The 54,672-nt window shown below is 43.8% G+C and overlaps 4 protein-coding genes and 1 long non-coding RNA gene across 6 annotated transcripts in view; 3 read left to right on the forward strand and 2 right to left on the reverse strand.

Moving 5' to 3' along the window:
- The first annotated feature begins 5,779 nt into the window (after positions 1–5,779).
- Positions 5,780–7,130, forward strand: tspan10 (tetraspanin 10). Its single transcript, XM_015942795.3, has 3 exons — positions 5,780–5,995; positions 6,100–6,689; positions 6,792–7,130. Exons 1-3 carry the CDS (start codon positions 5,924–5,926, stop codon positions 7,123–7,125), a joined length of 996 nt encoding a protein of 331 aa, XP_015798281.1. The 5' UTR covers positions 5,780–5,923; the 3' UTR covers positions 7,126–7,130.
- Positions 7,131–11,407: 4,277 nt separating this feature from the next.
- On the forward strand, positions 11,408–14,127 carry LOC129163251 (spectrin alpha chain, non-erythrocytic 1-like). Of its 2 annotated transcripts, XM_054740090.2 has the most exons (8): positions 11,408–11,512; positions 11,597–11,701; positions 11,777–11,809; positions 12,744–12,791; positions 12,904–12,995; positions 13,076–13,386; positions 13,481–13,693; positions 13,776–14,127. In XM_054740090.2, exons 2-8 carry the CDS (start codon positions 11,669–11,671, stop codon positions 13,838–13,840), a joined length of 795 nt encoding a protein of 264 aa, XP_054596065.1. In that variant the 5' UTR covers positions 11,408–11,512; positions 11,597–11,668; the 3' UTR covers positions 13,841–14,127. The 2 variants fall into 2 exon arrangements, with proteins under 2 accessions (XP_054596065.1, XP_070407412.1); XM_070551311.1 differs by lacking the exon at positions 13,776–14,127 and having other exon boundaries at positions 13,076–13,340; positions 13,481–13,687.
- A 101-nt stretch (positions 14,128–14,228) lies between these two features.
- Positions 14,229–15,994, reverse strand: LOC129163252 (uncharacterized). The gene is made up of 3 exons (XR_008563107.2): positions 15,615–15,994; positions 14,651–14,714; positions 14,229–14,564 (listed from the first exon to the last, which is right to left on the reverse strand). It is a non-coding gene; the product is annotated as an uncharacterized lncRNA (long non-coding RNA).
- A 7,955-nt stretch (positions 15,995–23,949) lies between these two features.
- Positions 23,950–38,874, reverse strand: ccdc137 (coiled-coil domain containing 137). The gene is made up of 6 exons (XM_015948379.3): positions 38,678–38,874; positions 38,359–38,504; positions 38,053–38,278; positions 31,458–31,540; positions 24,520–24,599; positions 23,950–24,433 (listed from the first exon to the last, which is right to left on the reverse strand). The coding sequence occupies exons 1-6, from the start codon at positions 38,746–38,748 to the stop codon at positions 24,266–24,268; spliced, it is 774 nt and encodes a 257-aa protein (XP_015803865.1). The 5' UTR covers positions 38,749–38,874; the 3' UTR covers positions 23,950–24,265.
- A 12,306-nt stretch (positions 38,875–51,180) lies between these two features.
- btbd17b (BTB (POZ) domain containing 17b) overlaps positions 51,181–54,672 on the forward strand; it is a 6,125-nt gene continuing 2,633 nt past the window's right edge. The window contains exon 1 of the mRNA XM_015948380.3: positions 51,181–51,392. Within this exon, the coding sequence (XP_015803866.1) occupies positions 51,299–51,392 (94 nt within the window). The 5' untranslated portion in view covers positions 51,181–51,298. The remainder of the gene's footprint in view (positions 51,393–54,672) is intronic.

Genomic DNA, 54,672 nt, shown 5'->3' on the forward strand with positions numbered 1-54,672 from the left:
ATGGGCGGAAGCCAGGAGCCGTTCCCCGACCTTTCTCACAGGTATGTTTTCTGAGTTCATTTCCGAGTTCAACCTGACGTTTGATAAATCTGAGCCCGCTTCTGAGATAGCCAAACGGCTTTGGAGCCTCCGCCAAGGGAGGCAACATGTGTCTGACTTTGCCATTGAGTTCAGGACCCTGGCCTCCGCATCCACCCTTGATGAGGAGTCCTTAAAGGGAGCGTTCTCACAGGCCCTAAACGAGCGCCTCCAGGACCAACTGGCGTACTGCCAGGAGCCAGAGACTCTAGAGGCTCTTATAGCACTCTGCAACCGGATTGAGAGAAGGTTAAACGACCGGCATAGAGGTAACCACTCATACCTTACCCCATCTCCACACACTCAGCTCCGGGTTGCTCAGCCGGCACCGCCCTCACCACCCAGCGAACCCATGCAGTTGGGTCGGGCAAAACTAACCCCAGAAGAACGCAATCAGAGGATGAGGTCTGGTCTTTGTTTATATTGCGGCCTAGCCGGCCATTTTGTCTCTACCTGCTCCAAGGCTTTAAACTCCAGGGCCCACCAGTAGGACCTAGAATTCTGGTGGGCGGCTCATCTGATCTAGCTATTTCCCGTTGTGCCCTAGACTGTTCCTTAACATACGAGCACTCCTCCATAGCCACTCAGGCGTTGATAGATTCTGGGTGTGAGCAAAACCTACTTGACCCTAAGATCATAAAACAGCTCAGCATCTCCACCATCCCTCTCGAGGTTCCAACCAGGGTGGTCTCTCTGGACGGTAGCCATCTTACTTCTATAACCCACATGGCGGTCCCTGTTCGTCTCTCTGTTTCTGGAAATCACCATGAATCTTTAACCTTTTTTGTTTTTCCCTGCCATCAGTCACCCATCGTCCTGGGGCATCCGTGGTTAAGGCTCCACAACCCCCGCGTAAACTGGGTTTCTAACGTAGTGGAGGAGTGGAGTGATCAATGCCATGTCACCTGTTTGGGCTCAGCTAGAACCCGTCCCATCCTCAAGGCTCCAGCTCTCCCACCACCGGACCTCACCGGCGTTCCAGAGGAGTATCATGACCTTCAGCAGGTATTCTCTAAAGATAAGGCTTGCTCTCTACCACCCCACAGGAGTTTTGATTGTGCAATTGACCTGTTTCCTGGAGCTCCTCTCCCGTCTAGTCGACTGTACAACATCTCCAAACCTGAACGACAATGCATGGAGAAATACATATCTGAGTCACTCGCTGCTGGAATCATTCGACCATCCACGTCTCCCCTTGGAGCTGGGTTTTTCTTCGTCTCCAAGAAGGATGGGACCCTTCGGCCCTGTATCGACTACCGGGAGCTTAATAAGATCACAGTAAGAAATAAATATCCATTGCCCTTGTTGTCCTCAACATTTGAACCCATACAGGACGCCTCTGTTTTCACCAAACTCGACCTGAGGAACGCATACCACCTCGTCCGTATAAAGGAGGGTGATGAATGGAAGACGGCGTTCAAGACACCGATGGGACATTTCGAGTACCTTGTGATGCCGTTTGGGCTCACCAACGCCCCGGCCGTTTTCCAGACACTGGTGAACACAGTTTTGGCTGATTTTGTAAATAAGTTTGTCACGATCTACCTTGATGATATTCTGATCTTTTCGAGGACCCCGGAGGAGCATTCCAGACATGTTCGAGCTGTGCTCCACCGCTTGCGGGAGAACCGCCTCTACGTCAAGGCGGAGAAATGTGAATTTCACGCCCCCACTGTAAAGTTTTTGGGTTTTGTCCTGGAGAGTGGGAGACTGGGGCCTGACCCTGAAAAGGTCCAGGCGGTCCGGGACTGGCCCACCCCTGCCACACGTAAAGAGCTGCAACGCTTCTTGGGGTTTGCCAATTTTTATAGATGCTTTATTAAAGGATTCAGCCAGATGGCCGCACCCCTGACACAGTTGACATCTATAAAGAAACCTTTTGTTTGGGACTCCACTGCCGAGAGGACGTTTGCGGCTCTCAAGGACAGATTTACCAGAGCACCAGTCCTCACCAGACCAGACCCCTCTCAACAGTTCACCCTCGAGGTGGACGCATCTGATGCTGGTGTGGGGGCCGTGTTGTCCCAGGTTTCTCCCTCTGACCACCGTCTCCACCCCTGTGCCTTTTTCTCCCGACGTCTATCCCCAGCCGAGAGGAATTATGATGTGGGAGACCGGGAGCTCCTGGCCATCAAACTCGCCCTGGAGGAGTGGAGGCACTGGTTGGAGGGAGCTGAGCACCCCATTATCATATGGACTGACCACAAGAACCTCGCCTATCTGAAGGAGGCAAAGAGGCTAAACCCCAGGCAGTCCAGACGGTCTATGTTTTTCTCACGTTTCCATTTCATCCTCTCTTACAGACCCGGAACCAAGAACGTAAAACCCGACGCCCTCTCTCGACAGTTTTCAGCTGACTCTAACTCCGAACCCACCACCATTCTCTCTCCTGACTGTGTAGTTGGCTCCATAACTTGGGAGATCCGAGATCAGGTACTCGAGGCGCTCAAGACCACTCCTGGTCCAGTCAAGGTACCCCTCAACACTCTTTTCGTTCCTCCGTCTGTTAGACACAAGGTCATCCACTGGGGTCATACTGCCAAATTCTCGATCCATCCAGGGGTTAGTCGCACAGTAGCCCTTATCAGACGTTTTTTTTTGGTGGCCCACTATGTTTAAAGACACAAAGGAATACATAGCCGCTTGCCGCGTCTGTGCCCGTAGTAAAGCCAGTAATCGGCCTCCCCCCGGTTTGCTTAACCCATTACCCATCCCTTCCAGGCCATGGTCCCACATCGCTTTGGATTTTGTAACAGGCCTGCCATCCTCCCGAGGCTTCTCTGTTATCATGACAGTCGTGGACCGGTTCTCTAAGGCTTGTCACCTCGTCCCCTTAAAGGCTCTCCCCTCAGCTTCCGAAACTGCCACTCTGCTCACCAGACATGTTTTCAGGCTGCATGGAATCCCTATTGAGATCCTTTCAGATCGAGGGCCCCAGTTTGTCTCCAGAGTCTGGAGGGACTTCGCCACCTGCCTCGGGGCCAAGGTCGCCCTCACCTCCGGGTACCACCCCCAGTCCAATGGTCAATGCGAAAGGATGAACCAGGAACTGGGGACCATGCTTCGTTGCCTTTGTTCGTCCAACCCCTCCCACTGGAGTGTTGAATTACCCTGGGTCGAGTATGCCCACAACTCTCACATCTCATCCTCCACCGGTTTGTCACCTTTCGAGGTTTCACACGGTTTTCAACCCTGCTTGTTCCCTTCCGAGTTTCCCTCCTCTGTAGTCTCCGTCCCCCAGTTCCTGAGGCGCGCCAAGCGCACGTGGTCAGCTGCGCAGAAGGCTCTGCAGAGGACTGCCGCCCGCAACCAGCGCCTGGCTGATCGACGCCGTAGGCGGGCCCCAGACTATGCGCCTGGTCAGCGCGTCTGGCTGTCAACCCGAGACATTCCTCTCAGGGATCATTGTAGGAAGTTGTCTCCCCGGTACATCGGCCCCTTCACTGTCTCCTCCGTTATCAACCCCTCTTCCGTTCGCCTGGAGCTGCCCTCTCATATGAAGGTTCACCCCGTTTTCCATGTTTCCCTCCTTAAACCTGTCTCCTCCAGTCCTCTCTGTCCTCCTCCTCCAGATCCGCCTCCTCCTGTTCAGTTGGCTGATGGGGGTCTCGGTTTCCGGGTTCGGCGTCTCCTGGACGTTCGGCGCCGTGGTCGCCAATACCTGGTGGAATGGGAGGGCTACGGGCCCGAACACAGGCAATGGGTGCCTGGGTCTTGGATTGTGGACCCCTCGCTCGTCCGGGATTTCGAGGCGGCCCGGGCTGCCTCCTCCTCCTCCTCCGCCTCCTCTGTCTGGACGCCGGGTGGCGTCCCTTGAGGGGGGGATACTGTCACGGTCTGGGGGTGTCATCTTTCTCTGATTTACTTTTTGAGCTTCCTTTCCTCTGCAGGTGGGTGTGTCCGGTTGTGGGGAAGTTGCTAGCAGCTGCAAGCAATCCACTCATCACCTGCCAGGGGATATTTAAGCACCTGAGAGGCGGCTTCACTTTGCTGGATGATTAACTCTACTTGGACATCCTGTTACAATTACTACCTGGTCAACCTGCCATTCGCCTCTCAGCGTCCTCCCATGGTCTCCCCCACGCCGGCTCCCCACCTTCCTCCTGGATCTCCTGCTCAGTAATTGCTCAGCTCCCTCCTCGCCTGGACTCTCAGCTTCCTCTAACTCAGTAAGCCATCTGCTTCACCCCCAGACCAGACAACCAACCTCTCCCGAACATTCTAACTGAACCTTCAGACCGTAAGTCTTAACTGATCCATTATTCCCATTTTTCTGCAACCAGTCCTGACATTTTTTCGTCCTTCAGACTCCCCCCACCGGATCCCAGCAGTCCAGCCTGACATTTTGTTCCTGCAATTTCTCCTTTATAATAAATCATTATTTAACTCTAATTCTGACTTGTGGATTGATTCTGTATGTCGTGGGTTAGGCATATACCACCGACCATGACACGTTGAAGTTGCGCCCTTAGATCCCGTTGGTTTTTCCAGCACCCGTTTGGAGCTGCGTCCTCTGTTTATTTATTTTCTCATTTAATAAAACCATATTCGTATTTCTTACCTCCTGCCTGTGGTGATTCTTTCATGTGGGTCAGGAAACTTCCTGCGATCATGACATTTTACTGTGATTGGCTAAAAACAGTTGCGCGGTACCTTGCATGTCCTCCCTCTTTCAGATGATTCTGGCCTGGTTATGGACTATGAAGCAGAACCGCTGCAGCTGCCTCCTGTAGTCTGGTTGTTGCTACTGAGAATCAGCAACTCGAGTCTGCTCCTCACACAGCAGCAGCTGTTGTCGCATGTTATTCACAAACCCTTCTATATTTGAATACAATTTTGACTGAATTGTGTTGCCAAAATAGATACACCACCATTACATTTTTACCAACAGAAATTAAATGTTAATAGCATTTCCAGTAGCGTACTACTGAACATGTTAATGAAATATTTCAATTCTACTGATCATATGTTAATTTATTTAGATATGTTTAGACTAGGATTAGTGGCATTAAACCGAAATATACGTCAAATTTTGTTCCATACATTATTTATTACCTGTAATATCAGCTGGGAAGTAGGAAACTGGAAGACAGCAATTTAAAACATATAGTTGATCCTTTTATAATTTTTTTGTTTTATTTATACATTTTTAGCAGCTTACCATAATCCTGTTTCACTTGAAAGGCCGTCAAAGAGAATATTTGATTAATTGGTGGAGGATTCCATAAAATAGTTGAACACTAAAATATTTGATAGCTGCAGCCCTGCATCTTACAAAAAGACGGTGGAAGAGAACAATTGTTTTTTTTATTATTATTAGTTATTTTTAACATTGCTGTGTTTGACTAAAACACATTATCACGTTATCAGTACAGCTAATCAAGAGTAATCTCAAGTTAATTTAAGATTTACATTCACAATTATGAAATAAACATTTTTTAGTATTTCTATGAAATACATTTTTTCTCATTGAATATACTCAAAATACATTATATCTTTCTTTACTTGAAGAGCAGTAATCTGTCAGTCAATGACGAGAAACATGCATCATCTCTGAGCTGCCTCTTTTCCCTCAAGTCGTTTTTTCCTGACATAAACTCAGAAGTCCCGTGTTTGAGATTCTGGTATGTAGGCCTCCCATTGTGACTCTCACATGATGAATGAAGCTCAGCCCTCACAGCGCTCTGACACTGAACACAACGGGGTTAATCCACACAAGCATACTATTTAGTTTCACACTGCAGCAGCAAAGATTCTCTTATGTTTCACTTCAGTTTGTGCTCTGCCCTAAAAGCACAGGGAGGATCATTTCCTGCTCATCTACAATTACAGGCGATATTTGTAAATGGAGGGATTTCAATGGCTGTGTGTCAAGAGAAACGCTTCGCAGGATGAGTCCAGTCCACTCATACCAAAGGTCTGTCTTTCACTTAGCTTTTAAGAAAAATATGTTTGTGCTGTGGCGATAGAATGTTGTTTGAGTTAGACCTCCTGAGAGCCTGAACTTTTCTGTGTTTTCAGACAAAGGCAGCAAAAGCAGGAGATGAGGAGCTTGGCCTGGTAACCAATGGATTTCAGACAAATGAAGAACAGAACAAGAACAGCAATGCTGCATTTCCCAGAATCCAGCCTAACTTCAGTTACTCTTTGATGGACTATTTCCTGAAATACTTTATGTTCCTGTGCAACCTGCTTTTCACTGTTTTGGGCCTGATTGTTCTCACTTTGGGAGTCTGGGGCCTCAACACCAAAGAATCGTTTGCCCAAGAGAACATCGGCACTATCGGAACTGACCCAATGCTGATACTGTTTAGTCTAGGCTTCCTGCTCACTTTGCTCTGTCTGACAGGGTGTGTGGGTGCCTTAAGGGAGTACTGCTGCCTGCTGAAAGTGTTCTCAGCCACAGTGCTGGTGCTCATCACAGCTCAGGTGCTGCTTGCCATTGTCGTCTACAGTGTGCGGGATCAGATCGCAGGCTACTTGAGGTCAGGGATGTTAGCAGCCATGGCTAACTACCAGGATGATCCGGATGTGAGGTTCATCACAGATGAGATTCAGTTCAGTCTGCAGTGCTGTGGGGCAGATAACTACCGGGACTGGGGCGTCAACATGTCAGTGAAGCATGAATCACTTCCTTTAGTTTTCTTATGTAATTACAAAACAGATTAAGATGAAGCATTTTAACAAAGCTTTGTTTTCTCTATTATCCTCAGATATTACAACTGCTCTGCTCCAGGGGTCCTGGCCTGTGGTGTCCCTGCTACGTGCTGCATCAACCCTTTGGAGAATGGCACCGTGTGGAACTCTCAGTGTGGTGTGGGAGCCCAGCTTTTAGATGAGTTCACTGCGCAGAGTGTCATCTTTTTAGGTGGATGTCTGGGCGGCATCACCCACTGGATCAACCAGCACGAGGGCCTGATCGGGACGGTTGGAACCATTGTTGTTGGGGTGGAAATTCTGGCTGTGTTCATCACCACACGACTGCTGGAGAGCATCCATTGGCACAAAACTCACCAGCTACACAGAGTAATAAATACAGCAGTTTAACAAGTTCTAGTGTGTACTTTATCTAGAGTGGTGTGAAAAACTATTTGCCCCCTTCCTGATTTCTTATTCTTTTGCATGTTTGTCACACAAAATATTTCTGATTGTCAAACACATTTAACCGTTAGTCAAAGATAACACAAGTAAACACAAAACTGCATTTTGTGTTTACTTGTGTTATCTTTGACTAATGGTTAAATGTGTTTGATCTTTATCACTCTCTAGATCTCTCTGTGTGTCTCTCTATCTTTAGATCAGTCTCTCTTTAGATCTGGATCTCCCACTAGGTCTAAATTAAGATCTCTCTCTCTCTCTCTCTCTCATATATATATATATATATATATATATATATATATATATATATATATATATATATATATATATATATATATATGTCACCTAAAGGATCATTAGTAAAGGATTATTAGTAATACCTGTTCAACTTCTCCTTAATGCAATTATCTAATCAGCCAATCACAAAGCAGTTGCTTCATAGCATTTAGCGGTGTGGTCCTGGTCAAGACCATCTCTTGAACTCCAAACTGAATGTCAGAATGGGAAAGAAAGGTGGTTTAAGCAAGTTTGAGTGTGGCATGGTTGTTGATACCAGACGGGCCGGTCTGTGTTTTTCACATTCTGCTCAGTTACTGGGATTTTCACCCATAAACATTTCTAGGGTTCACAAAGAATGGTGTGAAAAGGGAAAAACATCCAGTATGCAGCAGTCCTGTGGGCGAAAATGCCTTGTTGATGTTAGAGGTCAGAGGAGAATGGGACTTGAGGCGGATGGGCTACAACAGCAGACGACCCCACCGGGTACCACTCATCTCCACTACAAATTGGAAAAAGAGGTCATCAGATCTCAACGCAATAGAGCATCTTTGGGATGTGGTGGAACAAGAGCTTCGTGCCCTGGATGTTCAACCCACAAATCTTGACTTGAGTTGAGCAGTAGCTCATCTGGTTGAGCGGGTTGTCCAGTAATCGGAAGGTTGCAGGTTCGATCCCGGCTCCGGACAGAGAATTCTGCTGTCGTGTCCTTGGGCAAGACACTTAACCCCCCTTGCCTGCTGGTGGTGGTCGGAGGGACCGGTGGCGCCTGTGCTCGGCAGCCTCGCCTCTGTCAGTGCGCCCCAGGGCAGCTGTGGCTACATCGTAGCTCATCACCATCAGTTTATGAATGGATGAATGATACACTGTAGTGTAAAGCGCTTTGGAGTCCTTACTCTGAGAGGCGCTATACAAGTGCGGGTCATTTATCATTTATCTCCATCAATACATCATATATGTATCTCTATCTATATTTATATCCATCTCTCCATCTCTACATTTATCTCTATCTCTAAATCTATTTCTCTCTGTCTGTACTATACTAGTTTATTTATAAAGCACATTTAAAAATAGCATGGCAGCTAACCAAAGTACTGTACAGAAGAGCGAAAGACTCACACACAACAACAAAGACAGCATAGGAGTAAAATATAAAGCTAAAAACATATAACACACATAAAAGCAGCATTTAAAAGCAAGGCATGAAATTACTATAAAGTTGACTAACCATAAAACAAGTAAAAGCACTAAGATAGGAGATAAAAGAGAAACAAGTAAAAAGTAACTGAGCAATGTTAGTGAGCTAAAAAGTACAGAAGAATGTCACAAGCTGGAGAAGCGTCACACTGACGTATGAAGACAATCATATGGGAAAAGCCAGGCTAAAATAGTGTGTTTTGAGGGCAGACTTACCCCGGGTTTCCACGGGAGCCGTCAGCAGCACGTTACTGCAGCAGCACGTCTAGCTGCTGCTTGGCCCTTCCAAGCCCCCACAATGCCGCTCAGAAAATGGTCCCAACCCGGAAGTAAGAAAAATTGCAGTTCCACCCTCATCCGCTGGGGGCTGGTGCCAGAAGCGAGCAAATCCTCATTGACTCCCATGTTGAAAATGCCGATTTCACAGCAGAAATAAACATGTTTACAGCCTGGTGCCAAAACATGTTTTTTGTCTAAATGATCTAGTTTATACTCATGACAACTCTGAGGGGGGTGAATTTTTTTCTCACTCTTCTGTTTAAGTGTATTGAAAGCCTAAAATTCTGTATAATTAATGAGCATCAGACCCACGTGACCGCCGCCTCAGACCCACGTGACCACAGAGCTAGCTCCGTGGAAAGGCCTCAGTACAGCCTCGGTCTCTCCTGGAAGCTGTTTCGGGATTTTGAGTCTCTGTGCTTGTGAATTCTGTTTTGGATATTATTGGTGCAATTGTTGGACAAAATGACTTGCAGTGGTATTAATTGCACTAATAGAGCGTCCAAGGAGTCTCCACTTCATTTTTTTCGGTAAGTTAAAATCTATATTCGTATTTTATGTCACTGCTGCCTTTAAACTAGCTGAGTTTACCGAAGTAGCTAGCTAACCATCAGTTTAACATGTAGCATTTACTGTTTAACCATGAAATTTAAATGTAAAATACGGTAAAATAATTAATAGGGCATATTTAGATGGGTAATATGGTAAAAGATCAAAATGGGTTGAAATATGACGGAGCGCTAAGAGGGAGACTTCTGTGTCCATTCTTCCACCCGGTAATCCCCAGCGGTCAGGCCGGGCAGCCTGACCGATCCGGCGCCTACTTGCTGCGCCTAGCTGCTGCGCGGTCTGACCGCTCGTGGAGTTTTTCATGTCTGACTTTAACCGCATCTAATACTGTATTAGGGCGTGAGCGCAACAGCGACAACTTAATATCGATGTGTAAGCAGCCTGAGTGGTAGGGTGTTTTCATCTGAACCCTTAAAATCTCCAGCAGGCTTGGAGTGACACCTGTGTCCATTCTTCCATCCGGTAATCCTCAGCGGTCAGGCCAGGCAGCCTGACCGGTGCGGCGGCTAGTTTCTGCGCGGGCTGACCGCTCATGGAGCTCTCAGAGACAGATCTGACCGGAGAAATACTGCAGCTCTGTGAGAAGTCTATAGGGCATACAGCGTTTCCCTTAAATCCCACCGCCACGCCGACAAGATCCCAAGTTTCTTTGTTTTTGTTGGCGCTGTTTACCGAAGAAGCAGCGGGAACTAATATGTTGTCGCTTGTGATCACAGCCGGCGGGTAGCAAGTATGTACAGTCTATGATTTTACCTCTCCCTCCTGCAGTCTTCCCCTATTAAAATTTAAAATGTGTAACTTCATGTATTGGGATGAATGACTGATATTCATGTTAAACTCAAACGTTAGGCATTTAGGGGGAAAAAACAAAATAATAAACATTATACAGATGTCAAATAAATCAAACTGTAATTAAACAATATATTTTCAAAGTCTCGATTCTGGATAAAATCCAGCAACATATGCTTTATAAATAAACACTACACATGGCTTTTACACACACACACACACACACACACACACACACGTTACATTGTGATTTCTTAGTAAATATTCTATTTGGCGAGAGATAAATTTTATTGTATTTATCCTAGTGAATCTATAATTAAACGGGTAAACTAGTAGTAGCACATCCAACATCAAAGAAAGTAAAATGTTATTATCAGGAGAGGGAGAATGATTAAGTGGTTAGCAGCAGTGTGCTAGACGATGGCCCCCTCCATGAGGCCACCACAGCTCAGCAGAACATCATTGTAGCTTCTTCTGGGGAGAAAAACACTTAGAGAAAAAATAAAGTTAACAGCTGAAATAGCAGGAAATAATACAGTTAAAGAGCAGATTGTAGAAGAAAGAAACCCCTGGGTTAAACTGGTCTGTCTACTGCATAATGCTGAACTCTAACATGTGTCCTCAGGGAAGGACCTGATTGGTGTCCAGAACCTGCTGAAGAAGCACGAGGCTCTGCAGGCTGAGATCACAGGTCATGAACCTCGCATCAAGGCTGTCACCCAGAAAGGAGAGACCATAATGGAGGAAGGTAGAGCAGGTCTGGTCCTGACATGTTTCTGAGGTGTCTGCAGGTTCTGGCTCACTTTGTTTGGGTCCAGGTCACTTCGCTGGTTCAGAACCCTCGGCCCGTCAGAACATTCTTATCCACCACGTTCTAACACCAGACCTGTTAACCCGACAGCAACAAGTGGCTCCAACTGACGATTTGACCGGGAAGGAGCTGGTTCTGGCTCTGTACGACTACCAGGAGAAGAGCCCTGGAGAGGTCACCATGAAGAAGGGCGACATCCTCACGCTGCTCAACAGCACCAACAAGGTTCGTGTGCCCTTCACAGCCGAGGAACGACCTCCAGCTCAGAGCGAACATCTCCACACCTGCTTTGTGTTTGTGTGACTTTAGGTTGTTTTACTTGAACTCGCGTCTTTAGCTGAATGAGGATGGAGAGACGGGTCGGACCTGGAGCAGGTCGAGGTCTTGCAGAAGAAGTTTGACGACTTCCAGAAGGTCGGACTTTTCCTCCTCTCCGTCTTCCAGCAGCAGCTGTCAGATCAGCTCAGGTGATAATCAGCAGGTGCTTTTGTCCTGCAGGACCTGAAGGCCAACGAGTCCCGCCTGAGGGACATCAACAAGGTGGCATCTGAACTGGAGTCAGAAGGTCTGATGGCTGAGGAGGCTCCTATGGTTCAGGCTCAGGTGAGCGTCACCTGTCTGCAGCAGCTGGTCCCTCTCACTTCCTGGTTTGTTAACTCTGCTCGTCTCTGTTTGTAGCAACAAGAACATCTGGGTTCTGCTCCTGGAAAGGTGCGTGTTGTCCTCCGCCTCCACCAGAACCAGACGTGGTGTTTTTGTTACCACTCATTTGTTTGTTTACAGGATGAAGCCGACTCTAACCCCGGCTTTCCACAGGAGTCGTCAGCAGCGCGTTACTGCAGCAGCACGTCATAGCTGCTGATAGGAACCGCTGTGGTCAACAGAACCTTTTCCACTGGAGCCGTCAGCAGTGCGAGTCGGCCGCGTCTCAGGAGCAGCATGTCGCGGCCTTTACGCGCCGGTTCTATTTTCTACGCGCGACGCCTCTGAAACGGGTCAAGTTCGACATTTTTGGGGAAGGAAAGACAGGAAATCGGACGTGGAAATTGAGAGAAGCTACCGAGATTTTCAGAATAAAGAACGTACTGCCTTCCGGTTGCTTTAATTTTAAAAACAGTTACTAACTGTGCGGCCCCGTGAGAAGTTATCACCTAGCTAGCGGTCTCCTTTGTTTTTCAGGTCCGTATTGGCGATTATAAAATGGACAGAACATAAAACACAAACCATGTTGTAGTTTTCTCCTGCTTGTTGTTGTGTTTACTGACGAAGTCACTCGTGTGACTTCGTGCTCGGTCGGTGACAGCTGCTCTCCTGCTGCTTCACGTCTCGTGGGAAGGGCCAAGCAGCAGCTTACGCGAGCAAGACGTGCTGCTGCAGTAACGTGCTGCTGACGGCTCCCGTGGAAACCCGGGGTAACACGGCGTCACCCTAGAAGGTGAGTTCATTCAGCTGATCAGAGGTCACCTCTGATGGCCGCAGTCACGGCCGACCGTGCTGACATCACACAGGAATTCAGGTGACCCGGCAGGCACCAGGTGCTGGTGAAAGTGGGGACATGTCAGCTGGTTGCCATGGCTACAGTTATCTTTATGCATCTGTATGACTGCTGACTGGTGTGTGTGTTTCCTGTGACCTTTGACCTCAGACCGTACGGTTGGGCGTTCAGACGACGGCTAACTTTAATTCCATCAAGGTAAGAGGAAGCTCTTCCCTTCCTGTCTGAGCGATCCGTCTCCAGGTTTCCTTGTCCGGCGTCCAGCCCGCTGGCGTCCACCTTCATCTCACAGGGTTTGGTTTCTCTCCAGGAGCTGAACAACTGCTGGCGCTCGCTGCAACAGCTGGCTGAAGACCGGAGCAACATGCTGGGCAGCGCCCATGAGGTGCAGCGCTTCCACAGGTACCCCGCACACTTATGCGCCGCTTACGGGTCAGTAGAGTTTGGACCCACACTCAGACGGAGTTCTGATGTCTTCTCAGAGATGCTGATGAGACCAAAGAGTGGATCGAGGAGAAGAACCAGGCCCTGAACACAGACAACTACGGCCACCACCTGGCCAGCGTTCAGGCTCTGCAGCGTGAACATGAAGGCTTTGAGCGTGACCTGGCAGCTCTGGGTGATAAGGTCCGCTTCCTGATCGGTACCAGGACCCGGGTTGTTTCTGGAGACACGTTCTTCATGGTTCTGGTGACTCCACCCCAGCCGTTCCTGATCAGCAATCAGCGGGGTGCTTTCCTATTTAAGGTGGATGGAGGACACAAGTTGACGCCAGAAGATTGCCTCAGTTTTGGTAGTAACCAGCCACTCGTGTTACCTCTAGTGTTCCTAGGATTAATGTTATTTCGTAGTGTTTTTGCTCTTATATTGGATTTACCATTCTTCAGGATTCCTGTCGACCTCATTGGATACTGACCTCTACTCCAGGATTTGGATATTCAACACACGGACCTTATCACCAGCCTCCATAACCCACCTCTCATCTCACCCAGTGCCCCATCCACCAGGACGCCCCGCTTCTCTCCACCTCTGCTCCCTCTCCTGCGCTTCCCCCGGCTCTCTACCTCTCCCTCCTCCAGCCAACACATACACCCACCACAGTAAGTCTGCTGAACACCTCTGCCTGCCTACAATGGATTTTGAAACCAGAACCTAAGCTCACCTGTGTTCTCCCTCCTCCAGACGCTGAGCTGTTGTTGCAGTTCCAACCACAGACTTATCTGTGCACCTTAAGTTCCTCCTTATAAAGAAATCATTTTTTCCATCAGTTTTTGGTCAGTGTTGTATTCTGCATGTCTTGGGTTAAGTACCTTCCTCCAAACATGACACTCCTCTTCAAAGAGCAAATCTGTTCAGCACATTCTGACAGACAGACCACCATTCTTCTGTCATGATGCTGTACAGGACATTTTTAGAGTTTTTCTTTTTAAAGATAAATAGGATTACATTTAAATAGCAATACTTTCACATTATCATTTTCCCACACTTCTGTATACCTGTATTTTGTTGTTTTTCAATAAAGAATGACAAATTATTTAAGTTTGGATTTGTTGCACACAAATATAGATCTGTAAAAAATATCTACAAAGCTAATGTTTACATAAGTATGATTGGGTTTTGCAATACGCCACTATTTTAGTAAGATTTTTAAACCAAGTAAAGTTAGTAAAGAACACATTTCTATTGTCTGCTAAGAAACTGTTGGGATTTAAAATGGGCCTGTTGTACAAATAACTTGTAAATGATTATTCCTCACTTTTGTCTTAACCAAAGAAATTCCAGTAATTGAGCAAAAACATTTATTTTTAACACTACATTTTATAAAACAGGGCGCAAAGTGTCGGCACATGTATGTATGTCGATGGTCCGCCCCAACCGAACCAGGAGACACAGACGTCAGGGAGGCCAAGGTTGTCTCTGCAGCTCTCTGGGCACCACGCCTCACTCAGCTGTCTCCAATGATCCAAATGGCTATGGAGAAAAAATAACAGGTTTGTCATAATTGTTTAAAGTACAAAACCATACATGAAGTGGTGAGACAGGTATGTGGAATTTACACTTGCTGCTTTGTGTAGCTGATGTTGGAGACACACAGGCTGCCATGGTGACCTTTTAACAGATCTAAGAAAAAAATGAAAATTAAAAACTCCAAGACCTCATGTCATATTTACTAATCAGCTATGGCTGATTTATTGTTTGGATCACAGTGAGTTACACTAATTCTAATATATTTTTATTTCTATTATACATACATACTTTTTAACTGTTATTTTCACATGACTGTTATCAGGCTCTCTTGTTCTGGTTCTCATGATAATTCCGTGTCTTCCAGTAAGTTATCTTGTGCTTACTTCATCTGTAGAATGTCTCTTTACTTTTGGTAAATTGTACTGAGTCCAGAATAAAGACTAGTTGGCTGTACAAGATACAAACAAGTATTACATTTTGGAAATATATGAAATGTATTTAGGCTGCTAATTTAGCTCGAATACTAATAACTGCCATATTTTCCGGACTATAACTCGCACTTTTTTACATATTCTGGCTGGTCCTGCTACTTATACTCCAGAGCGACTTATATAACAAAATATGTAGGCTACACCGCGCTGCTGCGGGCCGACTCCGACCCACACAAGAATGAGTTCCCCTGTCCCGCTGGGAGGGTTTCAAACACCGCCAGCATCTGTTAGAGCCTGTGGCGGGGTGCTGAGGGCCGGCTCCAGCCCAGGAATGAGCTCTCCTCGCCGGCCGGGAGGGGTGGAAACACCGCCATCCTCTCCTCTGCTGGCTGTTCATTCTGTTATGGTTACCGGTGCTTGTGTTGCAATGTGAAACGCTTGGTCTCAGATTTTGTAAGAAAGATAATAAAATGTCCCCCCAAAATACGACTTAAATATATGTTCTCTTCTTCATGATACATTTAATGGCTGGTGCGACTCAGGAGTGATAGCGCCGAAAAAAACTACTGAAAACTTGCTCAAAGCAAAATGTTTTCATTACGGAAATAAATTATAAACTTACCGATTTAAAACTTTTTTAATACTGGTACTTTTCACGAACAGGCGCAGAAAACCTCCACCTAAACTCCGTGTAAGGTTCAGGTCGATGGGTGTTCCAGTTAGCTCCGGTTGGGTTGAAGCTAGGTGGCTACATCCGTTAGCTCGGCTCCCACCTCCGCTTTAGCTTTGGGTTAGCCAGGGTTAGCTTCAGGTTAGCTCGTAGCTAGTTCGCCAGGGTGTCGTCACTCGAGCCCAGCCTTACAGCCACACCCTCAGCGCCTCCTCTCTTCCCTTTTATGGAATTGTCTGGGCTGGACGGAACCTGTGACACGGTCAAAATGGCGGTGGTGGCCACCTCCCATTATAGACAACAAACGTGTTATTGAAGCCAATGGAATCCGTTTGTCCAGTATATGTACAGTCTATGGGCCCTTCCCACGAGACGCGACGCAGCAGAGGAGCAGCCGTCACCGACAGGGCACGAAGTCACACGAGTGACTTCGTCAGTAAACACAACAACAAGCAGGAGAAAACTACAACATGGCTCCAAAATGTTTGTGTTTTTATATTCTGTCCGTTTTATAATCGCCAATACGGACCTGAAAAACAAAGGAGACCGCTAGCTAGGTGATAACTTCTCACGGGGCCGCACAGTTAGTAACCTTTTTTAAAGTAAAGCAACCGAAGGCAGTACGTTCTTTATTCTGAAAATCTCTGGAGCTTCTCTCCATTTCCGCGTCCGATTTCCTGTCTTTCCTTCCCCAAAAATGTCGAACTTGACCCGTTTCAGAGGCGTCGCGCGTAGGAAATAGAACCGGCGCGTAAAGGCCGCGATATGCTGCTCCTGAGATGCGGCCGACTCGCGCTGCTGACGGCTGCTGACGGCTCCTGTGGAAAAGGTTCTGTTGACCACAGCGGTTCCTATCAGCAGCTATGACGTGCTGCTGCAGTAACGTGCTGCTGACGGCTGCTGTGGAAAGCCGGGGTAAAACCTACAAAGGGAAGATGCCTGACGCACGTGGAGGGGCAGAGTTCCAGAGTTTGGGGGAAGCGTGTGAGAAGACACGCGCACCCTGAGATTTATAGTGAACCTTCGGAACAATCAGCAGCAGCTGATCAGCTGAACAAAGGGCACAAGTGGGTGTGTAGAGATGCAGCAGATTGGCCAAGGTGATGGGCAGTTCAAAGCCTTGTAGACAAACATCAGGATTTTGAATTGAATTCTAAATTTTACCAGGAGCCAGTGTAAGTCTGCAAGAGTGGAAGAGGTGTGTGCATCTGTTGGTGTTGGTCAAGAATCTGGCAGCAGCATTTTGATTAAACCTCCTGTAGTCTGCCCATGGTGGAAGCACTGATGCCAATCTGGACTGCATTTGCATATTCTAGGCGGGAGGTAATTAACGCATGGATTACGGACTCGTGATGTGGGTGTTTGAGAATGGGCTCAAAGTGAGTGATCTGGCGAAGCTGGAAAAAGCACAACCTGATGGTTGTGTTGACTTGAGAAGTCATAGACAGGTCGGAATCTAGTTTCACACTCAAACTACTGGCACATGATCGGAGATTGAGGGCAAGTAGGGTTGGCACAGCTGGTATCCTACTGGGGTTTGTAGGGTTAAAAAAATGGCCTCTGTCTTGCTGTCATTTAAACACAGGTAGTTAGAGGATAGCCAGGTTTTGATGTCAGAATGGCAGTCTGCCAAAGAAGAGACTGATAGATGCTGACTGAGTTTAAAGTAAATTTGACAGTCATCTTCGTAGAAGATGTAGTTGAACCTGTGACTGGCTAGAATCTTGCCAAGAGGAAGCATGTATATAGGAAAATGAGTGGAACTAGGATAGAGCCTGACATATCTATCTATCTATCTATCTTTATTGTTACATCCTCGACAGGAGGTGTTAAAATGTGGAGGGAGTAACATAAGAAACATGATAGTGGGTTTAATTGTCATAAAAAGGTTCTAAAAACAAGTGAGCAAACAGATGGAGGGCATTATAAAAATAATGCCAAATGAAAGCATACTAAAAAGGTTAACATTAAGAGACCATTTACCAACATTAAAACACCTGGTTACAACTTTGTTAAAAGTTTTAAATGGTAAATGGTCTGTATTTGATATAGCACCTTCTAGAGTCCTGGAACCCCCTAAGGCACTTTATAACACAATAAGTCAATCACCCATTCACACACACATTCACACACACATTCACACATACATTCACACAAAACAGAAGATGTTTAAAACCAAAGTCAGTTAAATTGCATCAAACCAAGTTAACCTTTAAACAATATCAAAATATCCCTCTGGATCATATCAGAGCTTGAACATTTCTGTTAAAACTCATCAAAACAAAGGAGTTTAAACCAGACTCTGAGGCCTGGAGGACAGCAGAACCCCTGCACTGCTGCCTCCCAGACTGCTAGATGGTACAGCTTTTTATCCGAGGTGTTGTTCATTAGTGGGATTCAAGTCAGCTGTGCTCATCAGCAGCCTGGAGGAAAGGAGGAAGAGGGGCAGACTGATCACCGACCAGGGCTGTGTGATCCTGCCTCCTGGATCACCAGAGTCCAGGCTGGTGGCCATAAGACCCCCACACATTAAAAAAAAAAAGTATAAAATTTAGTGAAACAAGCAACAACAATATTGTTATTTTATATTCATAACTTGTCACACCTGCAGTCATTATCAAGGATAATCTCATCGCTTTGTTGCACAAAGCAAGTTTTATCACCAGTAGAATAGACCATTGTCATGCCCTGCTTTCTGGTCTTCCCAAAAAGAGCATTTCAAGCTTACAACTTTTACAAAACTCAGCAGCACGCATCCTGATGAAGACCAGGAGGTGGGAGCACATTACAACAGTTTTAGAATCGCTGCATTGGCTCCATGTATGTTTCAGGATCGATTTTAAGGTTCTCTTAATGGTTTTTATGTGTCTTAATGGTCTTGGGCCTTCTTATCTTTCGAAACTGCTTTTACCTTACGAACCCTCGCGACCTCTGCGCTCCTCTGGCAGCCGTCTCCTTGTGATTCCAAAAGTCAGGACACATATCCATGGCAAGGTGTCCTTCCAATTTTATGGCCCTCGTCTCTGGAACAGGCTGCCAGAGGACCTTAGGATCGTAGAGAATGTTCATGTTTTTAAGAGCAGGCTTAAGACTCACCTTTTTACCATAGCTTTAACTGATATCTGTTTTTAGCTGCATTGCTTGTTTTATTTTTTATTATTTATAATTTAGTTTTATTAGACATTTATGTCTTAGTGTTTTACTATCTTTGAATCATTTTTATATGTAGGGTTAATGAACTACATATCTAGGAATTAAAAGCTGTTGCTATCAGCTTATGTTTTAATTCCTAAGAAGATCAAACAAATTAACAAATGAAATTTACATGTATATATATATATAATGGATATAAATTCATATACCAACTTGCTTGGTCTGTGTTAATCAAAAGATTATATTTATTTTTAAAGATTTAATTTAATAGCAAAAGTTATTTGTTAATTCAGAAGATCTGAAGATCTTTGCTTGTTCAGTGATCAATGTACACCCACTCCGTGTTTATTTCAAGAAAGAGTCAAGTTTAAAAAGGTTAAGAAATTTATTACTAAACAATTTAAAACATGACAATTTATAAAAGCTTTGGTATGAAAAAGCAACCCCGTGTTTGCATGAATCTAAGGTGAAGTGTGTTTTGTTTGCGGGTGAAGCAATGTCTCAGAACGTGTATCTTAAAGAGAGGGTTCTGGGTGGAGACTGCATAATTATTTTTCTATTTTTGGGGAAATGATGGGATTATGGGTTATATGGGGTGACTTTAACCTGTAAAGCACTTTGAGCTGTATTTTTTATATATGATAAGTGCTATACAAATTAAATTTGATTGAAAGCTTGATTGAAAACTTAATTTAAATTATTTCATAATCTTCCAAATAGATGGCTGTGAGGAAACAATTAAGATCATCCTTATGATGTCAAGATGTGAAATAATTATTTTTTGTGTGCTTTATTACCCCCAGCCAATAATTCCAGACAAAATAAAGACTCCACCCGTCCTCTTCTGATTGATCGATAGTTGTGCTTGTAGCGTGATTAATGATTGGCATTATCACTTCATATTATGACCAATAAGATGTGATGACTCCATATAAATATGAAATATCTGATTGATCTTTGAATGTTTAATCAGAAGATTCTAGGGTTCTTTGCTTCTTTAATGACCATAACAATCTTCTTAATTCAGACAGAGTCAGGCACATAGTCTATAACATTAATCTATTTTTCCTCAACTAATAATTATACATGACAAGATTTGATTAATGAGATGGTGTAATGGATATGAAGTGATTTGTGATGTGTGAGATGTAATTGAAGCTAGATGTTCAGCAAAGCCATTCTTTGCATCTGAAAGTTGTGGTCTGGGTTGTAAAATAATTTGTTGATGTTTATAACTAGAGAGTTATTTAAAAACCTCATCAGACCCCAGCATGCAAGCACACAATACCCTGGTACGAGTTGCTCCCGGTGGTCCGGAGGGGTGTGGCCAGAGTGATGGGGTCACCGGACGTCGAAACCATGATACTCAGAGATTAGTAGCTTCCTCTGAGTTCAGCTTCCCCGGCCATGAGATGCAACTCGGGGTCTGCAGATTAGATGTCTCAGGTGTGACGTAGCTCTGAAAAGAGCTGTTGTGTCTGTGATCACTTGCAACGTCACAGAAAGGCTTTTGACTTAAGGTCAAAGGAGATAGTTTCAAGAGGCTTCTTTCCCGATTCGGCCAAATCTGGAGTCAGCTGGAAACTGGATTAATCGGGAAGTAATTCTTGTTTTAATAAACTACAATGTTATGAGTTCTGGCCAAGTTTGGCAAATCAAAATCTGACACATCTGAGTATTTATCAACATCCCTCTCAGAAAGCCACGCCTTCTTCAGATACAAAAGTTTTAACACTTTGTGAATGAAAATGTTCAAAACTCTTATTAAGGTTGATATTCACCTCACACGAGTATCTTATTGTAATGTGTAAACAATGATTAACTTGTTAAATCAACACAAACTGATCATAAGATCTGAAATGGATCATTGTGAGAGCAACATTCATTTTAAATTCACTGATTTAAGCACAGATTATTCAAACATTTGATTTAAACATCTTGTTCATTTATCACATATGAATATTTAACTTATAACTTGTAAGGTCCTGTAGGCTTCGAGTAGATTGTGTAAAAGCCTGGCTGCTGCATTCCTCACTGAGTGCAAGAACCTTGGGAGAGTGTTTGTGTCAATGTCGGCTCCAGAATTTTTTTTCTGCAGGTGCTATGAAGGAAGTGGTCATGCGTACCTATTGTTCTCTAAAACACCTTCAACACTAGCAGATACACATCATGGATGCACAAAACCTCAACAACACCTGAAACAATCATTAATACACATCATAAACATATGAACAATCGCTGACTTTTCCATGAAATCATAAACACATACAGCCACACAGAAAATCATCCATACTGTTGCAAGGTTAGCTAACGTTAGAGTTAGCATTTCCAGCAGCAAAACCCTCGACTGCTGTGGCGGTTGAGGGTTGACTCTGTTCTTCCAGATCCATAGGTTTTTGTGGGTCTGAGATCACTTCCAAAGATTCATTTGTTTCTGACTGAACCTGTGGAAATTTGGGCAACAAAAACCGATCCATTTTACCACTAGCTCTACCTTTCACTCATTCGCAGGTGGACAATGAGGTCAGAGGTTAACATCAATTTCCTGTTATGGTTTAAGTTTTTACTATCTATATGATAATTTACTGATAATTTTTGTTTTGTATATTAAATATCTGGCAAACTGTCCGGCGCCTCAGGAGAGGAAGGCAGCAACTCGCTCACACTGTTTACAGTGGGCATGGGGAGCTGCTGACGTCAACTGGGGCAATAGTCGGACGGTGGAAGGAATACTTTGAGGAGCTCCTCAATCCCACCTACGTGCATTCTGAGGAGGAACCAGAGCCGGGAGGCCTGGGGATGGACTGTCCAATCTTGGTGGCAGAAGTTGCTGAGATAGTCAAACAACTACACAGCGGCAGAGCCCCGGGGGTGGATGAGGTTCATCCTGGGTATCTCAAGGCTATGGATGTGGTAGGGCTGTCATGGTTGACACGTCTCTGCAACATTGCGTGGTCATCGGGGGCAGTTCCTGTGGAGTGGCAGACCGGGGTGGTGGTCCCCATCTTTAAGAAGGGTGACCTGAGGGTGTGTTCCAACTATAGGGGGATCACACTCCTCAGCCTCCCTGGAAAGGTCTACTCCAAGGTACTGGAGAGGAGGGTCCGATCGATAGTTGAATCTCAGATAGAGGAGGAGCAATGTGGTTTTTGCCCTGGCCATGGAACTGTGGACCAGCTCTATACCCTTGCAAGGGTGATGGAGGGGGCATGGGAGTTTGCCCAACCAGTCCACATGTGTTTTGTGGATCTGGAGAAGGCTTATGACCGTGTCCCCAGGGGCACCTTGTGGGGGACGCTCCAGGAGTATGGGGTGGGTGGCTTTCTGTTAAGGGCCATTCAGTCCCTTTACCAGAGGAGCGTGAGTTTGGTCCGCATAGCCGGTAGTAAGTCGGACCTGTTCCCAGTGAGGGTTGGACTCCGCCAGGGCTGCCCTTTGTCACCGGTTCTGTTCATCTCTTTTATGGACAGAATTTCTAGACGTAGCCGTGGTGTGGAGTGTGTCGAGTTTGGTGGCAGGAGAATCTTTTTGCGGATGATGTGGTCCTCCTAGCTTCATCCAGCTCTGATCTTCAGCTCTTGCTGGGTAGGTTTGCGGCAGAGTGTGAAGCGGCTGGGATGAGGATCAGCACCTCCAAATCTGAGACCATGGTTCTCGACCGGAAAAGGGTGGCTTGCCACCTCCGGGTCGGGGGAGAGGTCCTACCTCAAGTGGAGGAGTTTAAGTATCTCGGGGTCTTGTTCACGAGTGAGGGTAGGAGGGATCGGGAGATCGACAGGTGGATTGGTTCGGCATCTGCAGTGATGCGGACGCTGAGCCGATCTGTCGTGGTGAAGAGGGAGCTGAGCCAGAAGGCAAAGCTCTCAATTTACCAGTCGATCTACGTCCCAATCCTCACCTATGGTCATGAGCTTTGGGTAATGACCGAAAGAACGAGATCGCGGATACAAGCGGCCAAAATGAGTTTACTCCATAGGGTGACCGGGCTCAGCCTTAGAGATAGGGTGAGGAGCTTGGACAATGTTCGGGAGGGACTCGGAGTAGAACCGCTGCTCCTCTGGATCGAAAGGAGTCAGTTGAGGTGGTTTGGGCATCTGGTCAGGATGCCTCCTGGACTCCTCCCCGGGGAGGTGTTGCAGGCATGTCCTGCCGGCAGGAGGCCCTCGGGTCGACCCAGGACACGTTGGAGAGGTTACATCTCCAATCTGGTCCGGGAACGCCTTGGGGTCCTGCCGGAGGAGCTGGTGGAGAAGGCCGGGGAGAGGACGGTCTGGAGCTCCCTAGTTGGGATGCTGCCTCCGCGACCCGGACCCGGATAAGCGGAGGAAGACGACGACGACATTAAAAATCACATCTACACATTAAATTAAAATTAAATTGAAAATAAATAAATAAATCTAATATTTACCATGAAAGGTTATGATGCGTCAATTAGATGGTGAAAAATAGACCCTTTTGTACTTTAAATGCTGAGTTGTCCATCGACAGACCAGACTTCATCGTGGGTACTACTCATTTGGCTCCTCACAGTACAAATGAGCAAAATATGGACTTCTCTGCTTCATTATTTTTTTCATCCTATTTTCATACACAGTTGCTTTTACAATTACAGTATGTTTATTATTGTTGTGATTCTCCAAGTGAAATCATTCCTTCTATATTCATTGTATAATAACCATGTTCTGATGAAAAAAAAACTGGTTTATACATTTTTAGGTTTGTAATTCTAACGTTGCCCTAATTCTTCTCCACTATATTATATATTACTATATTATATTATCTTGCTTTGGAACACAGATTTTATAATGGTATATCTGATTTTTTTAATGCTGTTTTATTTTTACTCATTGTTGTATCCTCTATTTTCATCAATTTGGTCAGCTGTCATGCCATTTTAAAATGTGCTATAGAAAAAAACTTGGTATGGTATAGTGTGGTACTTTGTTAAAGTAGTTCAGAATTGTAAAAACACAAGATAGTATTTCATGGTTGTTATACATATAAACTTTAGTTTGCTATCACTATCTGGCAACCCACAGAAACTGAAATTGCAGTAACCAAATCTGGCCCACAAAAGGAAATCTTTGCATGTTGTGATATACGGGTTTACAAATACACTCACATACAGGCATCGTTATTGAAATAAGGATGTGTAATGTCTGATAATGACACAATCACTACAAGAATGTGCGCGTGGCATGCACGCACGTGCATTTAGGGATGAACAGTCTTTCAACAACAGTTCACTGTTCTTGTTTCAGCCAAACATAAGGTTGGCAAATGAATGCTGCCAATCATTTGATACATGTACACAGATGAAAATATGCTTTTTACCACATGACAATTGCACATGCAATCTTCAAGGGATCATCTCATCGGTTTCTGCACATCTCAGCCTGCTGAAGTCACTGACACAGACTTTTGTTGGGAGTTCAGCCTCAAATTATGAGTTATTCCCAGATTCTCTGCTTTTGCTTCTGTTTCTTCAGCTGGCGGTAGGTCTCGACCACACGTTGCCTTTCTTCTTCTATGAGCCTCTGTCTGGCCATGGATGGTTTACCTTTGGAGGCTACAGAGTGACCCAGTAGAGAGTTAAGCAGAAGCTCCTTTGACGCCTTCTGGATTGGAAAAGTAGAAAACACAGTTTACCACTTAACTGTAAAATGTTTAAAGCAACCAAGCAACAGGTGCTCAAGAGAGTTACCTTATAATTGGTTTGAGCTTTTATAGGTTTGATACTTAGCGATGGAGGAGCCATAGTCACTTCACCAAAGGGAACATTATCTAGAAATAAAAACACATTGGTTAAGCATCTAAAATAGTTTTCGATTTCCAAGCGTTGCACATTTTATCTGCATATATTAAATGCTTGAAGTAACTTAAAAAATCCTAAAGGATCTGTCCAAAATCAGGGGCTGCATCCTTCCGAGCACTGCTCAATTTGAGCCGGATCCTGTCGGAACAAGATCTGGGAACTATTTTATTTTGAAAGGTCCGTTCCGGCAACTGTGGGCGCAATTTTAATGACTTGTTTTAGTAATATGGCATGCTAGTGATCTCTCTCTCCCTCTCTCTGCGTTGCGCACAGCCAGTCATACCCGCGGAGAAAAAGAACAAACTACACCTACAGCTAAACTTCCAACCTTAACACTGTCAGCAATAAACGCAGCAAAGCATAAATTATCTACAGTTATCCAATAGTGAAGCAAAACTAAACTTTCACGAGAAAAAAAAACCAATTCAATAAACCAGGAAAGCGGGTAGAAATGCTATTTCTATTTTTACACTTTTCACTTCAGTTGTGTTATCACAAGTGTATTTATTTATTTACGTATTTAGTTTGTATTTGACTAAAAATAACTTCAGCTTTAATAATTTTTGAGAAAATCTGTTTTCAATCGATTGTAAAAATAATAAAACAATTACTTGAAGGTTTTGCATTAAATGTAATTTAAAGAACATTAAATTCTCTTTAAAAGGGTTTCAATAATTTTGGAAGTATTTGTACATTTATTACAAAATAGCTTAACTCAATGAAAAACTAACATTGCTGCTTAGGCTCCAGGCAGGGCACAGGATAAGGGACTGAACAGGAACAGGTTAGCTGCTCCTGTGTGCTCTAAAATTTATATTACTGATCCATTCTAAAAAACGTCAAATAATTCACACAACGTAGATTTATATTTCATTACCTGAACATATATGATTAGTTAATAAACAAAATGTTTAGATTTTCAGAATGTCACTATTTTCCTCGTCATTTTTAAAAACTATTAATACATTTTTTATGCATGGATGTATGTATGTACAGAGAAATCAACTTGTCAATACAATGCATGTTCTTAAAGTAACTATAGCATTTTTAACATAAGCAAATTGACACATGGAAAGTATCAGTATGAATAAATCATATGGTGGTAGCTCTTCAGTACTTTCATTGTGTAAAAGTAGCTCACGAGTCAAAAAGGTTGTAGACCCCTAGGATAAATAAACAAATAGTAAAAATAAAAAGAATTTCTTTTTATATTTTTAACAGTTTACAAATAAAGAGACATAAAAACAGGTTGGGGTCAAATAAGGTGAAGGAACTATATATTTATTTAAAGGGTTAAGGTTAGGTTTATTTTAAAATAACTAAAAACAAGTTAAGCTTTAAAAACTCAACCAATTATCAATAAAATAAAATAAATATCAACAAATAACATGAAATTAAATTTTTGGCCTAGTTTTATATTTAGTTTGAACTCTTGTCTCATTTCAGAAATGAAATGCAGTTGAAATATTAAAACTATAAAAAATGCAGTCACTAATTTGCATAATAATAATAATAATGCCAAAGGACTGTGGGCTGAATTAAGATTGCTACCTAGCTGATGGATCACCTTAACTAACTTACCCTTCCACTACCTGTCCTTTGGGGACATTTATTATCTACTTTTGTCCATTGCGTCTCTGAGGAAGAGCAGATAAATAGTTTTGAAGAACAAGCCCGCAGCTGAAGCCTTGGGCCCGGTTCAGATGAACAGAACACCGCAGTTGACCTCATGGAACACTGACTGAACCTGGCACCCACTCACACTGAGACTTTGATTTTGGAGGTGAACAAAAAAAAAAAAAAAAAAGATTTCATGTGCTGCTGCTTAAAAACTGAGAACTAAAACTACAAATGTGGGTGGTGTTGCTATTTTAGTGGTTTACTCACTGGTATCTAACCTTTGTAAATGTATACACCTGTACCCACATTGTGTGACCAACATTAGGGTTGGGCATCATTTGATTTTGAACGATTCAGATTCCGATTCCAATTCCAACTCCAATTCCTCGTTTCGATTCCGGTTCCCATGGATTCAGATTCTTTGAAGACATGACATTTTACATGAGCCAGCTAACCACAGGTCCTACTTGATGAAATAATCTTATCGTCAACATGAATTTTAACTCGATGAACAACAACATCACCTTCATTTTGACAAAAACATGTTTTGGAGACAAAAAGAAGACGACTTGCAGCACAACCAGTGTGTTTGTTTCTGACCACGACCAAAGTCTGGAAGCAGCCTCTGGGATGAGAGGCTAAATGTCTCCAACACATCCAGAAACGTCCAGCTGTTTCCAGCTAAAACTCTCAGGATGATCATGTCCAGGATGCCTGAGAACTACACCTCCATGCTGCAGCAGCTTCAGTCACAACAGGAAGTGATACTTAGATTGTTACTGACAGCAGCTACATTTAACTGATTTTAAACATTAAAACTCAACAGAAATAGTTAAAAAAGGAAATTAAAATGTTCGCAACTTTGTGTGTGATTTATTATTATTATTATTATTATTATTATTATTATTTGTGGCAGAAGCTGGTGTGGTCCACCACAGAGAAGCTGCTCTAGCATGATGACTTTAATTATTCTACAGGTTATTGTTCAGACTTATGACGCTCACGTGTCTGACTGCTGACGCTCCGTGTGTGTTTTTATTTCTGCAGAGACAAACTCACCTCACACCGTCCAGCGTTTGTTCTTTAAAGCTTCTGTTAAATCCACCGTGTTGACGTATTTTAACAAGCTTCCTCTACGCTGCAGGAGTTAAAGTTTACATCACGGAGTAAAGATTCGGCAGACGCGTTTGTTTATATCTGGCCGCTGCGCGCCGGGTGGGGGGGGCTCGTGCTGCACACAGACAGCTGGTGTGATCAGCTCTGAAAAGCGTTGATCACTATTTGCAGATCACGTTTATTTATTATGGAGATCGGCCGTGGATTCCTCTTCCGTCGGCATACTAGGAATCGAAATAAAAAATGTTGAGCGATTCCGGGAAAAAGGAACAGTTGGAACCGGTTCCAATCGATGCTCGATGCCCAACCCTAACAACAACAAATGTTATAAGATGTGTTGAGGAAGCTGAGCAAAGCAGAGACGGGAAATACTCATAAGAGCAGGGGCAGTATTAGGGGTGAAATGGGAATGATGAATATATGACAAATGTGTTGTGATTGGAGCTTTTGGAGATGACTTGGAAGCTTCCGAAAAATGTTGGTATCAAAGCAACAACGATACAAAAATTATCAGCTCTCTTAGCTGAGAGCCTCTCGTTCAGATAAAAGTCCTTAAAGGAGGGGTCAGCTAGATTGCGGCGCAGACACACAGGTGTTGCGGGTAGTTACACAATTTCTCCCCCAATCAGAGGACTCTAGACCTTTTACGCTGTGGCTCCGCCCAGACCAAAAGTCTCTGGACCCACAACAGAAGGGGTCCCGCTCTGGCCCGGTCCGGGTAGATTTCCTGGACTGGTTCAACAATCGAAACAAAATATTTAGCGACCTGATCCTTCACATTCCATGCCAGTTTGGTTGGTGGAAAAGACCTATAAGAGGTGAGGATGGAGGTCAGGGACATTCAACTGGGACAGTTCGACTTGGAGGAGGTCTGGGAGGACTGTGTTGAAGGCAGAGCTGACCATTATTGGAGGTGTGAGACATGCTTGATGGCTCATGAAAACGACAATAGAAGTTGTTTAAATTGCTGGCCAGGAGCAGATTATCAGTTAAGGTAGGGGATTCGGGTTTGTAGCAGTTTTTTTTTTTCGGGAAGTCATTCCAAACAGAGGCTGTGTCGTTCTCCGATACCTGCTGCTGTATATCGTCATAGTACTGTTGCTCAGCTATCACCACTTATGTTTATGTTTATGTGTTTAGCAGACGCTTTTGTCCAAAACGACTTACAAGTGATAATCGGCATGTTGCCCTTGAGGCTAACAACAACAACAAACAATTTCCAGTCAGTCGTAGGTGGCAGTGAGGCAGCATGATGAATCATGGAGAGGAGGGAACAAGGAGTCGACAGTAGAGAGGGGGGGACGGGTGCAGGGAGGGTGCTAGTTAAGAAGATGCTCTCTGAAGAGCAGGGTCTTCAGGAGTTTCTTGAAAATCGAAAAGGAAGCTCCTGTTCTGGTAGTGCTTGGTAGGTCATTCCACATTTGTGGAACGATGCATGAGAAGAGTCTGGATTGTCCTGAGCGTGGTGTAGGCACTGCTAGCCGACCATCCTGTGATGACCGGAGCGGCCGGGCCGAGACGTAAGCCTTTGCAAGAGGATTCAGGTAGATGGGAGCCGTACCATCTCGGACTTTGTATGCTAGTGTTAGCTATTTGAATTTGATGCGTGCTGCTAGCGGTAGCCAGTGGAGCTCAATGAACAGAGGGGTGACGTGTGCTCTTTTTGGCTGATTGAAGACCAGACGTGCCGCTGCGTTCTGGACCATTTGAAGAGGTCTCACAGTACAGCCTGGAAGACCAGTTAGAAGGGCGTTGCAGTAATCGAGGTGGGAGATGACAGTAGATTGCACCAGGAGCTGGGTGGCATGTTGTGTTAGGTATGGTCTGATCTTTTGTATGTTGTACAGCGCAAAGCGACATGAGCGAGCAACAGAGGCAACATGATCTTTAAAGGTCAGGTGTTCATCAATCACAACACCCAGACGTCGAACTGCCTTTGAAGGAGCCAGAGATAGGAAGTCTTTTTGGATTGAGATATTGTGCTGTATGGATGGTTTTGCTGGGATGACAAGTAGTTCAGTTTTTGAGAGGTTGAGTTGGAGATGGTGGGATTTTATCTATTTTGTTATGTCAGAGAGACAGTTAAGATATTCGTGCAGACAGTGTGGTCGTCCGGTGGAAATGACAGATAGACCTGGGTGTCGTCTGCATAGCAGTGGTAGAGGAAGCCATGTGATCGAATGATCTCACCCAGTGAGGTGGTTTATATGGCAAAGAGGTCCTAGTACAAACCCCTGGGGGACTCCTGTGGCAAGATGGTGCATCAGCTTCCCTGCTGAACCTGTACTTTGCATCTCTGTAGAAGTCCTTGTCCCCACTTTTAAAAGCTGCTCTCTTTTCTAACCATAGCTGTTTGAGTTTTGGAGTAAACCAGGTTTGTCACCATTATAGCTCATCCTGGTGTGTGATGGTATGATGATGTCCTGGCAGAAGTGGACTTAGGAGGTTACGGTACCTGTGAACTCATGTAAACGGTCAGAGGCAGCCTTCATCAACTCCCAGACTGTGGTCTCTAAACGTGCAGAGCTCATCTTCAGCCTCGTTGCTCCAATGTCTTGACTTCACAACAGGCTTGGAGAGTTTTAGCCTTTGTTAGTACGCAGGGTTCAGATGGATGGTCACGTGGTCAGAAAGTCCGAGCGCAGGGCAAAGTACTGCTTTATGGTCACCTGTTATCATGCTGTAACAGTGGTCCAGAGTTTGCTCCTCTCTATACTGTTTATATTTGGGAAGTTCCTGGCTCAGACTGGCTTTGTTAAAATCTCCCAGAACAATGATGAGGGAGTCCAGTACATCCGCTCCATGCACAAGATCTGTTCCGCGAGTATGCGCCAAGCCTCGTGCACATCTGCATCTGGCAGGATGTAAATGGCTACTAAAATTATCCAAAAGGATTCAAAAGAAGGCAACTGGACTTCTTTGGTTTCTTGAAGATGTTTTGCTTCTCATCAGAGGAGCTTTGTCAATTGACGAGAAGCGAAACGTCTTCAAGAAACATGCTGGTGAAGGACTTGAAGCAGTTAACGGTTAAGGGGAGTCAATAGCCGGTTAATGACATTTTGAAAATTGTGCAACCCTAGGGTGCTTCTTTTACTCCTCTCTCAAACCATCTATCTTCTCTGTCCAGAATATGTACTTAGTCATGTTTAAAAGTGTGTCCCTTGTCCTTCAGGTGTAGGTGGACTGCAGAGTCTTGACCTGAAGAGGTGGCTCTCCTGTGTTGTGCCATGCACTTGTGTAATTGTTGCTTAGTTTCCCCGATGTAAAGATCTGGACAGTCTTCACTACACTGGACTGCATAAACACCACCGCTGAGCTTCTGATTGGGTGTTTTGTCTTTTGGATGGACCAATTTCAGTCTGAAGATGTTGTTGGGTTTAAAGTTTACCAGGATGTTGTGTTTGGAGAAGATTCTTCTAAGTTTCTCTTGTAAAATAACAATAGACAACTATAATAGACAACTTATAAGCTTGACTCTCCCATATTCCAGTTAGAATTGACAAAGCTCCTCGGATGAGAAGCAAAACGTCTTCAAGAAACCAAAGAAGTCCAGTTGCCTTCATTTGAACCCTTTAAATTACCATGATTTGGATGACTGAGAACCTTCACCAGCATATTGCGGCTAGAATGAATGAAGCAAACTGTAGTGGAGAGTATAACTGTTTACAGTTCATAAAAAGATACTCCAGAGAGGGAGAGCAATGCTGGGCAATCCCTGAAACATCTGTAAACCAACCATTATTAATGTTAAAACACACACCTCCAACGGTGGTCTTGCCAGAGTGAGCCACTTGCTGATTGAGGCGGAGGAGATCTAACTCCTCCAGCTGGACCACGCAGACCGGGGTGTCCCCACAGAGCCATGTTTCAATGTAGCATAAGACACAAGATGAGGAAAAGTCTTAACAGGTTTCTGTACAGCCTGATAAGCAGCGACACAGGTGACTCAACCACTGAATCAAGTGTTTTGGAGCAGAGAAACCATTAAAATGTGCTGGATACCGGCCCCCCAGGACCAGAATTTAATAGCCGTTTTAGAGCATAGAAGCATCCAAGTTCAGGTTTAACCTGAAGGCCCAGATAGTTCTTACCTAAAAACATCTCTTTCTCCATTTTGGCTTCCTGTCTGTCGAGCTTTTTCTGCTGCAGCCTGTTCAGTCGCAGTTTATCATGCCTGTAATCAAAAGCATTTAGTACAGCTCAAAACACAGCAAAATATTTTATAGTACATTTAGGCTGAAAGGTGAACTGAGAAACTATGTAAACAAACTTGAATTGAGTTGAATAGAAAATGTGTTTAGAAATTGAATCGTATTCAGACCTGCCGTGGTCACTTGGTTTGTTTCATAAAGTAAACTCTCTAAGTAGCGCTGTTTTATCACAATCATTGTATAAATTTGGAACTAGTTTGTTTTGAGTGTAATGAGAAAGTAGTTATTCGGCTGTCACGTGATCCTTTAAAATGAATGCGGTGCACACATTTAGTTAACAGATTCTAGCATGCTCCAAAAAAGCTCCACAGAAAACACTAAAGTTGCGATCAAGCCCACCATTTCCTTGTGCTTCCTTCCCTTTGCATAAATTACAGAAAAAGCTGGGATTACTGTTCAAGGAAAACATCAGAAAGCACATTTAGTACAGAAACATCTACTGCTGGTAGGTAACACACTCTGGCTCATATACACGCAGAAATTTAAATGTGAGAAAAACATATTTGCTCTCATCATTTTGCTTGACCGAACATTCTGTTTTAAACTGAAGGCGAGTTGCAGAAAGCTGCTGAGACAAAGTCAGATGATGGCATTCTATTGCACATTAAGGATTATGTCTCTGGGGGTTCAATACCACGACTGATATGACACTACACCACGTCTTGATGAGGTATACAACAACTACAACAGACAAATAAAAGTGAGTTATGTAATATTAGCATCAATGCATTTGTATTCACAATTTTCCTTCATGTATTTCATTAAGCAATTATTATATTTTCTGTCTGAATTTTGTTTTCAGAAATGAGCCTAGCTTTGATTTTGGGTACAATATTTTCTGCGAGAGCATCATCTGCCAGATCGTGAACCAGGAGGTGCTAAAAATTAACCAGCTCACAAGGTCTTTTTCTGATCTGGTAAAACAACACAAAGGTCTTGATGCTTCACAGTACCGGTAACTGCTATAGGTTCTGCAACAGACTATTGCAGTATTTTTAAATGCATCCAATTAAATAGTTTGACATCTACATATTTTCAATTCAGTATCCTTTTATTCTTTATTCTTGTTGTGACTATACTTAACTATAGAAATGCCATAATTTCCCCAAACTACCTTAATAAAGTGTAGCGTCACCGAAGGTCCTCTAATTTGTGGCAAAGGGCGCATTTACCCAGCTGGGACAAACAGTATTTTTAAATCCACAGATTAACCCAAGGAGCCACGATGTCTGCAAGATCATATTCCCTCTGGGATTAATAAAGTATTTTTGAATTGAATTGAATATCCATATCAGCTGCTGTTCCATCCCAGGAGGAGGCCACTTCAAGTCACGATGATAATAATTAGATCAGGGGCGGCGTTAGGCCCGGCTACTCGGGCTGAAGCCCCGGATGTTTCATAGAAAGCCCCGGATCTAAATCGCGGAAGTAACATGCAGTACCAAAGTCCAACAGGGAGGGAGCAGCTGGCAGTAGTTTGTATACACGCTGCCTGAGCCTCCACCACTGAAGAAGAAGCCCTTCAGCAGCCGGCTTCTTCTACACTCTCTGCCTGAAACGCATGAGTGAAGATGGACATAAGGACGTTTTTTTGACCAAAAGTACAACGACAGAACCCCAGCTTTGATGAGACTGGTGCTGACTCAGGTTTGTGAGTCTTATTAGAAAATATTTGTTGTGCTGCTGGTTTGCCTAAAGTTAGCTTATCAGGTAAAGTTGTTGGAGAAAGAACGGGAATATTTACTATCATCTCACACTAAACACTAACAGGAACTATACTCTGCCCTGAATATGCTTCATATGTAGCTTCAGATTAAAAATTATGTGGTACAAGACAAATATATATGATGTTGACTAGTGCGTGTCACGTGTGTGTGTGCGTGTGTTAAGCCCCGGATGTTCTTCAGTCCTTAATCCGCCCCTGAATTAGATAATAATTATAAAACTGATTGATTTTATTACTGTTTAACATAATCTCATAAATGATCACTTGGTTCAGTATAAAGGTATTTTAATTACATGAAATGGATTATTATGCTTTGGGTATAATAATGATTAATTATAATAATGATTATGATGACAGTAAAAGATGTGTTCAGCATATCAGAAGGTCAGTTCACCTTATCCAGCTAACACAGAGTCCAGATAAACGATAACTGCAACACATGTTTTGACGCATGATCAAAGCTTTCTTCCGGAGAGAGTGGGAGTGTCCTGTGAGCTTGGTAAAACTAACCATCACCAGCTTCAGAACCAGTTCTTGAATCAACACCACGGAGGAAAGGGGAACGGCCGTCCCTAAACCTCCACCTGCTGGTCCAGTCATGCCGAAAAGAATAGCTAAAGAATAAACGAAACTGTAACCAGCTAGGGTTGTCACGGTAACCGGTGTAGCGGTAAACCCCAGTAAAAAAGTTGACAATAATAATAACAGTCTTGGTTTTAAAAATAAATATTATCTCGGTGGGTTACCGTGGCTGCGGTGTAGGCGCGCTGACCCTTATCAGCCACCGTATCATCTGCTGAAGTTACCGGCGGCACATGAGCACTTTGTTGTTTACAACCAAAACTTTCTTGAAGCTGAAGCTGAAATAATGGCCAAAAGAGGAGCCGGCACCGCTCAGTACATTTATTATCCCTCAAAGAAGACAAAGTGGGAAGTACGGGCATCTTTTGGATATCTGAAGAATGCCAAGGGACAGCTGATAGAAGACGGCTATCCTGTTTGCAGCACGTGCAGAAAAAGTGTCTGTGAAAGGCAGCAACGCTTCAAATCTCATGACACATCTGCGTGGCCATCACCCACAACTACAGTCAACGCAAGGCAAGCTAACGTTAGCGTTTTAGCTAAAATGCGTGATCCGAGGATTTGGGTTGAGGGAGAACGCAACGAGTGGCTATATAAAGCAGCCGCAGCGCCGCTACCTGCATATAAACCGTGTCGCGGACACCGCCATGTTGAAATGACGCTATGCATTACAGGGCTCTCAGGGGCAGATAAGGGTTGGTCTCTCTCCGAGAATAATTATGAATTTAACAACGATTACTGCCTGATGACGTTTTCCCACATCTGCAAAGCTCACTGGAAGGACACAAACCGAGGACGATATTTTCCTGATATAGGGTTTATTACTCAAGTAAGGGTAAAAAAGTATCTGATTACAGTGCTTACCCTTGGAATTTTTCCAGCTGTGGCAGTGGGCCGGCCGGGGGGTGGTGGGGGGTGGGGGGGTTGATTTGATCTCATTTCAGAGAAAAAGTAGAACAGGTCAGATGCACCTAATAAATAAAATTACTAACAAACTCAGGAATCAGTTTCTTTGCTTCACTGTTCTGGTGCTGAGAATATCACTAATGCGGGTCAAAGGAGATCCACAGATGAATGCACCTCTTATTTATTATTTGGAGTCTACATTTACTGCAGCTGGCAGAGGCAGAGATTGTTTCTATTGATACACGGATTTACAGAATCATTTTAAATGTTAATAGGGGAAGACTGCAGGAGGGAGCGGTAAAATACAGGGGGTCCCCAGCAAAAACAAGAAACTACGAGTCTGATGAAACCCGCTGGTTTTCCATCAGGCAGTCACGGGGCAGCTCCAACGACCCAGTGGCTGTGCTGGGTCAATGTTATTCGAGCTCAGTCCGGCTCGGCCGTGAACGAGCCGAGGCGACGTCGTGCTCTGCTTAAGAAGAAGTGTTATTTTCCCGCTTCAGAAGAAGCGTCCAACGTGTTTTTACGCTTTCTCCGAGACATGTCACGTTGCTAAGTTGTTAGCGCCGCACGCTAACACGTCAATAGTGCAGCGTAGCCTGCTGGAGGTTTTAAGGGTTCAGATGAAAACACCCGACCTCTCACGCTGCTCACACATCGATCTTAAGTTGTCGCTGTTGCGCTCACGCCGTAATACAGTATTAGATGCGGTTAAAGTCAGACATGCAAAAATAAATTTTACATGAATAAGTGATGATTAGCCTGGTGGGGGGAGGAAACCCTGTCAAGATCGTCAGGAGGTGCACCTCCCATGGTTGCGGAGAAGGGGGGGGGGGGCATGGATGTCGCTGGAGGGGCAATTTTTTTTATGACAAAATACCGTGAGGTGATCAGTAAACAGTAAAAGGTTACTTGTATGCTCCACAGAAACACTACACAGTTGAAAAATGTTGGAGTTGCTGGATATTTTGCTCAGTTTTAAGGCTTTCTGAACCAAAAACCTCAGAAGCAACCAGCAATTCTGCCCCCTAGCCAATCAGTGGCCAAAATCCCGATGGCGGCCTGACTCAGCCTTGCCAGGTACCTTAACGGAGTAGGGACTAAAAATAGGGGGGAAAGTAGAGGGAAAACACTGGATGTTGACCTTGGGAACAACGATTGCATCTGTCTGAGTAGAGTAGGGCTGAAACGATTCCTCGAGTACCTCGAATAATTCGAGTACAAAAAATCCTCGAGTCAAATTCTCTGCCTCGAGGATTCGTTTAATTCATATTTAATTAGTTCATAGCTTTGCCATCGCCCGGGGTCATGTTTCACCCGGACCGAAATAAGTGACGCACATGCCCACTGGACTGAATGCACACGCGAGTAGCGAACGTAACTTAACTTTCTCTTAAGCCATGGCGGACAACGTGGACCCCGGTGGAGTTCTAAAAAGACACAAAATGTAAAAGTTGTGGGACCATTTTTCACGTCGTAAGGCGGAAAACGTACTCCAGTGTAAATACAGTAAAATGGATTTGGCCGACCACACCACATCCTCCATGCTGCAGCACCTGACCAGGAAACATCCACCTGTAAATGTCACTTCTGCAAGCGGACTCGGAGCCTCTACAAGATAATGCTTTTTAGCCTGTATTTCTAAATATTCTGCAGACACTGTGCGACTTTTTCGTTTGTAGCGCTCAGTTTCAGCTCACACCGTACGTCTGGTAGCAACACGTCGGACTTAAAATGTGCTAAAAAATAGCAGTTTTACACAACACGTCGGACTTTTTATTGTGTTACTGATGTCCGTTGTCCCTCGGGGTTTCTGCAGGAGGACACGGGTATTTATGAGAGTGGCGGAGGAAAACGAAAGAAAGTAAATAAATGTTTTGTGATCAGTATAATTTGACAAAACCACGGCTAACATGCTTTCGACAATCCTTGTTATTGTGTGAGAAAAAAGTGTAGAAATTAAAACGGACGTGTGTTAATAGGGAACAGCCGGCGAGCTGTTTGCGCATGCGCCGTGAGCGGTTCTGGTTCTGTTTGGGCCGCAGCGCTACTTCAACAGTTATCCTCCTAGTTTTTGTCTGGCTTGCAGGCTAGCAGATTCTCGCACGAGGGGAAAATCGGCTCAGGTTTACTTATGTTTTGCACAGGCGTTTGTTTACTGTGAAGTAAAGTTGAAGTGCTGAAGTTTTGAAAACTAATTTTGAATAAAACTTGAAGAATAACTGGCAATTGCTTTCTCATTTTAAGAGGTCTTTCATAATTATAACATGCTATTTGATATAATGGTTTACAAACACAAAAGGGTAATTTATTAGAGTACTTAATTAATCGAAAAAAAGATTCGATAGAGTACTCGATTACAAAAATATTCGATAGCTGCAGCCCTAGAGTAGAGCTCATGAAAAAAACACCTAAAAGGTCAGAACCACATGAACAGGGTTCACCTTGATTACGTTCTCAAAAAATCAAAAAGAATGTAATGCACATTTCTCTATTAAAACTTAAATGTAGAGAACAGTTATAACAACATCCTGTGCATGTGAGCTGTTTACCCTCTTCTCTGGCTAAACATTTGAAAACAGCATCAATGGAGAAGTTTTTCAAAGGTAGATGTGAGGTGAGAGTGGTGACTTGTGTTTCTGCACAGACAGATATAACTTTGATCTATTATTAAAACCCAAAACAGTTTAATGTTAATTATTGTATTATTTATTAACTAATTAATGTAACTTATTCCAGTTATGAACTCAATTATCAATATCTCTGGTCAAAAGACATCAGTTATTGATGCACTAAAACTGTGTGTTTTTGGTGTAGATATAAGTATACAACACACAAAGATGAGAATCAGTCCATAATTTCTTCTTTTCATTTTCAAATGAAAATCAAAACATTAAAAAAATTATTGACCTTTCCCTCCGATATCAAAGAAATAGAGAAGGCTTTGGTTAGTGATGACTTAAGACTTTCCAGCCCACTGGTTTTGCTCAAAATGTTGCTACTCTGAGCTTTATTCAGTGCTCATAGTGACTATTGCTGCTGGAGTCCACAACAATGTCTTCTGTGTTTTGATATTAGATAAAAAAAAAATAAACGACAATTTAATTCTATTTATTTTCTGATTTTTGAATTGAAGATTGAATAAACAAATAACACTGAGATGTAACCAAACATTTTTAGAATAGTTTAAATAGAAATACAGAAACTCATACTAACGTACGCGAGGATGAGATGTCATTTTTCAGTATATCATAAACTCACTCTCTCTTCTTCTCAGACTTGCCCTTTCCAGCAGGCAGCTCCTGCTTGCCTGCACCGAGCTCAGGATTTCTGTCCACTTGGTTCTTGGTGAGGAAGAGGACGTGTTTTGTCTCGGACTCCATGCGTTTAATGTAAGCACATTCACTTTCACCCCTCTGTCTCTTGAAGTAAGGGACAGGTATGTCTCCATTCAGTAGCCCATCTTGTTTATTGTGACGGGTGGTGGCTAGAGTCAGAGACACAGCACTTTAAACCAGTTTTGCAAAAACAATGTTTCCAGTGGTGTGTGGAGATCGTTCTACTCACCAGTTTTGAGCTTTTTGACTCCAAATGAGCCTTTTTTCACTTTGTCTTTGCTCTTTATGATCTCTCGAAGCCTGAAGGGGATGTGTTTAAGATGGTCCTCCGGTTTGACTTTCTTGGGATTTTCGTCTCTTTTTAGGGTCTGTTTACTAAAATATCACAGCACACTCGATTAAGAAACAAACAAAAGTGAGCGCTTCGACTTTTCATTACTTTGATACAAAGTCAATAACAACAACTCGTGTCGCAATGATAGAAGAGCTAAAGAACTAGCTAGCGCAGCAGTAGCACATGTTTCACAAGTTAGCTTCATTTTCGTCACCTCTGTTTCAGTCCTCCCCTTTCCACTCGTTTTTCTGGTTTGTTTGATTGATTTTTCCTGCTCTTCCCCATGGTACAGAGCTAAAGCCTCAAATCACTATCAAATGCCAACGCGTGTATTGATGGGAAAAACGAAGAGAGGCTTCGAGGCTTGTGTCGAGCAGGAAGGGGGCGTATCCAAACTCCGCTTCCGGGCTTTTTTCGTTTCACAGAAAACCACGTGACTGATCACAAACGAAGCCACGCCTGCCTGAGTCACGTGACTAATTCGTTTTCTGTGTTTGTTTCAAAATAAAAGCTACCTAACATCACGGTGATTTGTGGGTAGTTTTATTTTGGTGCATGTGTCTGTGTGGAGTTGCGATGTGAAAAGATCTTATTGACAGAGTTCATCCACGATTTCAGGATCACACCTGTCAACTCACGTTTTGGGCTTGAAACTGTTTCAATAACCATAAACTATATTCAAGGTTTGTGCCGTTCAGACTCGGGAAAAATCGTATTTGATGCACTTTTGCCTGCAATGACATACACATACACAATCTGTGAAGCATTTTAATGCATTGTAATGTTACCAAGTACCACTAAATGGCGCCACATCTAATGTCTTCTAGGCCTCGGCACAGATCTTTTTTCTCAAAACTTTATGCCACACAAAGATGAATACAATTTAAAATACAGAGAACAAAGACAACTTCAACTTGACTTCAACATGCATGTGATCTTCGTTACATGGTAATAAAAAGTATGTATGTGTATACATAGAAATAAGAAAATAACATATAGATGAAAATAGATTAATACAAAAAATGAAGAGGTAAAAATAAAGGGAGGAAATTAGACAATATAAAAGCATAAGAATGAAGAAGAAGAATATATTATCGTTCCTTGAAAAAGTTCTCAGGCCCTGGATCGCACATATGTTGTACTTCAATTTAAATAAAAATTGATGATGGGTGTTTCGACCACGCCACCGTACTTTGAGATTTATCAGCTTGTAAAATTAGCATGCATGACTACAAATCAGACATTGGCATGCTATATGACGTCACCAGAGAATCTCCTCTCCCTTAGCATAGCTGCTTACCAAATGGTCATATTTACAGTGGTTCTTTCTTTCTGAAGGAAGGAATTCAAGTTAGCTGAACTTACAGCCATTTTCCCTCTGTTTTTCTCCGTGTCTGGTTCGATGAAGTCACTTTTGTGAAGCGCATTTGTAGTCCTGGACTTATTTTCACACAAAATTTAAAATAACGTTTGCCCCGTTCAAAAATAAGCGTGTTCTTGGTATCAAAATGCATCTTTAAAATTCACGGACATCATATGTGAAATCTATGGCATAAAACAAACGGAATTAGAAAATAGCTTTTTTAGCCCCATTGAAATGAAATTGATTTTTTTCGTTCTTTCAGGGACCCATGGTCTGGAAGTATGGGCGTGACTTAAGCTCCCTATAGACTTAGGCCCAATCTCGCACTGCACATTGCAGACTTCAGCAAAGTACACTTGGAGAAAGTGGCTTCGAGTGCATAGTACACAAGTGTGCGAATAATTGCTGAATTGAGACAGGGAGTATTGCGTCATCGACCGCAAGTCATGCCGGGATGCTGGTTGCTGTGATAATTTAAAAAAAAATACCTTTATTAACAACTTTCAAACAAACAATTATTTGAAATAAATTTACATTCATTGCTGCATTGTAAAAAAGTTTCAAAAACACGATCAACAAATTGTCCTAAAATTAACTATTATGATTAGAAAATACATATTTTCAGAAAAGGAACTTGAGCCTTTTCTCCCGCAGTGATGGATTGCGGGTAATACCCTTCACCCAAGTCCGCGGCCTTGGGTGAAGGGTGGATCAAGGGTGCAAATGGGGGGTGATCAACATCCACATTTGAGAATCGAGACACTCGACGCATTTGCACCCCTGATCAGGGTCGCGCAATTGCAGGGTGCAATGGGTGGACTTGACAGGGAAATTAACTTAAAAATATGCAATGTTGAAATTGAAAGGGTGACAAAAATAAAATTTTTGGGAGTGGTTATTGATCATAAAATGAAATGGAGACAACACGTTAATTACATTAAAGGAAAACTTTCTAAGATTATAGCAATACTGTACAAATCAAGACATATGTTGAATTATGCAGCTTTACATATCATTTAGTGTTCGCTCATACTATCTTACATTTCATACTGTGTGGAAGTCTGGGGACTGACTAATCAAACGTTAGTTAGTACAATAGCTCTCTCACAAAAACGTGCAATACGTATTATTAATAAGGCAGATTACTTGGCACATACACATCTGTTGTTTTTAAAATCACATGTTATGAAATTTAATGATTTAGTATACTATAAAATAATGCAAATAATGTATAAAGCTAAATTAAAGTTACTTCCGCAAAGTATACAAAAGTTTTATTTCTTGTGTAGAAATTAAGTATTATTTTAGAGATATTAATCCATGTATTGTTCCTTTGGCAAAAAAGGAAGTTAAAAGGAAAGGTATATCTGTGGTGGGGGTTAAACTATGGAATAATGTCAGTATAAATGTAAAAATACTTATGGTACATTTTTGTTGTTTAAAAGAATGGTTTTGAAGATAACTTTTGATGGTTTGTTATGAAAATTTAATGTTTTATTACTTCTTGATCATTAATTCTATTAACTGAATCTGAATGTTCTGAAAGTATTCTCTCGCTCTCTTTCTCTCTCTCTCTCTCACACACACACCCACACACACACACACACACACACACACACACACACACACACACACACACACACACACACACACACACACACACACACTGTCTCTCTCTCTTTCGTATCTTGTATAAAAAAAACTCTCAGGGCAAAAACTCTTGGCAGTTGCCTATGAGCTTCCGCCCAGATTGCGATTTGATGGCTTGTCTTATTGTCTCCTCTTTTCTCTTCGACTGCAGGTAATGGTTTTATGGGTTTATTGATGAATTCCCTAACAAAATTTGGTCCTTCGGAAGCCGGGGTCCCGAGTTCACCTTGCGGCGCCAAGAGCCAACACCGGAAAACCGTCGACAACCTGAATCTCCTCCAGTGCTGAGCTTTCACTGGGAGGTCGGTGTGAGGGTCTTGACATTGCTGGGAGACACGCAGATCCACGAACTCAAGGCCTGGGCGGGGAGATCTAGTGAGACAATTTGTTTTTTGTGGTTTTGTCCTTGTGGTTCTGAAAGAGAAAATTCCTAGGTGACCATAGAATAAAATGGTTTAGTCCACCATGAAAGGATGAATAAACAGATTCCTGAAATGCTGTATTGGCTGGGTTTTGGGCGTTTTAGCCGAAATTAGAAACACTACTCTAGTTTTGATACATAAAACTAAGTGAACATTAAATTGGTTTAGTCCACCGTGAAAGGATGTAAAAACAGATTCTGGGAAGGCTGTATTGGCTTGGTTTTGTGCATTTTAGCCAAAATTAGAAGTGCAACTCTGGGTTTGATAAGTAAGAAATAAAGTAGACCGGTATGATAACTACTGAGATTAAAATTTGATGTCGTCAGCCGGAAGTGATGTTTTTGACAAATTCTCTGAGCTTGGCTTGGTTTTGAGCGTTTTAGCCAGAGAAATAGAAACATTGCTCTAGTTATCTGTTGTTGGTTGTTTGTTTTAAATGTTGTCTGCTTTAACTGTTGTTTGAATGAATAAGAGAGTGTCTGGATTTGCTTCATTCTTGTAGAAAGAAGTAACTCTTTTACACACGTCTCAAGTATCGGTGGTAAGATTTTTAAACAGGTTGGCTGATAAGCCGTAAATCGGATCCCGCTGTGTCAGAACACAGTCGAAGGGCGGATTCGTAAGCCTAAACCTGACTTCATGCCAAAGAAAAGACAATGTGGTATTTAATTATGAGGGTTAGGGTTAGGGTTAGAACTCACAATCATCTTTTGAATGAAGATGGTACATTTATGGAAATGTAGCATCCAGGAATTGGGAAAATTATCAGAATTTCACAAAACATGATTTCTCTGTTAGATTTGATAACCACTGACGTGCTACGCTTACAGTGTATCCTTAAAGTTGAGATAGTAAAAGAGAGAAATGAGAAAATTACAAATGAACTATGGTTACGAGGAAGCACAGAGCGGTGGAGAGAAAGAAAAGGGTTGAAGATGTGAAACAGAGAGGAAGCACAGCCTGCCTCAAAATCCAAACAACAGCAGCTGTGCTTTGAGCCACCAAGGTCAATTGAGGCCTGAAGGTTACCTAACTAGAAAATAAAGATGAAAAATTAACCCCTTGATGCAAAATGGTCACTACAGTGGACAAGTTCTCAACATTGTTATCTACTTATTTATTTATTTATTTTTGCTATTAAGCACTGCTGTTCAAGACTTTATTGCATTTGAGCCTCTCCATTTGGACTTCAGTAAGTCAAGCCAACATGTTTCATGTTCAGAATGCACGCTGTCCACTGAGGTGGACATGTAATAAATTATTTGTAAATTATTAAATGTTACAAAAAATATTGTCTCACCATATCGCTGGTGGTAGCTCCAGCATACTACACGGTTATTGAAGAGATGAGGACGGACTCGATGATTGCGGTGTAAAACTGCCTCATCGACTGTGCTGGCAGATTGAATTTCTTCAGCTTCCTCAGGAAGTTCATCCTCTGCTGGACCTTTTTATTACGGATGTGATTGTGGGCTCCCACCTGAGATCCTGCATAATGGTGGTGCCCAAGAAGCAACATGAGGCAGGTTTATAGGGGGAGCGGGGCTGTGTGCTTCCTATAGTCCAGAACAACCTCCTCTGTCTTCTGGGTGTTCAACACCAGGTTGTTGTGGCTGCATCAGGACAACATCTGTTCGAACTCCATTCTGTAGTCTGACTCATTCCTGTCTGAGATGAGTCCGATGATTGTGGTGTCAACTGCAAACTTGATAAGCTTGTTAAGTCATGGTTGGAGGTGCAGCCATTAGAGTACAGACAGAATTGCAGAGTGGAACGAACACAAACCTGATGGGAATCGGGCCTGCTGGACCCCAGGTCTGATAAATTTTTCCACAGCCTGACCTGCTAATAATAAGAGAATAAAAATTCTACTAGCAGATTCTGTTAAAAATTTATCTTAATCTGATCCTAGATGACACAGACAGAATCCCACTTTTTTCCACATCCCTGCAGTTAAAGATGACAGAAGAGGTGGTGACATGTGTGGACACAGAAACAGCTGTGCAGCCGGGTTGGTGCATGCGCTTTAGCCACTTCCACATCTGGGTCCATACGGCAGTGGCGGTTCTACATGGAATTACTCCCCGGGCGGGGCCCCCTTTGAGCGCCCCCCCCCCCCCCACCACCACCACCACCAGCACCACCACCACCACCTCACCTGCACGAACACAGGCATGTTTTATTAGAACGACTATTGAACATTCATTTTTGTAAGGTGCACATATTTACATTAATTACTATGAAGTTGTCAGAATGTAAAGCAAAATACATTATATACTGTATCAAAATATATAGAATCAAATATACAAAAACAACTAAACTAACTAAATATTAAGAATATATGAACATAATAAATAATAAATATTCTAAATAGCAAAAATATTTCACACATAACAAACTAAAGATAATCACTACAGCATTGCACTAAGAACAGAAAAAAACTAACTAAAATTAAAACCTAACCTTGATGCAAAGTCATCAATAATGTCATCATATGAAATCTGCTCCCCTACTGAGTGATTGATACTAATCAGAGCCGGGTGAGTGAGCCGCCCCTGAAACATACAGGTGCTGGCCAGTAAATTAGAATATCATCAAAAGGTTGAAAATATTTCAGTAATTCCATTCAAAACGTGAAACTTGTACATTATATTCATGCAATGCACACAGACCAATGTATTTCCGATGTTTATTACGTTTAATTTTGATATTTATAGGTGACAACCAATGAAAACATCAAATCTGGTATCTCAGAAAATTAGAATATTCTAAAGGCCAATGAAAAAATGTTTGTTTCTCTAATGTTGGCCAACTGAAAAGAATGAACATGAAAAGAATGTGCATGTATAGCACTCAATACTTAGTCGGGGCTCCTTTTGCCTCAATAACTGCAGTAATGCGGCGTGGCATGGACTCGATCAGTCTGTGGCACTGCTCAGGTGTTATGAGAGCCCAGGTTGCTCTGATAGTCGTCTTCAGCTCCTCTGCATTGTTGGGTCTAGCGTATTGCATCCTCCGCTTCACAATACCCCATAGATTTTCTATGGGGTTAAGGTCAGGCGAGTTTGCTGGCCAATCAAGGACAGGGATACCATGGTCCTTGAACCAGGTGCTGGTGGTTTTGGCACTGTGTGCAGGTGCCAAGTCCTGTTGAAAGGTGAAGTCTGCATCCCCATAAAGTTGGTCAGCAGCAGGAAGCATGAAGTGCTCTAAAACTTCCTGGTAGACGGCTGCATTGACCCTGGACCTCAGGAAACAGAGTGGGCCAACACCGGCAGATGACATGGCACCCCACACCATCACTGACGGTGGAAACTTTACACTGGACCTCATGCAACGTGGATTCTGTGCTTCTCCGCTCTTCCTCCAGACTCTGGGTCCTTGATTTCCAAAGGAAATGCAGAACTTGCTTTCATCAGAAAACATAACTTTGGACCACTCAGCATCAGTCCAGTCCTTTTTGTCCTTGGCCCAGGCGAGACGCTTCTTGCACTGTTTCATGTTCAAGAGTGGCTTGACACACGGAATGCGACACCTGAATCCCATGTCTTTCATGAGTCTCCTCGTGGTGGTTCTTGAAGCGCTGACTCCAGCTGCAGTCCACTCTTTGTGGATCTCCCCCACATTTTTGAATGGGTTTGTCATCACAATTCTCTGCAGGGTGCGGTTATCCCTAGAGCTTGTACACTTTTTTCTACCACATTTTTTCCGTCCCTTCGCCTGTCTGTTAATGTGCTTGGACACAGAGCTCTGCGAACAGCCAGCTTCTTTAGCAATCACCTTTTGTGTCTTGCCCTCCTTGTGCAAGGTGTCAATGATTGTCTTTTGGACAGCTGTTAAGTCAGAAGTCTTCCCCATGATTGTGGTGCCTTCAAAACAAGACTGAGGGACCTTTTAAAGGCCTTTGCAGGTGTTTTGAGTAAATCAGCTGATTAGAGTGGCAGCAGGTGTCTTCTATATTCAGCCTTTTCAGAATATTCTAATTTTTTGAGATACCAAATTTGGAGTTTTCATTAGTTGTCACTTATGAATATCAAATTTAAATGTAATGAACATTGGAAATACATTGGTCTGTGTGCATTGCATGAATATAATGTACAAGTTTCACGTTTTGAATGGAATTACTGAAATATTTTCAACCTTTTGATGATATTCTAATTTACTGGCCAGCACCTGTAGGTGACCTCAGGTATGACTTGATCAAGTTTTGAAAAGCTCCTCTCAGCTGGAGCCACAGTGACTGGCAGAGCAGTCCAAAAGTTGGGGTAGATCTCCAATAGATCTTTATCATGATCCATACTATTTTAGAATTGCCCCTGAAATTGTAATTTAAACTGACATAAAAACTGTAGACTACCAAAAATGCCAACTTCTACAGAACAAATCATGTAAAAAATAATCAGTGCAGCCATCAGCAATAAATAAACAGGATAGTTAGTGGTGACTGGGGTGTTTTCTTCTGCTTGTAGAGTTGTTTTATTTATTATTATGTGAACATGATCAACATGTGTTTGTTGTTGTTCAGGCAGGCCACGGGCTGCAGTGAGCATTTCACAAATCCTAGTTTGAATCAGTGAAAAACGATTCAAGGATTTTTTTAACCATTTGAATATTCGTTTCAATATTTCAGCCCCATTAGCTCTGTTAGCAATTAGTTGACCGAATGTAACCGTTAAAATCCCAGTTAACTGGTTCAAAAAATTGAAAACATGCATCATGAGAGTGTTCATATATTTATCTTTCTCCTCTTTTTTTCATTTTTTTTTCCTGAATGGGGCACCTGGTGGTTTTAGCTTTTTTATATTCATCTCTTCTGTTTGGCTCTTGACTCAATAAGTTTCCTTTAGTCAGGACTAAACAAATTGACCTTGGTGGGTGGGTGACCACAAAATCGTTTTGTTTTTCCTTTTTTTATTCGGCCATTTCACACAATTCAGAAAAACCTGAAAGAATGTTAGGCCTGTGTTTATGATATTATGAATGAAATGTGCGTTAAATGGAAGAACATCAAGATGTGATTGACTTTAGCCATGTTAATACAATTGATTCAGCCCCTACCCGCTCATTTCATTTGGGAAAGACCCAGAGGTGAATTCCCCCACCGAATTCCCCCCCCCCCCCCCCCCCTTCTTCATACGCACGGTGCACAAGAACGTTCTCGGTCAGCAGGAGCGCCTGTAGCTGCAGGGGATGCCAACTTGCTGTTTCCAATCCAGACACTGTGATATGACAGATAATAGAAAACCTCGGTGCGGCGCAGATTTCTTTCTTTTTTATTTTTTACTCAGCGCTTGAACGCCTCTTTTGTGTCATGAAAAAATGCCGCCCCGGGCAACTGTCCTGTCTGCCCGTGCCTAAAACCGCTACTGCCGTACGGGCTGGTTCGGATAACTTATTTGGTTTCATATCTGTGTCATATGTGTTTTTTTGGTTCTAAGGTGACTCTTTTTTTAGACCTCTTCCTCGGTGGCCGTAAGCAAGCTTTATAAATGAGACCCCTGACCTGCAGTGGAATGTTTACTGTGTGAAGTGCCCTGAGACGACTCTTGTTGTCATTCTGCGCTATATAAATAAACTTGAATTGAATTGAAAAACACAGTTTCTAAATGCGCCCTTTTCAAAATCGGCTTTAGGCAAGCCAAGCACAGAAATTGAAAGAAACACGCTCTTATAACAGCATTGCTCTAAGGGACCATTGTAAATCCTGCAACCAGTTTCACACCGAGGCTCAAGATACACCCTTTTAGTTCCAGACCTGGAATGGCTGGGGTCACGGAGGAGCTCAGCAGATTCTTAGGGTGAAAAAGAATGGCCTCAGTCTTTGTCTCATTAAGTCTAACAAACCTGGCTGCCAACCACCCCTCTACATCGGAGAGACAGTCCTCAAAGTAACAAGGCCTTATTTTGTCCATTCATCGCCAAATATATCTGACAGTCATCTGTGTTAATATGGTAGCCTATTCCATACCTATTGAAAATTCCCAAAGGAAGAAGATAGATGGAAAACAGAAGGGGCCCCAGGACCGAACCCTATGGCACCCCCCAGGTCAACGGAAGGCAGGGAGAGGCACAGTCACCAATCTGTACACAAAAGGATCTGCTTGCCAGATTGGAGTGGAACCAACACAGAGCAGGACCCGACAGACCGACCCAGTGTTATAGACAGTCTAGCAGGATTTGATGATTGACAGTATGAAAAGCTGCTGAGAGATCTAACAGCATCAACAGCACATGGGACCCTGAATCAGATGCAACAAAAATGTCATTCAACACATGAATCAAAGCGGACTCAGTGCTGTGGTGTGGTCTGGATGCAGATTGGAACGTGTCCAACAGTGTATTTTCTTCCATATAGGTCGTAATCGGTGAGTAAACAGCTTTCTCCAGGACCTTTGACAAGAATGGAACTTTCAAAATTGGGCGTAGGTTAAATGGCCTGTATTTGAATAGGTTATCAAAACCTGAGCCTGGCTTCTTCAAAATGGGTTGAACAACCACTTTTTTGAAAGCCATCGGAAAAGCACCAGACACAAGACTAGTGTTAACCCTCTGAAGGCAGGCCTTGCAGATTTGTACGTTCAAACCTACCTACCTGGTTACTCCACATACGTGTTTCATGAGCATTTTTTAACTCAGAAGTACCCCTGAAGGAATTAGTTGTCCGTCATTTTATCAAAACTTATTTTGAGCCTGAGAGGGTTAATGATGTTTAGAATGACAGAACCGAGGACATTAACAAGTTCACACAACAACTTCAGTGGCAAAGAGTCCTCTGGAGAGCACGCTGGATTCACAGATCTAATCAATTTCTCAATGACGTGAATCGGTGCTCGGTCGGTACCTTAAAAAGTATCGAATTCGGTACCCAGTGTTTCTGTTAGCGTTTGCTGCCTGGAAGAAGCACTAGCCGCTGCTGCCGCAGGCTTTTTAGCTTTAGCTGCCAGCTGGCTCTCATTGTATTGATTCACAGATCTGATCAATTTCTCAAGGTCATGCAGATGAACTGGGGCAAAACAGGAAAAATTGGTTACCAATGTTGGCTCCACAGTGCAGGCTTGCCCTGAAGGTATAAGGCTGAGTCTAATACCACTGATCTTGTTTAGAAAGTAATTCTGGAGCTCAGAACACAGAGTAACTGTGGGAGACAAACCATCCGATGTCGGCAGCATCAGTATTGAGTTTATGGTGCTGTACAATCTTGACTGATCTCCACGGTGTTGCAATACAATGTCGGAGAAATATTTGTGTCGAGCAGATCTGACTGCCCTCTGATACCGTGCAAGCATCTCTGTGAAGAGCTGTTTTGAGATAGTCAGCCTGTCCTTTTTTCACCTATGTCCCATGACCCTGCACTTTTCAATTAGTTAGTTAATCATTAAATATTAAAAATGAGATTTTGTGTATTGAGAGGGAATAACATTGTGACAAAAAATAACCCCATTAAGACCATTTTAAACCTCTACATTACAGCTACAACCGCGGCACTACTGGCCGCAGTTCATGATCAACAGTTAACGTTTTTTTAAGTTTATTAATTTGGTTTTATATGTAAATAAAATTAATAACACTCACCCAAGTTGCTGATTATTTACACAAACACCATCCTCCTTTCTACACAGGAAGACTTCATTAACTTTGTCATACAGCTGTCTCTGAGACAAAATAAAGTGACGGGTTATGCTGCCTCTCGTAATAATGATCAGCTTCGCTGAAAAAGTTCCTCTTGAAAAGGGAACTGAAATAATCCCTGAGTCCAAATCAATTTCTTCTTCTCTGTTGGACATCCACTTGCTATCTGTTGACAAGTGATGATGATTTTGGTGGATGGCTGATGATGAATTTTAGCCATAATACACCTGGTGACAATTATGGAGATCCACTTGTAGCCTAAATGTGCAGGTCATAAAGCCATATGAGAGTGAAAATAAAGCCAGTCATGCAGCTCAAAATGTTTTCAATATTTTACCCATTACTACATGACTAGTCAGTCAGTCTTGTAAAGTTAGCAACCGTGACTCCATCCTGACTGGGGCAACCTATATAAACCCTGAATAAATCTGCATGAGAGTAATTATTAAGAATGGAGCTCATTCTCCTATGAACACAAGTTATGGAAGTGTTTGTCTTATCTTACTCTAAGTTCTTGTCTTATCAAGCGCCCATCCTTTGTGTTTGAGCCCCCCAACCCCCCGAAGCTCCGCCAATGCCAATGCACATGGATTGTAGAGGTTGGCTTCCATTTTCAAGTACTTTATTTTGTATCATGTTACTCTTAATTGCATTAGCTAAGTTTGGACCTATGATTGCAAAGTATGAGTTGAATTCGGACACTATTTCCATTTTATCTGTCATAGTATTGTTTTCGGTATCGAAGTAATCCGGGTACCAAATGTGAGTTTGGTCTTATCATACTATTTGGTTCTCCAAACACTTTTCATGTCTCTGTCGTTCTCTTGTAACTTTAGATTATAGTAATCTGACTTTGCTTGTCTCAATAACTTTACTAACTTGTTTTTTATACCTCTTGTATTTCATTTCTGTTGTTTTTGATTTTGGATCAGATAGTCCTTGTAAAGTTTATTTTTCTTTTTACATGATTTTACCGTAACAGCCCTTTTATCAGCCAGGGTTTGTTATTACTTTTGTTGTCTTTTTTATTGTGATCAGGGGTCAATTTCCATCATAAAGCATGTTGTTCTACTTCTTTTCATCTTATTTTGTACAAATTCCTCTTTTGTTCTATTTAGGTGATGGCTCTGTTTTATCATGAATACAGGTAAGTGATCGGTTATATCGTTTGTCAAGAGACCACAGTATTTAGTGTTTTCAATATTGTTAGTAAAAATGTTATCTATTAGTGTTGCGCGGCTATTCTGGATGGGTGTATGATGACTGGATGCAGGTTTCTACCCTACATTGTTTCGATAAAGTCTGTTGTCAATCATTTTGTGTTTTTTGTGGTTTAGAAGATTGATGTTAACTCAGAAATCATTGATAAATGCCCCAGCTTGGATATCTTACTACATTTGTGTTTCATTAAAACAGCAAAAGCTACTATTGATTTTTGATAGCCCCAAAACCCAATTGATAAAAAAACACATCAAAAACATTAAGCTTAGTCTTTAGTTGGTCCAGTGCCACTAATCAATGCCATTCTACATCCAAAAGGGAAAAATTCTAAATCAAAGCTGTCGCTATAGCAACGTCCCAGCCAGATTCCACCAATCAATGGGGTCCATGGGGTTGTGAGATGTGCCAGAGAAAGGCCAGCATCCTACATAATGAGCCAGGACAGATAGCTGGTAGCACACCAAGAGAAGAGAAGAGAAGAGAAGAGAAGAGAAGAGAAGAGAAGAGAAGAGAAGAGAAGAGAAGAGACGGAGAGAAACACTGAGAAAAGATGATGTGCTCATGTGAACAAGAGATCCTTTGCTGGTTCTATTTTGGCACCTTGCTCTTCTCTATCTACTTCCACTCTGTTACAGTCATCGGAGGTAAGATAAATTCTATCGGTGCTTTAAGCTTTTGGGGGGGGGGGGGGGGGGCACAGCTTGAATGTGTGGCTTGTGCCAGCTTCGAGGCAAATTGATGGTTGGTTATTCAGCATGTTCTCATGTGTTCATTTGGGCTCAGCAACTAGCAAATTCGCTTGTTACCTGATTTTCTTCCATCTCAATGCTATACACTTTCCGTACACTTTTAGGGAAGTGTGCTGATTTTGACTAAAAGGTTTTAATAAACTTGTTAGTTTAATCTGTATGTAAAGGCTCATCAAAACCAACAGTTTTAGGAATATGTTTAACTGTTTTTGTACATTCTCCTTAATGTTTTCAGCCATTCTCATCATAAGTGGAGACTCTGTTCACTCAATGACGACTTTGAAGCGGGAAGTTCTAGTTGTTGTGAAGACTAATGCCCCCCCCCCCCCCCCCCCCCCCCCCGCCTTCGTGTCTGCTTAACCCACTAGTACCAAGCCAGCAGGCATGCTGATGTTTAGGCATGGTAGAATAGAAAAAGCAAATTTTCCTGTTGAGTCTTTTATGTGGGATTCTCCAGAATGTGCCTCCCTTACTAATTTTTATGTGGGGCCATAGCCATTTGGAGTAGTGCCGCAAACTCAGGGTTCTTTGTTTCTGTGCACCTGGACTCTGAGGTTTTCTGAGTCTGGCACCTGGTTCTTGCTCTCCTTTTTTCTATTATTTTAGAGCAACATAAGGAAAGGATGTCGTCGTCGTCGTCGTCGTCTTCCTCCGCTTATCCGGGTCCGGGTCGCGGGGGCAGCATCCCAACTAGGGAGCTCCAGGCCGTCCTCTCCCCGGCCTTGTCCACCAGCTCCTCCGGCAGGACCCCAAGGCGTTCCCGGACCAGATTGGAGATGTAACCTCTCCAACGTGTCCTGGGTCGACCCGGGGGCCTTCTGCCGGCAGGACATGCCCGAAACACCTCCCCGGGGAGGCGTCCAGGAGGCATCCTGACCAGATGCCCAAACCACCTCAACTGGCTCCTTTCGATCTGGAGGAGCAGCGGATCTACTCCGAGTCCCTCCCGAATGTCCGAGCTCCTCACCCTATCTCTAAGGCTGAGCCCGGCCACCCTACGGAGGAAACTCATTTCGGCCGCTTGTATCCGCGATCTCGTTCTTTCGGTCATTACCCAAAGCTCATGACCATAGGTGAGGATTGGGACGTAGATCGACCGGTAAAATCGAGAGCCTGGCTTTCTGGCTCAGCTCCCTCTTCCCCACGACAGATCGGCTCAGCGTCCGCATCACTGCAGACGCCGAACCAATCCGCCTGTCGATCTCCCGATCCCTCCTACCCTCACTCGTGAACAAGACCCCGAGATACTTAAACTCCTCCACTTGAGGTAGGACCTCTCCCCCGACCCGGAGGTGGCAAGCCACCCTTTTCCGGTCGAGAACCATGGTCTCAGATTTGGAGGTGCTGATCCTCATCCCAGCCGCTTCACATTCGGCCGCGAACCTACCCAGCAAGAGCTGAAGGTCAGAGCTGGATGAAGCTAGGAGGACCACATCATCCGCAAAAAGCAGAGACGAGATTCTCCTGCCACCAAACTCGACACACTCCACACCACGGCTGCGTCTAGAAATTCTGTCCATAAAAGTGATGAACAGAACCGGTGACAAAGGGCAGCCCTGGCGGAGTCCAACCCTCACTGGGAACAGGTCCGACTTACTACCGGCTATGCGGACCAAACTCACGCTCCTCTGGTAAAGGGACTGAATGGCCCTTAACAGAAAGCCACCCACCCCATACTCCTGGAGCGTCCCCCACAGGGTGCCCCTGGGGACACGGTCATAAGCCTTCTCCAAATCCACAAAGCACATGTGGATTGGTTGGGCAAACTCCCATGCCCCCTCCATCACCCTTGCAAGGGTATAGAGCTGGTCCACAGTTCCACGGCCAGGACGAAAACCACATTGCTCCTCCTCTATCTGAGATTCAACTATCGATCGGACCCTCCTCTCCAGTACCTTGGAGTAGACCTTTCCAGGGAGGCTGAGGAGTGTGATCCCCCTATAGTTGGAACACACCCTCAGGTCACCCTTCTTAAAGATGGGGACCACCACCCCGGTCTGCCACTCCCTAGGAACTGCCCCCGATGACCACGCAATGTTGTAGAGACGTGTCAACCATGACAGCCCTACAACATCCATAGCCTTGAGATACCCAGGACGAACCTCATCCGCCCCCGGGGCTCCGCCGCTGTGTAGTTGTTTGACTACCTCAGCAACTTCTGCCCCCGAGATCGGACAGTCCATCCCCAGGCCTCCCAGCTCTGGTTCCTCCTCGGAATGCGCATTGGTGGGATTGAGGAGCTCCTCAAAGTATTCCTTCCACCGTCCGACTATAGCCTCAGTTGACGTCAGCAGCTCCCCATCCCCACTGTAAACAGTGTGAGCGAGTTGCTGCCTTCCTCTCCTGAGGTGCCGGACAGTTTGCCAGAACCTCTTTGGAGCCGATCGATAGTCTTTCTCCATGGCCTCACCAAACTCCTCCCACGCCCGAGATTTTGCCTCGGCAACTGCCACTGCTGCACCCCGCTTGGCTATCCGGTACCTGTCTGCTGCCTCCGGAGACCCACAGACCAGCCACGCCCTGTAGGCCTCCTTCTTCAGCCTGACGGCTCCCCGAACCTCTGGTGTCCGACAGCGGGTACGGGGGTTGCCCCCACGACTGGCACCGGCCACCTTACGACCACAGCTAGCAACAGCCGCCTCGACAATCATAGAGTGGAACAAGGCCCACTCGGACTCAATGTCCCCCACTGCTCTCGGGACGTGGTCAAAGCTCTGCCGGAGGTGGGAGTTGAAGACCGTCTTGACAGGTTCTTCTGCCAGGCGTTCCCAGCAGACCCTCACTATGCGTTTGGGTCTGCCAGGTCTACGCGGCATGTTCCCTTGCCATCTGATCCAACTCACCACCAGGTGGTGATCAGTTGACAGCTCCGCCCCTCTCTTCACTCGGGTGTCCAAAACATACGGCCGCAGGTCAGATGATACGACTACAAAATCTATCATCGACCTGTGACCTAGGCTGCCCTGGTACCAAGTGTACCGGTGGGCATCCTTATGTTCGAACATGGTGTTCGTTATGGCCAAACTGCGGCTTGCACAGAAGTCCAATAACGAAACACCGCTCGAGTTCAGATCAGGTGGGCCGTTCCTCCCAATCACACCCCTCCAGGTCAAGCTGTCATTGCCCACGTGAGCATTGAAGTCCCCCAGCAGGACAATGGAGTCCCCTGATGGAG

The sequence above is a fragment of the Nothobranchius furzeri genome, chromosome 5 (genome assembly GCF_043380555.1).
Source record: "Nothobranchius furzeri strain GRZ-AD chromosome 5, NfurGRZ-RIMD1, whole genome shotgun sequence".
In the NCBI taxonomy this organism is placed as follows: Eukaryota; Metazoa; Chordata; class Actinopteri; order Cyprinodontiformes; family Nothobranchiidae; genus Nothobranchius; species Nothobranchius furzeri.

Excerpts from the sequence above, each read along its gene's own strand:
- tspan10 (XM_015942795.3), top strand. The coding sequence starts at position 5,924 with ATGGAGGGATTTCAATGGCTGTGTGTCAAGAGAAACGCTTCGCAGGAT. Across the intron at positions 5,996-6,099 it reads CCAGTCCACTCATACCAAAG|ACAAAGGCAGCAAAAGCAGG; the intron begins GTCTGTCTTTCA and ends CTGTGTTTTCAG. Across the intron at positions 6,690-6,791 it reads CGGGACTGGGGCGTCAACAT|ATATTACAACTGCTCTGCTC; the intron begins GTCAGTGAAGCA and ends TATTATCCTCAG.
- LOC129163251 (XM_054740090.2), top strand. The coding sequence starts at position 11,669 with ATGGCTGAGGAGGCTCCTATGGTTCAGGCTCAG. Across the intron at positions 11,810-12,743 it reads TGGGTTCTGCTCCTGGAAAG|ACCGTACGGTTGGGCGTTCA; the intron begins GTGCGTGTTGTC and ends CTTTGACCTCAG. Across the intron at positions 12,996-13,075 it reads GAGGTGCAGCGCTTCCACAG|AGATGCTGATGAGACCAAAG; the intron begins GTACCCCGCACA and ends ATGTCTTCTCAG.
- ccdc137 (XM_015948379.3), bottom strand. The coding sequence starts at position 38,748 with ATGGGGAAGAGCAGGAAAAATCAATCAAACAAACCAGAAAAACGAGTG. Across the intron at positions 38,505-38,677 it reads AGGGGAGGACTGAAACAGAG|TAAACAGACCCTAAAAAGAG; the intron begins GTGACGAAAATG and ends GTGATATTTTAG. Across the intron at positions 24,434-24,519 it reads AAGCTCAAACCAATTATAAG|AAGGCGTCAAAGGAGCTTCT; the intron begins GTAACTCTCTTG and ends TTTCCAATCCAG.